General features: G+C 43.7%; 1 long non-coding RNA gene across 1 annotated transcript; it reads right to left on the minus strand.

The window, feature by feature from the left end:
* Positions 1-12,409: 12,409 nt before the first annotated feature.
* LOC308582947 lies at positions 12,410-53,085 on the minus strand. Its single transcript, XR_014005963.1, has 3 exons — positions 53,002-53,085; positions 15,406-15,468; positions 12,410-12,519 (listed from the first exon to the last, which is right to left on the minus strand). It is a non-coding gene; the product is annotated as an uncharacterized lncRNA (long non-coding RNA).
* Between the last annotated feature and the right edge of the window lie 19,004 nt (positions 53,086-72,089).

Raw genomic sequence — 72,089 nt, forward strand, 5'->3', positions numbered from 1 at the left:
CTCTTCGTACTCTGAAGGAAGCTCCAAATCTGACTCACAAAGGTGCTTAATATTCACAACACAGTGAATGTTGTCCACTGGGTTGGCCGATGCTGTGATTTGCCTATTGGAAAAGAATTTGTGACCTGTTAATCTTTGTGTGTTACCTAGGATATTTATATTGCTCCTTTCCCTCAGATACAGACGAACCACTTCTTCTCTTTGTCATACTTATCACATCATTTGTTATAATTTCATCTCTCTCCACTAATTCCTCTCATCCATTTACTAAATCTAATTTTGCTTCAGTTCCTTCCTGGCAATTCTAGACAGTGAAATGACTATTTTAAGAACACCTTCTAGGCCTGAAGATTGGAACCATAATTTTTTGTTTGTATTATTTGCCAAGCTTCTTCTGATTATTTTTGGCATTTTGTCAGGAGCTGTTACCATCTAATGTAGCTGAGGCTGGTAAAGTAATTATTCCTTGCCCTTCTCTCTCTAACATAAGAAGATTAAATTTATCGCACACAGTTATAGTTGGCGTTAAACATACAGGCACATTCCCTTTTGACTAAAAAGATAAAAATCAGCAGCTTTTATTAAAGGTTTATACTCTGTCAGTGTCTCATCTTTTAATTAGAAAAGCATTAGACTTGTAATTTTGCCTATTCTCAGTTCATTTAAATGTTTCACATTCTTCAAGAAAAGATCATATTTGGCTCAAATCAACTTATATTGCACTTCAGCCTCTCCCATTTGTGAGAATGCATCCTTTAAGAAAACTATAAATGGGTTGTCCTGAAGGAGGAGATGCCATTTCTCCATATATCAAACAACCAAAACAAAAAGAGAATTCCATAATTTCCCATGGATTTCCCTCCTACCCTTCATGGGTCCTTATGTTAACTTTTTTCTTCCTGCATCTTCTCTATTAATCCAATTCTATCATAATTTCATTACAAACATAGTCCAGCATTAAACTACAAGTGTCATTCTAGTCTTGCTAAAACTTTTCATGGTTTACAATGATTTTTAAGGTAAATTATATATTTCCCCCCTTCCTTATTCAAATTTTGGTCTTCCTGGTTCTCCGTACTGCTTCTAATCACATTCCAAAAGCCTTCATGTATTCTTGGTCTTGAGGGGAATGAAAAATAGCAGAGGAAGTTGCCATCTTGCTCAACATTGTCAATGCTGAATGACAGCAGATCTCCAGGATTTTAGACAGTGGCATCTCCCAGACCTAGGAGATACTTGGGATTGAACCTGGAACTTCTTCAAGCAGGGCAGATACTATTCCACTGAGCTTAAAGGGAGTGGGGGGACAAAGTCCGTACTACAGAAGATTTTCCTTGGGGTATTTGCTATTAATGTGTAGGACATTACCATGCTTATCATGAGTGGAGCTGTGATTTTAGCCCTATTCCCAACATTGTGTCTTCTTCTTGTAACCATTTTGGCTGTCGGAAATGGCCGCAATTTTTGGTAACATGCCTATTTTTTACAAAGTGATTCCCCCTAATAGGATGCATTGTACATTTATATATGCATCTCTATGCACACTTTACCTCAGTATATGCATTTTTTGCACACAAAACTTGAATGGAGAACTGCATTGCAAAATTCAGAGAAATGCAAATTTCAAAAGACATCTAATTCTAACATTGTTTCAGAAAGTGAAAATTAGGTAAGTTTGCTTTAAATGCCAACTGAATTAAATCTCTCCCCCCCCCCCACGAACTGGTACTCATAAACACCCCTTGGCTACCTCAGAGGTAAGGTAAGTACAAAAAAGTTTTGCACTGCTTGCATGAGAATGTCACCACCATTTCTGTACTCTTTTGTAAATTTTATATGCAATTTATTTCCTCTTTAACTAACAGAGAATGGTAAAAAGAAAAAGTGGGATAAATTTTCAGCACAGCACTGAAAAAAATCAGACAGCTGCCATTCCTTTCCATTCTTAACTGCATTTGCTTTGCTGGAATTCCCTCGTGCCTACTGAGTTGGCAGTAGACACTTCATTTAGTGCCACAACCTTTGCAAGGAGCGTGCAATCTTCCAGGCATCTGCCACAGATCACTTCTTCTATTGCTTATGCTTTCATCAGTGAGCTGTCAAAGGATACGGCAGACAGTTCCTGACTACTAAAAAGGGAGAAAACAGGGTCAGTGTCCCATGGGTCATGCTTATATCGCCTTGGTGATCCCTGACTTGTTTGCCATTAGGGAACATGACAAACCACTGCCAAAGCATCATTTGATCTTCATAAGCCAAGTCCTTCTCTGAAGTTCATAGAGGCAATGGACCATTTTAGCAAGGTGAAATGATGCTCTGAAAGGAAACCTTTTCTTTTGGTCAAATTCTATTCCTTTTTCTTCCATGACCTTTTTCTTTTTTTGCTGGATGCATTGGGTGGGCCTCACACTGTTTACAAAGTAAAACCCCCCTGGAGATTTCATGTTGTTCAGGTTCTTAGCAATGCTTTGGAAATGAAGCATGACTATCCTTGTGGGCGGAATTTACTCCTGCATTCAGGGACAGCAAAACGCCTATACACCACTTAAATAGAACTAAACAGTCGTGGAAAAGCACATGTGCCTTGGGCAGAGGTAGAGATACTTGCTTTGCTTGATGGTCACAATGGAACTATTGCATTCCTTTTTAAGCCCTCCGAGGGCTTAAAGTAGGATTTAAGTGATGAGTCCCTTAATACAGCTGAGTTCGCCTAATTTGATCCAGTTTATTTAATCCTCATCAGTGGCGTAGCGTGGGTTGTCAGCACCCGGGGCAAGGCAAGTAATTTACTCCCCCTAACCCGTGGATTTGCGCCCCCTAACCCTAACCCCCAGATGTTGCGCCCGGTGCAGCCGGCCTCCCCCTGCACCCCCACGCTACGCCACTGATCCTCATAGCCCTCAAGCTATACTTGGGCCTCCTGAGTAATAAATAAATAATAATAATAAATCAACATTTTCCTCTATTTGTGCGCATATCAAATATTTTCTGCAGTCCAGCTAGGGACAATATGATATGCCCACATAGAATCAGGATTATCTCTGTCTTGATGGTGAACTATTGCTACAAATGGATTACCCTGATAGATAATCACCGATGACACCAATTACACTAATCATGTTGGTTAAGGGGGTTGTAGGTGGAAGAACTCTGGCTTACTGACTCTTCCCATTATGTTCCAGAAAGCTGAAAGCTGCCTTATACTGTGTCAGTTCATTGGTCCACCTCACACTAGATTATCTCTACTGAGGGGCAGTGGCTCCCCAGGGTTTCAGACAGCGTCCATCTCCATATTCCTAAAATGCCAGGAAAGGCGCATTTTGCATGCAAAGCAAATGCTCTCCTACTGAGTTACAGCCCTTGTGCTTGTAGCTGCCTAGAAGGTGATTGGTTGACAACAAGCCACTGCCCCCCCCATTTAAAGTGCTAATGAGTTTTTTGCAAGCTGAAAAATGTTGGCAGCTGTGTTGAAACCTAACTGTCTACTTAAGAAGATGGTGCATGCTCAGTTGGCAATGGGAACATCACATGTGAGTACAATACTTTGCTTGAATACACAGAGTAATGAGATTTCCCCCCTTTTTTCAACCCAGGTGAAAGGAACTAAAGGGAGATCTTCCTATTTATTTTCTTAAATTATTTTTACCCTGCTCTCCATTGTTCACACAAGAGTGAGGAACAACATTAAAACACAATAAAACCATATTTAAATATTGGATGCAATAAAATAAACATCAAAAGCAATGTTTAAAACAGTAAAACCTTCATTTAAATACAGTACAACTGAATATAAATCAAATATACCAACAATGTTACTACTTCAGCCAAGCATGTAGTACTACTTTAGACAATAGAATGCCATTTTGTGTGTTAGTTCCACAAATATACGCTGTTTGGTACACTTTGGTTTGAGAATCATGACCACCTGCAAAACAGCATAAAATATGTGCAGAATTCAACATACTCTGTCCATTACCGGGCACACCAGCTGAGAATTGCAGGGAATCTGCATGCTCAATCTAAATACACCCACCTCACAAGTCTTGCTTGCACCCTTCCTTGAATGTTTTTGCCTGGCTAGAATATGTCTTTGAACTCTGGTAATACTTCCTGCTTGCTTGGATGAAGGATAGAGAGATATGTGTTATATTAGTCTGCTACATAAATATAAAGTTCACATTCTTTGTCCTCTGGAAAAACTCAACACTGGCATGTGGGCTCTGGAAGGTTACTCAGATGGAGAATGTGGTTCTCAGATTAGACAGGTTATCCACCCTTGCTTTCAGCTGTGCCTTTACACTGGGGTTATTCCTGTACTACAGGGATGGGGACACTCCAGGGACATGTTAAGATGTGCCTATACTAAGACTATACGAATAAACGTGTGTTTATGCTGACATTTAGCAAGCAGCAGAATGCTGCTTGTAGTTAAGGGTGATTTTTTAAAAAAACAACCCACACGTTTTTATGCACAGGCAAGAAGCCACTTGGATTCTTTCCCGATTAAAACTGAATTCACATTTCTAATGAACAAAGTGGAGGAACTGAAAGAGAAAATCGTTTGAATGGAAAATTAGAAATGCCCCGCAGAGCTCAGAAATTTTACACGTAGACTGTGGGTGTTGGATGTGCTTCAGAAAGCTCGATTCAGATTAGCCTCCCTTGGACCATCAAGATGTGTACAAAATGAACGGTCCTGCTCTAATGAGCGCCAGCCTGCAACATGTGCAAGAGGCAATTGTGTGTGATCATCACACTGATGTGAGGGTGGAAGATGAAGATGTGAACAGGGAAGGAGGGAAGGCCAAATAAGTTTGTACAGTCCCACCGCCGGGGTGGCAGCAAGTTTGAACATCACTGCTTAGGTTTTGGAGAGAACAGTGCTGCACATTTCAAAATGCATGCTTCTTTATTGATGGAGCTTTATCAGCTAGCCAAGACTGCACATGCCTGGAAATTCATTGCAACTCGGAGCGCCTGCAGGAGCTCTGTTGATGTATTTATTATATATATATATATTTAGATCAATTTGAGACTGACTTTGAAGGCAAAGGGGCTCTTGAACTGGGGACTCAGAGTCTGTCAGTGAGACCCAAGTGCTTTACTGTTTCCACCAAGCAGCTTGATGTCCTTATTTGGCACTCCCTGAGGTTCGTTGCTCTGCTTATATTGGAAAAAGCCATAATGTAGTCATCTAGGCACAACATGAGGGCTCAAGAAAACATTTCTCTTACAGTCTTTTCTCCTAAACAGAAAATTGCACTATCAGAGCTAGATTCGGCACCCACACCCATTTGTTGTTAGCATAGTCCTTTGTGGTCTGGAGCCCACAAACAGGCACCTGAGTCTGCAAGTCCCCAGCCATTGTAATTACCCTAGAGAGGGAGCCATCTTATTTCCATACGTACAAACCTTTGTTGGGTAGAGTTGATTTATAGAAGTAGCAGCCAAGAATGTAAGTCTGATGACAGGCCATGTAGTGCACTCAAAGAAAATATTATGAAAATGAGGTACACCAACTAAACTTGCCAAAATGTATAAAACAAAAGATAAGAAATCTTGGAAATGTAAAGAAAAAGAGTGAAATTTCTATCATATGTGGTGGACCTGTAGTAAGGTAAAGGCTTTCAGGGAAATGATATATAATGAGTTAAAGAAAATGTACAAGAATACATTTGTTAAAAAACCAGAAACATTTTTGCTAAGTGTAGTAGGTGAAGAAATTCCAAAGAAAGACCAAAAATTGTTTATGTATGCAACTACGGCAGCAAGGACTTTGTTAGCCCCAAAATGGAAATACCAGGAATTACCAACGATTGAAGAGTGGCAGTTGAAGGTGATGGAATATGCCGAGTTGGCGAAGTTGACCGGGAAAATCCAAAGCCAGCGTGATCAAGCTTTCCAAAAAGACTGGGGTAAATTGATACAATATTTGAAAGACAATGGCAAACAATTAACAACACTAGCAGGAATGACTTACGAAAACTTGTAAAGTTTTTTGATTGATACCTTTTTATATATTTATTTAAAATGGTGACAATGGAGGTACAGTAAATGAAATGTAAAGAGGAAGAAGTACAAATGCCATGACATAGAACAGAACTGTGGTAATCATGAGGCGGGAGGGAAGGAAGCAATTACCAATGTGTGAAAATAAGGTTGTGCTTTAATTATATAAAATGGAAACTGAATAAAAATATTATATATAAAAAATTCTGATGACAGGCCAAGCCACATGTGGAGGAGAGGATTTCAACAAAATGTCAGCTGCATTTACTGGTAATTTTATAAACCTTTATTGCCATCTCTTAAGGATGGTTGACATGGTACATTGAACATAGGTACAAACTGCCTCTATACTTTTGCAGGTATCTGCATAAAAGTGCATGCACTTGTTAATTTCTACTGGTCAACTATTGGGTACATGGTTGCCAAAGGCATACCTAGGGGGAAAGAATCACCACCATACTATGGCATGTATGATGCTGATGTGTGTGATGACGTGACACTGCTGCCGCCGTGAGATCAAATGCAGAAGCTTCCCATCCTTCTTGCACCACAACACAAAGGTGATTTTTCCAAGGGGTGTGTGTGTTAATACAGCTCCTTGCCAAGGGTGCATGCGATCCTAGGTACACTTCTGATAGGTGCACAGAACATACACTCAATGAACATTGCATGTAAAAAGCTGTATTAGTGTACAGCCCAACTATTTGTGTACACAAGTACGGTCATACCTTGGGTTGAAGTAGCTTTGGGTTGAGCGTTTTCAGGTTACGCTCTGCGGTTACCCGGAAGTAATGTAATGTGTTACTTCTGGGTTTTGCTGCTCACGCATGTGCAGATGCTCAAAATGACATCACACGTATGTGCGGAAGCGGCGAGTCGTGACCTGCACACGCACCGACGTGGGTTGTGTTCGCTTCAGGATGCGAACGGGGCTCCGGAACGGATCCCGTTCGCATCCAGAGGTACCACTGTACACAGATTATATACTTGTTGAGTATAACACGGAGACATTCCACATAACCCTGATCTGTATTTTGTCACCTTTGGAGATGCACTTGGCTGGGACGCAGTCTTCTCAGTGGTGGCACCTAGATTTGGAAGGGAGTTCCACACCACAAAGGGATTCAAATGACCTCCTCTCTTTCAAATTTTAGGATAAGAGGGTGGCAAAGATTTTTTATTTCACTGTGCCTTGAACCTATTTTAACCTCCTTCTGGGGCAAGAGATTCATTGCACAATCAGAATAACTTCCATTCAAGCAGTGAAACTTGCCCTCCCTCTCTTCCTCCTGCATGCCTCCTCTAACCAGCTCTCGAGAGGTTTGTGGGAAATCCCATAACAGATCTTTTTGGGGATACAGGGGGTACAGAAGTGGAAGAAAGGGAGAGGAAAGTCCATTGCAAAGAAGTTCTGCTCACACAATGACTTTGATGGATACAACACAATGCATTTTTAGAACAGACCCATTTGTTTGATACCCCTCTCTTGCTACTTCTTTCGTGATTTAATACTTGCTTTTATTTTATTATTTTTATTGTACTTTTGCATTTTTAAGGTGGAAGTTGCTTGGTGGTTCTTTTTGAGTGCTGGAAGGCAGGGCAGAATAAAATGAATTTTAAAAGGAAGAAAATAAATATATAATTTTCCATTCTGAAGTTTATAATTTTCAGCCCTACTTTGTAAGGAAAATTATCAAGTTCCTCGGACTGTATCTAGACAAAGTTGAAAACAGGTACCATTAAATATATAGAGAGAGAGGGAGAGAGAAAGATAGTAATATTTTAAGTCCAATTGATTTCAGCAGGATCCAATAACAGCAAAAAACATAGGCTGGGTCCAACCACCTGAACATTAACATTTTGTGAAGTGTTTCCATATGAATGAGAAAGGGATTTTCATTCATAGCTTTTTATTTTAATGCTACTGTTTACATTGATTTAGAATGAAACAAATGTTAATTGATCCAAATTTATCATGCAATTCCATTTTCCAAATAGCTCCATTAATATCGCCCCATAACCTCTGGACAGTTGTGAGAAAAGAGAACTTTGAGCATATATGCAGAATAAATTAGGGCTTAGCCAATTTTGTCATCTGGCTGCAAAAATGAATACTAATAAGTCTTTCTTACCCGGTGCCATTAGTGAAACGTATTTGGCTGAGGTCACCAACATGAATAGGAAGTGCATCTTTCCCCTCCCCTAGCCCCCAGGCCTCCTCATGTACATGAAAGAAACAGCTGCAAGCTGGTGAGGTTGGCAGAATGTTTTAACCATTGTGTACTAAGAGATGAAACTCCTGCTAACCTTGTAGTTTTGCATATGGAAAAGCATGGGACTTGTCTGGTTTTTTGTTTTGGTTTTTTTTTGAGAAAAATTACAAACTGCAAATATTTCTGGATTGTTTCAATTAGTGAAGAGCCAGTTGACTACTGAAGCTGTGAAATTAGCTGGGTATGGAACTTTTAACAAAAAGCGCATTGTGGCCAGCCTGAAAAAGCAGGTATTATTCAGAGGTGGAACAGAGACCAGGCAAGAGTCTCTGAACCTTAATGAAAGAAAAGCTCAACATTTACACTGTTGACTCCCAAAACCGGGACACATATCTTCTCATCCATGCTTCTGTGTGAGTCACGTGACCCATGTAAGATCACGGAGCCCGAAAGACATGCTTTTGGAGGGCTGTGTTCTCACAGTGCCCAAAAACGTGGCTTTTGGGGGTTTGAGACCCCAAATAAGTGCTTTTTCAGGGCAAGATCTCTGCGGGAAACATGTAAGACCACAGTGTTGGGATACTGCCAGGGAGATAAAGTCCATCATGACCCCCAAGCCGGCTGCCGGACGATCCATCGATCTCCCGTAGTCACGCAGTATGAGCGATTATTGACACGAGTTTCCTGAAAATACCTTGCCACATTCCAGGGCTCGTGCACACTCTTATCAGCAGATAATGCACAGCCAGAAGTCGCACTCAGGAGAGCATTATTTACAAGCTTTTATTCAGCGTTGATCAGAACAAAGACATGACTGCCTGCGACAGTGTCTCGGACAGAGAGAGAAATGAAAGCAATAGCAAACATAAACATCCTGTGAACAGGACATGCACAGACTCTGTGACTCACAAAACCTGCTCCCTTTTAAGGTGGAACGGAAATATCCTAACACACAGCACCCTAAATGGCCACTGTGCTCTCATGGGAAAATGCTTTTTATAGGGTATGTAGGGGTCACTGAGGAAGAGTTTGTAGAACCAAGGAGCCATAAAAAGCTTGGGAACCACCAGAAGGAAAACTGGACGGTTTCCTTGCAGACCCCTTAAGATACAGCCAACATACCACAAGTCCATTTCTAATCTCAATTTGATGTTCTGGCTCGGGACTGAGGGAATGCCTGTTGCCACATTAGGCTGCTCCTATGCTGAGGTTGCCCACAAATGTTCTTTCCCCAGTTGCTCCTGCCATTGAGGCAGAGACAGCTGGTAACTGGAGAAAAGCCACTGTTGGATGTGGCCTTCCCTTTGTGAAATTCAGGAGGCTTACCCACCACCTCTCCTGCTGTACCCCTGGCATCATAAATCATTGATTTGGTTCTGATGGTTTTTGCTTTTTAAAAGATAAATTAAATTCCACCAGTGCTGGTACATCTCCATGTTATGACAAGCCAATAATCATCAGGCTGCACTTCTTCCTTCCAAGTACTTTTTAAAAAATTACCTAGTTAAGATAGTTGATTAAACAATTCAGTCTGTGGCTATGGACCTTTCCAATCATCCACAGATTGTAGAACTGACTCTAGACTTTTTAAGGCCAAAATATGTAACCATAGTTCTTCTTTTTTTTAAAAAAAATTGTTTCTTGTTTCAACAGAATTTATGACACTCATTTCTTTCTGGAAGTCTGTAAAAAAAATATTGACTTAATATATTAAGGGGATTGTTGTTAAATATTTGTTTGCTGGTAATTGTGCTCAAATTGAGCAACAATTGAGTGTTTTGTAATTAGAACAACTTAATGAGTTGGCTTTTATGATCAATGTTTAATTTGCACACAGTTGTTTTTCTGAAGTGTAAATTAAGTACCTCTTTCTGGGACCCTCTGCTTAAACCTATTAGCATCTTTTTATTACTTGGGCTTGGAAACAGTTTCCTTTTATTAAATGTGTTCTGCCAGCCACTTACTTTTCTGATTTGCAAAATCTCTTCCACTTTTCTTGTACCAAGTAAAAACGGTTATGCTAACTTCATGAGAGGAATGCCATCCTGAACAGGGGTATGATGCTTCTCAGTTTTGGTAGACCAACTCTTGGTGGGGATGCTTGGAATAAATTAGGATTTATACAAAGCCCCATCAGCATACAAGGTAGCCATATGTCACACTTTAGAAAGGACTGTCCTCTATGTCATACTAATACTAACAATAACAGCTTTATATGTCACCTTATATCCAATAGACTCAATATGGCTTGCACAGCAAATAATTTAATAGTTAAACAATACAGCAATACTAACAGCTAAATGTGATCTTGTTAAATGTTGCCAACTATACATTTCCCACCACGAAATTATCACAAGCAATCACCATAAAACAAATAGTATCCAAAAACTATCTACCTGAATGAGTGAGAGACCACTATCAACATTCAAACACTTCAGCGTACAAAAAATACTTTATTTTCTTTTAAAAAAAATATGTATCATTTTCCATTTTACAATAATACATACAAGTTAACAAAACAAAAAAGAACATCAAATTGACTCTTCCCCCATCCGTGGTTCTTTCCACTTGATGTCTATATCTTCCTACCCACAAAAAATCCTTAATTATTTGCTTTCTCTAAAGATTTCTTTATATATTATTTACTGCTCATTTTACATTACCCCTGCTAACATTTAAAGTTGTTTACAATAACTTTTTAAATAGTCAATAATCCCACCCCCCGTCTTTATTAAACATTTTCTCCTCCTGGTTTCTTATTCTTCCCATTTGGCCATCTCTGCATACTCCATCAGTTTTAACTGTCAGTCCTCCTTGGTTGGAACTGCTTCTTCTTTCCATATCTGAACGTAAATCATCCTGGCAGCCATCACTGAATACATAAATTGGGGTTTTTTTCCTGGTCTTTGGGTATGTATTGACCTATTAACCCTAAAAGAAAAGCTTCTGGTATTGTGGTAAAAGATACCTTCAACATTCCCCCCCCAGTTCATTATAAATCATTTTCCAGAAAGCTTTATAATGCTTTAAACACTTTCTTTCCCTCAAAGAATTCTGGGCATTGTTATTTGTTAAAAGTTGCTAGTAACTCTGTGAGGGGAAAACTACAATACCCAGAATTCTTTGAGGGGAAACTGTGTTTTCAATGTGCTTTGAAGGTATAGTGTGTACACAGCCTTGGTCTGGTGCAGAAAGAAATTGGAATCACATACACATCTCTGGGGAAAGTGTTCTAAAGATGAAGAACCACTGCAGTAAAGACCCTCCTTTCTATTTGAAGGGTTGTCCACAGTCCAAGCCTTGTTTAAAGGCAAAGAACCATAAGAACAGAGAACAGCCACAGTCATGGTTTTTTTGTTTTCCTTTGATTGATATGTACATTCTATTGATTTTTTTGCAGTTGTATTCTCAAAAATTCACAAAATGTTTAAAAAAGAATATGAAGTTGCCCATCAACAGTTAGCAGCTGGACAGCAGATTAAGCTGGCATATAGGTCACCCAGACATATTTTCCTCGCCCCATGGGGAATAAAAAGCAATTTTTATTCAGATTGTTGTGCTTGCTTCTGAATCTGCATCACTACATATAAATTAGCAAAACCATTTCCCTCTTTTTAGATTATGTGAAAGTGTCCACTCTCATCTTGGTGCAGTGTTGTCAATTAAATAGTTGTATTTTGTTATACAGCTTTAAAAACAATTAAAATTATTTACAAAAAGTAATAATAATGGAGGGGGGGCAATGTTCTGGACTGCTTTATTTTGTCTTCCTTTAACAGGCACCTGAATTGCAAAAATCAGCAGGTGAAGCTTTTCATAGCTTCGAGAGAAGTGTTATTATCAGGAAACGTTTGCAGATCAAGCTGAATCACTTTTTTGGGGGCAGCACAATATAACAAGTTAGTGTACTTAGCAAGGAGGGTCTTGAAAAAGCAACCTCTTACACCTAGGCTGCAATTTGAACCAAGTTCCATAGTTACTAAGCCAAGAAATACCAAATCCATTAATAGGATAAGTACATGTTTCTGTGTTGTTATTATACCTGTTAATATAAGGAAACATAACACTAGGCCTATTATTCAGATTGGCTTTATTAACAAATTGAATACCACCATAAATCTTTTTGAGATTAGTTCATAAAATGTTGGTTACCATGATGCAAAGTAGGGCCAACTGATATAAGTGCAGCTGGTGGGTGTAGAGGAATAAGGGCAATAATTTGCCCTGAAATCTGTGAGTGAGATCCGCCATAGAAATAGAATATCCCACTGATGACTCTCATCCCCTCGTCCTCTGTCTGTAAAAAAAAACACAAGGCAGTTGAACCTTTCGATCTTCATGGGTTCTTAGCCAATCTCATTAACTTCCAAAAACCAGTTAAGAACAACTATCTAAAGAACAGTTAAAAATTCCTACAATCACTACTCTCAAACCACCAGTTTCCGGGTTTCCGGGGACAGAACCCTCAGCTATCAAACACCTGGGTAAACAGGTCAAAACTAAACACATCTCTCCAAACCTGATGAATGACCATTATAATGGCAGATTCTATTCCAAGGTAAGTCTAATGATAAAGAACCTTAATAAGCAGGGAGGGCCTTCAAGCCAGGTATGAATTTAGGGGAGTGTGCCCAGTTCACCTGCACTGGGCACCACCATGAGAGGGTGCTGCAACAGTGATGGAAGATGAGAGGCTGGGGAGGGGGGATTTTGGTGGTGCTTAGGGTGCCACTGAAATTAAAAAACCCAAAGTCTGCCACTGCTGAAGCTGCCCATTGACAGTGAGCATCTGGACAGAACACTGAACAGGCACTTGGGATACTTGGTCACTCCCCCCGCTATTGTGAAATGTACTGGCGTCCCCCACTTACACATGATCGATTCGCATTTGACCACATATACATGTGGCACCAGGAAAATAAATAAATAGATAAATTCAAACCAGGAAATGGTGGGAGAGAACTCGTGGCTTATGAGGAGACCCCCCTGCCCCCCGGAGCTTGAAGAGGACTTTAGTAAGGGCAGAGGAAGTTCCAAAGAGATTGGAGGCACAGCAGGGCATTGTTTAGGCTGCTCAGCTTCCCCGCCTAACAGCTGATGTGTGGGGTAGCACAGCAGCAATCGCTTTCCTGTGCAGCCTCCAGCCAGCCACACAGCTTCAACTCTAGTTGATGAGAGAGTTGTGAGGAGGGGGGGGGACAACAGGTGTTTAGGGACTTTTAAGCAGGTGCTCCCCACTTACACGATTTTCACTTATGTGCACAGTGGCCCCATGTAAGTGAGGGACACACCCCTGTACTCTATTTCTATTTCTATTATAGTAAAAAGGTAAAGGTAAAGGGACCCCTGACCATTAGGTCCAGTCGCGAACAACTTTGGGGTTGCGGTGCTCATTTCACTTTATTGGCTGAGGGAGCCAGTGTACAGCTTCCGGGTCATGTGGCCAGCAGGACTAAGCCACTTCTGGCGAACCAGAAGAGTGCACAGAAACGGTGTTTACCTTCCCACCAGAGCGGTACCTATTTATCTACTTGCACTTTGACGTGCTTTCGAACTGCTAGGTTGGCAGGAGCAGGGACCAAGCAACAGGAGCTCACCCTGTCATGGGGATTCGAACCGCCGACCTTCTGATTGGCAAGTCCTAGGCTCTGTGGTTTAACCCACAGCGCCACCCACGTCCCTTTTCTATTTTAGTAATTCTTTCTAATTCTATGAACATATATGTGTGCATTTTGTGCAAATTTGAGTTCTCGTCTCTCCTCTTTTATATGTGTGTGTGGTGTGTGTGAAGCAGCCATGCTACTCAATCTGTTGGGAACAAACCCAGAAGAGGAAGATCATGACACTCAAGTGTAAAAGAAAAGCAGGAAGGCCAGTAGAATTATTCTCTCTCTCCTCCACACAACCGGAGTTGTAGGCTGTTAGCAGCCTCACTGGGGAACATTGTGGCCCATACATTATTAAATGTAATTACATTGTTACTTATAGATTCAATTAAACAACTTGTGTGGGGGGGGGGAATTCTATAGCAATTCAGAGCACAGCACGTGCAACAATTACATTAACCTTTAATAATCATCCTTTCCCCACCACTCTGTGGTAACAACCGCATTAATTAGTTATGAAATGATTAAATGTGGAGTGCCTGAACATTGTCATCAATCTGGCCACATGGGTACCTTTGAAGGGGTGCCTGGCACTGTGCCACACCCTGAAAAAGCCATCCGGGAAGGTTCCCTCCCCTCCCCTCCCCTCTCAGCAGCTGTGCTGCAGGACCTCTGAAGCTAGGAGGATAAATGAACTTATGCGCTTGGAAGGCGAACGGGCAAAACCAAGCACAGCTAGCTCTTTACTGCCTTTTGGGACTCTAGTAGAGTCCTGCAAATCCCTGTGGCCGACAGTATGCTGCTTACTTGACTTGCTGAGATCAAACTTCCTTTTTCCTAACTGGTACAATATAATATCTCAATCATTCTTATTTTACATTGTTTTATAGAGTTCTTTGTATGTATTGTTTGCTTATCTCTATCTATCATCTGGGACGCGGGTGGCGCTGTGGGTAAAAGCCTCAGCGCCTAGGGCTTGCCGATCGAAAGGTCGGCGGTTCGAATCCCCGCGGCAGGGTGCGCTCCTGCTGCTCAGTCCCAGCGCCTGCCAACCTAGCAGTTCGAAAGCACCCCCGGGTGCAAGTAGATAAATAGGTACCGCTTACCAGCGGGAAGGTAAACGGCGTTCCGTGTGCTGCGCTGGCTCGCCAGATGCAGCTTTGTCACGCTGGCCACGTGACCCGGAAGTGTCTCCGGACAGCGCTGGCCCCCGGCCAATAGATGTGAGATGGGCGCACAAACCCCAGAGTCTGTCAAGACTGGCCCGTTCGGGCAGGGGTACCTTTACCTTTACCTTTATCTATCATCTATCTATCATCTATGCATGCTGATCTGAGCGGCTTCAACCAAAAGAGTGGCAGACTAATGCTCTAGCTAACTAAAATAAGGAAACAATTCTTCTTGGCCTAGTGCTGACCAATCATTTCATAGGGATTCTGGGGTTGTGGTGGACAGCTAGATGAAAAAAAAATCAATCCAGTGGGCAGCTGCTGTGCTGGGGTGCTGAAAAAAGGTGAATTCAGTTTTGGGGATCATTAGGAAATGGATTGAATATAAGTCTGCCAGTATTACAATACCTTTATATAAACTTATCGTGAGATCACACTAGGTATCCTGTGAAGGTCTCTGCATCTCAAAAGCTGGAAAAGGTGCAGGAAAGGACAATCACTAGGCTGGAGCAATTCCTCCATGAAGAACAGTTACAACAATGGGGGTTTTAACTTGAAGAAAAAATTAGAAAGGTGGGCATGATGAAATGGTGTATACTGTGTCTGTCTTAATAATAGTTAGCATTTGCATGACACTTTCAAATGTTGCAAACATGTCACATACAATATCTAATTGTAATCCTTACCACAAACTTGCAAGCTGTAATCAGTACTATTATACTATCCCATACTGCAGATGCGGGGGGCTAAGACTGAGGCCAAATGACTTTAAACAAAACAAAACAATTTATATTGAAATTTTCTCTGACAAATAAGAAATACATAACAAACAAAACAGACATAACAAAACTCGACTGTGAACTTAAGGGGAAAAAGAGAAAAATATAGAAGCGGAAATCTGGAAGACTGAAAGAGGTAACTTATACATTTTTAAACTAAAGGCTGAAACTGTTTAGCTATAATGCCCACAGCTTTTCCCCCTGCTAGAATTCACTGGAACTCAGTTCCAGCAAGTCTCAGGTGTGTGCCATTGCCATGATAACAGAACAAGGGAGGCATTTATGGTGAGTTCCGGCACCTCTTTTTCTAGCAATACCTGTCCATAATGGGTGATGGCGATCTGGGGGGAGGACTGTTACCTGCCGTTTCAAAACAAATTCAACAAATGGAAGCCAAGCAACTCAGAATGGTGTGAATTCTTGAAAGAGGCGAGATTTGAACTTCCTGATTTGTAGCTCTGTCTCTTAGTTGTTACATGACACCAGCTTTCTTTTTGTTAACCAAAATGGAAGAACAGACTGTTTTATTTTCAGGGAAGTGACTCACAATTCATTTATTTGCTTTTTTAAAAAAAACAAACAAACCCCCAAACCCCTGCAGCCTTGTTTTCTTGAACATTAACAAAGAGAAGCAAAGAGCAATGCTAGCCGCAATGAACTTCCAGCAGCCAGGCTCCAAGCTGAACCAATGGCTTCATGTGTCTTTAATGCAGGACTTAATCAAAGCACCAAATATCTGGTTGTGGAACAGAGTCATATCACTATTTATTCCCAGAGGTAAACTGTACACAAAGCAAGAGCTCCATCCACACCAACATAAATCGCCCTCTTCAACCTCCTGTATTGCCATCCCATAAAGCTGCAATTGTTGTTGCAGAACTGCGGGAACGCAGCCAAGCGAAAGGCATTACTTTATACGCTAGCTTGATGTTGTTAACAGGGATATTGTAAATGCACAATGTCATATGTTTTCTTTCCCTTTTTGTATATTTTATGTATTTTAATCTTTACTTATAATGGACTTTTCAGCCTGGGTTATACATAACGAGCTTGCTCAGTGGAGGAGAGGATAAAACTACAGTGACAGCTCAGTGTCGAGGCAAAAAACAAAAGCAGGCTACATTGTCTTTCCATCTAACTGACTGAGGCATGATGCTGCATCCAAATGAGGGAAAAGGGCAACATGACAGAGAATTGTTTAGCTGTGCCATAGTTTCTTCGGCACATCAGTGCCAACTCAAACTGTGCACCTCATTTCCATCCTAGCAACACGATCCTTCGTTACATATGTTATCAGGTTGTTCTGATCACTGTGTTAGATGACATGTCAGTATTGTGGGAGGGAAAATATGTAAATCCCCACGACCCACATGTGTGGGGTAAATAACAAAAGAATTGGCTGGGTGCCTGGATTCAAAATGCGGAGCTAAACACACTCTCTAGCGGGAGAAAGCCCCCAGTAGCAGAGTTTAAACACACAAAAGTCAAGCCGCAATATAGCATTAGGAATATAGCTTGTTAGACCCTTGTATCCCAATTAGTTTGCTTGCAAACAGTGCTCCTCTCTCTTTTACCCCTTTTGCGATGAGCAGACCACACACTGTTAAGTAAGTTTTAAACGCCTTACTTACAAATGGTCCAAAGGTCAGATTAGTGCATTTATCCAAGCAGCAGCAAGGAGAACATAGGCAGAATACTCTTGGGTATAAAATAAAGAAAGATAGCTTCAAAGACGGGCTCTAAGCTTGCAGCTTGCTTAGACACCTCTTCCTTGGAAAGGAGAGAGAATTAGGGTACAGGAAGAAGAAAGTTTCACTTCCTTCCTCATCAGAGAAGAAAGGACATGACCTATGTTGAGTCTAGGGACACAGCTCTATTGTCCTAACCCATTCATGTACTACCTAGCTGTATTTGAGTGCAATCTCCCACAAGTATCTAGGTGCTGGCTCTTCAATATGCAACCCACAAACTGGATTTGAGTTGCGTCTTGGGGAAAGGCCATAGCTCTGTGGTGGAGCATCTGCTTTGCACATAGAAAGTCATAGATTCATTCCCTGGCATCTCTAGATGGGGCTGGGAATGAACTCTGTTTGAAATCCTGGAGACCTACTGCCAGTCAGTGTAGATAATGCTCAGTTTGATTGACCACTGGAATAAAGCAGCTTCCTACATAGATACTGGCTAGCCCCATGATGCCGTGTGTGTGTCAAACAAGTACATTCGGTTGCAATAAATTCTGCAGCAGGGTTGATGCACATATAAATGCAAAGAGTAGTGACCCCAACTGACATTCACAATGACAGATTGTTTGGATTCCAATAAAGCAGATGCATGTGTGTGCTGCTTTATTTATAATTATTTGAGCATAACATCAGGAAACATTAGCAACAAATGAAACAGAACATTCAGCCTCAAATGGTCTGACTCAGTTTAAAGCAGGGTGGGGATCAGCCTCATGGACCAAATTTGACTGGAAGGTGGATCTACCTGCCTGTTGATCATATGATGTCATATGACTGATAGGTGGGTTGTCCCACCCACCTGTCAACATGTCTTTTGGCATTTCCAAGCACTTGCTTTGAGAAGGCTGCATTTTATCGTGTACCTCCTTTAGTGGTGGTAGCAGTCCTGAGGGTGGCAGCGAAGTAACAAAGGGGAGACTTCCTCCTCTTCTTCCTGCCCCCCACAATTCCCTTCCATCGCCAACATTGGGGATGGAAAGGAGAAACACAGGGAGGCTTTGAAAGCCCTTTACTATCCTGCCCATTTCTCCTGTGCAGCCAGTGGCGTAGCGTGGGGGGTGCCAGGGGTGCCGGCCGCACCGGGCGCAACATCTGCGGGGGGCGCGAGTCCAGAGGGAAGGGACAAGTTCCTTCCTCCGCCGGGCTCCCCGCCGCCACCGCCAGCCTTGCGCCCTAGCGCGCGCCCGCCCCCCCGCCGCCACGGCTGCGCTCCACTCACTGCTCGCAGGAGGAGCAGCCGCTGCAGCAGCGCCGACGCCGCCACCGACGCCTGGCCAGGCACGGGCAGCCTCCGCACCCCGACGCCATCCCCTCGGCCCAGCCCAGCCACAGGCGGCGGCTGCTTCTGCTGACTGGGAGGGAGGAGAGCTCCGAGGGGCCTCGCCGCGCCCTGCTCTCCCCAAAACCCTCCGAGAGGAAGCCGACGGGCGGGCGAGGGTCTCCCGGCAGAAGGGGGCGCCGCTGGCTCCGGCTCTCAGCCGCGGGGGGGGGGGCGAGGACGGAGCACGGCTGGAAGCCCCCGGACCCGGCCGGGAAGAGGAGAGGCGCTCGCCAAGCCTGGATCTGGAGCTCCACCTACAGCCCAAGGAGAGGAGGGGGCGGGGAGGCGCCCGAGGGGAGGGGGCTTCGGCTGCCTCGGCCCGCGGGGGCTCCGCAAATAATAAATTTAATAAATTCCTGCTAAGCCTTTGGGGGGGTGTCCTTGGCTCCTTCGCTCGCCCCCAGCCCCAGTGGCGTAGCGTGGGGGGGTGCAGGGGGGCCGGGCGCAACATCTGGGGGGCGCGCGCTCGCACTCCAGTGTTAGGGGGCGCAAATTACTTGCCTTGCCCCGGGTGCTGACAACCCACGCTACGCCACTGTGTGCAGCCCCTCTGTTTGAGAGTCACAAAGGGCTTTCAAAGCCTCACCACACAGTTCCCATCTGCATGTTGCAGCGTTCAGCATGTTAGACTAGGAGGACCAGGGAGATGGGTTCAGATGCTCACTGGGCTTACTTGAGTCACCCCACCCTATCACACAGGATTGTTGTAAGAACAAAATAGGGCAATTGGGGGAATCCTGTGCATCACCCGGAGTTTCTTGACTTACAAAACTATATCTGATAATACAGGGGGTATTTTTATTGGAACCATTAGGGAGATTACCCTTCAGTCACTCCCTTCAATGTTGCTTAGGGGATTAAACTCATCTGTAATGGTCTAAAATAATTTTACCCATTGTCATTCTCCCTGCAGCTATGCCATGGTGAGGAAGGAATGGGGAAGGGGGAACAAAGAGCCACAGTAGATGCTGCAGATTTCCAAGTGAGGGAGCAGAGCTCTGATCCCAAAATGCCCGCATGACAACTAATTAACCTTTTCTGCATTTGACAGGAGGCTTCAACAGAAATGGAAAATGTGGGGCTTGATGTTATTCCCTCAACTTGTATAAATAATTCATAACCTCTAGCCCTGCAGTCAGTTGAACATCTCTGCTAATCACCCAGGCTTATGTGGACATTGCCTAGAAAAAAAAGCCCACCCCCAAACCCCACATTTAACAAAAAATTAAATGGAACAGATTTTCCAATGGAAAGAATATCTACAGGCAGCAGGTAGCCACGTTGAGTAATTAATATGACCTTTGCCTCTTGTTGAATCTATCAGTGGGGTTGTAAGTATCCCACGTGGCCTACAGGATGGGAGGGTCTCCATCACAGGAGCTCATTGTTATTCTCCTGTATTCTATCAGCAGAGCACAAAATCCCTCTGCAGGACAGGTCAGGCTGAAAGGTTCCTGAATTTAAAGGCTTATGAGAGGTAGCAAGGAGGGGAAAAAAGCTTATAATAATTCACTCCATAGGAGTTTGGTATTGGGACTTATTGCCATGCTGATCCCTGAGAATGAGAGATCGTTAATGTCTTTTATGGGAGCAACTTCTTTGGACGGAGGCGTGTGCCACATTTTGATTTACCCATAGCTCTGTTTAATGTTACCCATCAGGGCAGATGCAGTGCTTAACTGTTTTGAACTCCAGCCACTCAGCAGATAAGAGTCCCCACTGAAAATCATTTTTCTGCCCAATTACTGTCATCCAACACATTGCCACTCTGCTTCATTCATGTCATGTGCCTGTAAGACAGTGTGGTAATTGAGAACTTCCAGTGCTAAAAGAAACTGATAGTGGGTTGCTCCCAAAAAAATGAGATTAGCTTACCTGCACAGCCCTTAGCTATGTGGCCTTGGCTGCAGATGTACCTTCTGTGAATCATGTTCAGTGGATCCATGTTGCTGATGTAATTAGCAACTTTATTAGCTAGTAATTGCTAGGTCATTGGTCACTAAAGTTTTATTTTCCTAAGTTTTATTGGCATTATCTACTTCCATGGTCACCCTTTTTTGCTCAACATGGTCTTGAAAGCAGCTTATGTTTAGGGCCAGCCCTATCATTAGGTTGAGTCAAGCAGCTGCTTTAGGTGGCAAATGCTGAGGCATGATACTGCAAAGGATGCTGGGTGTCATGAACTGGTTGGATGAAGGGGAGAGGTGAGAGGCACCATCTGGGGAACCCCCAAGGGAAACCCCAGAGGAGGAAGACTCAGAGCCAGGGGATTGGTGGTGGGACACTGATGAGAGGTCAGAGGGAGAAAGCTGGGAGGAGGGGCTGGGTGCTGAAGGGCAACAGGGTTTAATGAGCAGGAAGAGCTTGTGACAGGGAGCAGTTCAGACTCCAAGGCTGAAGGCTGCAGGGAGTCTTCTTCTCCTGCTGTGATGAGCTCCCCACATCCCTGGTCTCCAAGAATTTGCAGAGTAATTAGAAAAGCAGAGCAGAGGTCAGAAGGTGAAGGTGCAGTTTGAGACTGTTTGGGAAACATCAGAGAGAGGAGGAGACTTAGAGAGGTGTGGAAGGCAGGGACCTTCAGTCCTGGCAACTGCTCTATATAGGGGCAAGACCTACTGGGAAGGGGTGCTGAGACCACTAGGCTGAGTTGTATGTTTGTTTCATTGAACAAAGAGTTAACGTCTCTGTCAATGGAGATCTGCTTGCTTTATTGCTGACCTGTATCTGACTCCAGCTTTGACACTGAGGACTGCACATGGGAGAAGTATGGTAGCCTTAGCGGAGGCCATTTAGGGCAGGTATTCCTTAGTCTTTGGCTAGAAATGTGGAGGCATATGGGTTTGGAAACATGTGAAGCAAGGAGACATTGCATACCTGGGGAAGAAATGAAAAGAAACATGCAAGAAGCACGTTCCCCCACAAAAAGGAGAAAAATAATTTACAGTGACATTTAAAATGATATTGTTACTACTGCCCTTCAATCTTTCTTAACACTTTGTAATATTAACTCATAAGATTTAAATGCAGGCTCTGAAAATTGACAGTATCAAGGGAAAATTGCAGAAATCCAATGAAAATGGAGACAAGCGAGGGAGAGGGAGAGAGAAAAGAGAAAGACCCAGCTGAGCTGAGTATTTTACTGTATTATCAAGGCACTCAATTGTTCACATTAACCCAATCTATTGGATTTATTTTATTTTATTTTTTACATATTACTGAGTTTAGAGAAATATGTGATAAATATTCCAATTTCTCATGGTGGCAAAAAAGGAGAGATAAGTGCAGGAATGTAAGCAAATTTGATTAGAAGCAGAAATGGGAGTAGAAATTGCCACAATTTGCATGTTTGTCTGAGGTCAGGAATGGAAATCACGGAAGTAAATACGAGCAGTTTTAGCTATCAGTGGTTTGCTTGTTTTTAAGTCTACGAACATGAGACAATTACAATATTTTCTGCATGGTCTTTAACATTTCCCTCCCATTGAGGTATATTGGAATTAATAGCACAATTAATTACATAATTAATTACGTTAGTTTCAGCCAGAGCAGAAAGTGAGATGAATAACGTAAGTTTTAGTGGAATCCAAACCTTAGAGGAACCTAAACAGCACTGATTGTGAGAAACAGAGGTTGGGAGGGAAATTGTTGCTTCCTTACATCCCTAGAAAGGTATTAGAATTGGTGTTTGATTACTGAAAAGTTATCAAAACAATCTTATACCCTAGTTCCACAAATGCACTGTGATTCAAGGTTGTCACAGCATCCTATCCTATTTCCTATCAGAAAAGAAGAAGAGCAAAGCAGACTGCTCTGAGAACCACAAAATGGATCAAAAACAATGGCTACATCTACAACATTCATGCTAAGACTGTCGGTATTCAGTAATCATCTGCCGGTGAGATGTTGCTGCAAAGATGTCATTAAAGATTTTATTTATTTTTTAAAAAATATTCCTTCTCTAGGCAAAGCCCATCCAAAGCAGCTTACATTAAGAAAACCTACATTTTTTAAAAAAAAATAAAACAACAACAAAAACAACCCTTACTACTACAAATCACCAACAGAAGCGTACCTAGGGATTGGTTAGGATGGCCCCCACTGCAGATCTGCTGAGAGGCAGTTCCAAAACCGTGAGGCCACCTGCTTTACAGACCTGGGTGTGTGTGGGCATACCAAGAGGGAGACGACATGACAGTGATATGGACATGTTACAGAGAGAATATAATTCCTCCGTGTCAGCCTGTTATGAGAAGAGCCAATCTGCCCATGAAGATATCCCTACTATGTCAGCTAACCCCACCCACACTCCAGGCACAATGATGCCAACAGCACCCGAGTTCCCCAGGCATCTCTGCATACAGGAGTTCCAATCCCCTCAACACACAAAGGGAAGGGAGGAAAAGGAATATAACACATGGCCTACAGAGCTCACTTCAAGGTAGCCTCATAGAGAGGACCAGTTCTGCTCTAGGCAAGGGCTCAAGAATTCACAACGAGGGAGACAAAACCATTCGCTAGGCAGGAAATGGACGAACCAGGACAGGCAATAAGGGAGCTCACAGCTGTGTTTCCAAAGGAGCCATGTCCATTAGCTTGCTGCAGAAGGCATGGGTTTTGGAAGCAGGTGGAGTGAGCTCACAACCCACCAGGGGAATGGGAGCAACAAAGGCTTACTCGTCTTTTGAACACCTGGCGAGTGACAGTTCTGTCAGAAGCAAGATCCAAGATCCAAGGACTCAAAGTTGTACTGCCAGCTCCACAGACAAGATCCCTATCCTCTCTGCCATAGCAGAATTGCTGACGCTCCACAGTAGAACATCTGCTTTGCATGCAGAATGTCCCAGGTTCAAACCCTGGCGTCTCCAGGTGGGTCTGGGAGGGAACTCTGTCTGAAACCCTGGACAGCATTGGCAGTCTGTGTAGGCAATATGGAGTTTGATGGACCCAATTATCTAACTCAGTATAAGGCTTCCTATTTTTCCTAATTCAAGTCAAGTAACCTTTATTGGCATCACATAGGAACATTCAGAATACATTCAGAATAAATAGGCCAGTGCGATCTTGTTGCCACTTCAACACCAAAGTCGTTTGCCAAAGGAAAGAAGAGGCGAGCAGTTCATTTCATCTCTGCGGGTGTCCAGCAAGAGGGTTTCTGTGGGTGTCCAGCAAGGGCAGGATCCTGTATTGCTTCAAGCCCAACCACATATGCCAGGACAATACAGGTTGCAAAAGGAAAAGGGCCCAAGCACAGTGAAACAACACACTATTTACATCTTGGTGATCCCAGGTTGAAACAAACGGCCTGATCTCCTACTGGGAAGGACTGGGAGGAGTTCCCACACCATGAGAGGGAGCCTAGTGCTTGAGCCAATAACAAGTCAACAGCCATGCAAGGAAAGGAAGGCTGTGTATTTAGCAGTCTCTAACTTATTTATCCAGGTAGTGCAGGCTGAAATATAAAGAGGATCAACAGATCAGCCAGAGTTCAAATCTTTCCCTGAGGGGCAGTCAACAGGACTAGAATCTTAGACAACCCTCATGGTATAAGTGGTTTTAAAGGGCAAGGCCCTGCTTGCTGGCTGAGGGTCTTGTAGTCTATTATTTATTTATACTGATAATTAATTCCCTTGCTGTGCAAACATTTATCAACGACTCCATTACCCCAGTCCTCTCTCTGCGTACTTGGTGGGGTTACGCACACTGACAGCTTCGTAACCACAGTCTAATTAAGGTAATTGTTGGCCCACATTTCTTATTCTGTTTCATGTATAATTATACTCCATGGGAAATCTGGTGGGATTAGAAACAGACTTTTAATCTATTCCATGCAAATCAAAAACAACTCCCAAGAAAACAGTTTAATAGCAATATTTAACAGTGCACCAGTTACTTTACTCTGGAGACTTAGCAGGAGGAGTGCTACCCACAGACCCTTTCAGCCAAAGAGAGATGAGAAAAAAGGCTCCCTCAGAAGCAGCCCCCTTGTCTTTTTATTTCCCTAAGTTAATTAACTCCATTTGTGAGGAACCTTTTCTCTTTGGGGTTTCTTGAGCGAATTCTCCTGATGCTGCTGACAGCTGTTGCTCAACTAACACCTTGGATGCTTCTGTAGATTCAGCCATTGCTCAGCTTATTTGCTTGTGCCTTTTGTAAATACTGGCCAGAATCCATCTCATGTTTGCATCTAACCAGCCAATCAACACAAGCAGACAAGCACCTACCTGCCCACACCAGTGGTGTGCCGTGAATTTTTTTTATAGGGGAACAGTTAGGGCTGTATGTAGAGTTGGAGATCCCTAGGATCATCTGCCTGCAAGGCAGGGATCTCCACTCACGCATCCCTGGCAGAAGCCTAAAAACTTTCAATGAAGGAGGGTCCACAGCCTCCCAAGGAGGTCCATTCTCCGGCTGGTCAATTTGCCATTTCCTAGCAGCTTGCAAAAAGAAGAAAAGTTTGGCTTTGCTTTGTTTTTTGAAAAAGGCAACTGCAGGTGGAAGGATGGATTCCCCCCCCCAAAAAAAAATATACGAACACTCCCCTTTCTTCATCATCTCCCTTTTTATGATCATGTTGTTGGTTGTTGCATGTTGCTGCTGATCCTTCAGGTTCTGGCAGATTGGGGCTGAGGGTTTATTTTATGAAAGCACCATGCTTTCAACACACACACACAGAGAGAGAGAGGGGGGGGACTGAAGGAGAGGAGGGAGGTAGTGAGATATTAAGGTTGCAGGGATCTTGTTTTCCACCCCCACCCCATAGGCACTTCAGGCTTTCCGACTGCTCTTCCTTGAAAAATGAGGGAGAAGGGGCGGCAGTTTTGCTTCAAGCAGCCGCTTCCTGCTCATGCTTGTGTGTTGCTCTGCAGGGTCCTGTAGTTTTGCAGCCTTTACCGTGGTAATCAGAGAGAGAGAGCAAGAGAGCGCTGCACATGCACACACATACACGGAGCCTGGAGACCCTGGCTAAGCAGCTACACAGAAATGTCCTGCCAGGAACATTAAGGGGACTGGGCTAGTCTCAATAGTCCATGGTCCGCATTCTGCCTAACAGACTAACAAGGTCTGATTCTGCGGAGAGCTATTAAGCACCCCACTTACAGTGTTGAGGAGCCCCAGTCATGTGACTCCATTTCATTTGGAAGGAGATCACAGGAGTCTTGTGGCATTTTGAAATATTTGCATTTACAAATAGACATGCTGAGCATAAAGCAGGAAGCTGCAGCATTAACACTCCAACAGATCCTGCTCCCCAGTAAGTTTCTGAGGGATACCCAGATCCTCCAGATATCCCAAGAAATAGTACCACTTTGGCCCTTTGCATTCTCAGTCTACAAAGATACAGCTGGATGGCCTTTCAGAAATAGGGGAAGATGGAAGAATATGGACTTGCTCCCTTCCAGAAGGAATCTTCAGCAATTTCCTTGCCTATGTAAAGGCCAGCTATTCAGACACATCACTGCTAGTCTTCCTAACAAAAGGCTGTAATTGTCCATCCAGTTTGTCCAAGCAATCTCTTTTTACAGCCAAAGTCACTGCATGGGGAGAGAACATTCAAACCAATCCCCCATCTCAGTGCAATACAATAAGCCTACAACAAAAATCATATAAGCAGCAGAAGGAAAGCAAGAAAAACCCAAGGAACATAGAGGTTGCCTTACTCCAACTGAGAACAAGGTTTAGTTCTGTCTACACTGAACGGCAACAGCTGTCCAGGATTTCAGACAAGGGTCCTTCCCAGCCCCACCCGGAGATGCAAGGGATTGAACAGGATATCTTCTGCATGCAAACCAGATGCTCTTTCACTGAACTAAAACCACAGGTGACCTCAAGGTGCTTTCAGATGGTGAAGGGCCAAAACCTAGGAAAACCTAGGAAAACAGAAAAGGTCTTCTTTGCCCAGTGCTGAAAAGATATTAAAGAAGGTGCCATCATAAATTGATAATAATGCTGCCTCTGGACTTCTGGTCAGCTTTAACCCAGTGATTTCTGTCATCTCCTTAAACACCCTGGAAGGTTCACAGGCTATGAAGGACTTGCTCACAAATTGATTGACAGCTGCACAAATTATTACAGCTAGGAAGTGGAAGGAGCAAGCAGAATATAAAATGGAAGAATGGTATAAAGAGGTGTGGGATATAGCTATGAATGATAAATTAAAATGTGCCATTAAGGTAAGACGGGGAATATGCAGGAGAAATGCTTTTGAGGAGATAGGGAGGGTGTTTGTGGAATGTGCACTGATGAAATGGAAAGTGGTCAAACCATCACAAGATCTGTTGAAATTTTGGGAGGTTGGATAGTTACAATGGCATGGTCTTGGTGGTGGGGTGCACATCTTTTTAGATTATTACTTTGTCAAAATAAAATTTGAAAAAATTGAGAGAAGGAGGAGGAGGAGGAGGAGGAGGAGGAGGAGGTGCCAGGGGAGCCTCCTTGGGCAGATAGTTGCAGAAATGTGATGTTCCTTTTGCTCAGTGGCCAGCTCCTAACATCTGATGGAGGGGGTCACCCAGAGGACGGCTTCCAATGATGATCTCCTTGTCAGAACAGTGAATTGAATCCCAGTCTCTTACTTTCCTTGCTAGCCGCCTATGCACCTTTCATTGTGTGCTATTTTTAGTAAGTCAATACTGGCCTTGTTTTCATACTGCCCACCTGATTCCAGTTACAACTGTTCATTAGAAGAACCACCATAGTTAAATCTCAAATATTGATCTTGGACTTAGTGAACAGATGTTGAGCACATGAGGCTCCCCACTAACATCTTTGAGAACAACACAGTGTATTGTTGGAAATGCTGTTACAGCAACATTGTCTCCAATACAATGGGAAGGTCTGTGTTTATATACTCAGCATCCCAGCAAAAATATGAATGCCTAGAGAGCTTTTTAAAAAGTGTACAAATGGCTTTATAGTCCTTAAAACATTCATCATCACAACAACCCTGTGAAGAATAAGAGGGTTTTACAGGCAGGGAGGCACAGGTGAAAGATAGCAAGGCATTTGCTTGAGACCACCCAAGGAGCACGGGCCTAATTGCAGCTTAAAGAGAAACAGGTCAGGCTTTGTGGGGAGATGCTGAGGGTCCCACACAGCAGAACAAGCAAGAAGGCTTCCAAATACAACAGGGCTAGTTTGCTACATTTTGAAGCAAATTAAGTAATGCACATTCCCACCTAAAGAGCATGGACCCAGTAAGACCATTTAGTCAGTGTGGGGGATGCAGTAGTGCTGTGGTCTAAACCATCGAGCCTCTTGGGCTTGCCAATTGTGAGGTCGGTGGTTCGAATCCACGCGATGGGGTAGGCTCCCATTGCTTTGTCCCAGCTCCTGCCAACCTAACAGTTCAAAAGCATACCAATGAGAGTAGATAAATAGGTACCCCTGTGGTGGGAAGTTAAATAGCATTTCCATGCACTTCTGTCAAGGTGTCCTATTGCACCAGAAGCGGTTTAGTTGTGCTGGCCACATGACCCAGAAAAGCTGTCTGCAGACATATGCCGGCTCCCTGGGCCTGAAAGTGGAGTTGAGCACTGTACCCCATAGTCGAATTTGACTGGACTTAACCATCCGATAGCCCTTTACCTATTTAGTTAGTGAAATACATCACCATCTAAACAGGGAGACCCTCTAAGACAATTTGAAGTAAGTGAAATAGCACACATTACTATCTAAAGTGGGATTAAGACCATGCAGTCCAGAGTCTAAAATTACCTAACTGCACCGCTGTTTGAACTGAGACTGAAACAACTCACTCATTTACTCATCTGATGTGACTCACAGCTTTCCAGAGCACCACACTATCTGAGAGCAGCAATATGCTTCTTTGTTGCCTTTTGATTTAGAGTGGGTGGGTGGGTCGGAGAAGAATGAAAGTTTCATATATTCTTAAATATGAGCTCCATGGGTAGGGAATAAGGTGGACACTGGGCCCACAAACCATTTCCTGCAGAATATCAGGGGAATCACCAGGATTCTCCAGAGCTATTCCACACAATATTTGCTGTGCCACTGACTTGAGAGGCATTTTGTCCTGTTCTATGATTTCAGTCAGGCTGCCTGCCAGACTTATTATTAATTTGTATTGGCTGTTAAAGATGGAAGTTTAATATGCATTAAATGTTATGTCTGTATGTGTTGTGTTTGAAAATAGTTTGTGAATTTTGCATTAGGCAGGGGGTTTGTCTCCAGCAAATGAGACAAGAAAAAGGTGGGAGGTTTCCATTTGAGGGTTTAGGCTAACTTATGACTCACTCTCATAGCAGGGAAATGAAACCTGAGAACTCAGTGTCTTAGTCAGTCCTTGAACTTCAGGGATGATGAACAAGCATAGGATCTTTCTCTGGCACCAGAGAGAGGAAGGTTTATTGAACTGTATTCAGGAGTAGAAAGAAGACGGGACAGCATTGCTAGTTTTAGTGCAATGTGTATTTTTTTTGCCAACATTTACTTTGTAACTATTTTAAGACTGTTTCCATTAAAGCTAATTGAAGCTCAATCTTGTAGTGGAAAGCAAATGGGATGGCAGAATGTGGTTGGTTAGAGAATGAAACAGCTACAATGATGCATATTTCCTATATAGGGTGTGTACTGATGGAAACTGTTCACAGACTGTTTTGGACTTTGTACAACTATGCATTATGGAATAAAGTCTGATCGGAAGGTCGGCAGTTCAAATCCCCATGATGGGTGAGCTCCCGTTGCTCTGTCCCCGCTCCTGCCAACCTAGCAGTTCAAAAGCATGCCAGTGCAAGTAGTTAAATAGGTATCGCTGCAGTGGGAAGGTAAACGGTGTTTCATTGCACTCTGGTTTCTGTTACACTGTTCTGTTGTGCCAGAAGTGGTTTAGTCAGCTTCCCACATGACCCAGAAAGCTGTCTGTCCATAAATGCTGGCTCCCTTGGCCTGAAGCGAGATGAGCGCCACAACCCCATTGTTGCCTTTGATGGGACTTAACCATCCAAGGGTCCTTTACCCTTTACCTTACCCCACCGCTACCAGATGGGGTTGGACTTTTTCTTTAAATCCCTTTAGTCACACATCCTGCCTCTTAAGCAACAAGCTAGGGCTTCATGCACCCACTTCCCCTGGAGACAGCTTTCATATCTGGTTAAATAAAAACAGTTAAACAAAAACAGTTCTTATCACATATTTTCACCTCTTACTCTCTTTTCAGTCTGCTCCTCTCATGCAGCCTCAGTTCCTGTCCTGACTACAACATCATGACAGTTTTCTGTTGCCTCTGCTCTTCCATATGACTGCACTACTCCCCCTTTTCAAACATGTGTTCTGCATCTTTGTCTCTAAAGAAGACAATTCAGAGACTAGGCTCCAATACTATCTTTCAGATCCCAGCACCTAGCTATCATGCTGTAAGTGTCACTCCAATACACACTCTCTGCGCTTGTCAGCTATGCTTAAGAGATAGCTAATTAGAAGAAATACCTTTCAGCTGCACCCCTGCACTATAGTTAGCCTCCAGCAATAGTGCTGTCTTACAACAAATCGTCGTATGCTAGAATATGTCGTTCTTTAGCAGAAACAGATTATAGTTCAGGAAAAGGTTGAGCTTCTCAGAAATCACTGCCTAATATTTAAAGGTAGCCTTCAATCTTTTGAGGTGGGTAGCACTATTTCCCCCCTTAAATGAATTAATAGATGGTAAGTGCAGGGGCAGGGACGTGGGTGGCACAGAGCCTAGGACTTGCTGATCAGAAGGTCGGTGGTTCGAATCCCCGCAACGGGGTGAGCTCCTGTTGATTGGTCCCTGCTCCTGGCAACCTAGCAGTTTGAAAGCACGTCAAAGTGCAAGTAGATAAATAGGTACCGCTCTGGCTGGAAGGTAAACAGCGTTTCCGTGCGCTGCTCTGGTTCGCCAGAAGCAGCTTAGTCATGCTGGCCACATGACCCAGAAGCTGTACGCCAGCTCCCACGGCCAATAAAGCGAGATGAGTGCCGCAACCCCAGAGTCAGCCACGACTGGACCTAATGGTCAGGGGTCCATTTACCTTTACCTTAAGTGCAGGGGCAAAGGAAGGCGTTGTGACACCCAGGGCGGGCATCGCTAAGTAGGGCACATGTGCGGCATCACTATGTATGATGCATGCGCCATATGTAGCGATGCCGCACATGCGTTGTATAGTGGTTTGCCGGCACTGCCGCTCCAGTGCCTTACGGATGGTGCCGGGATCCCTCAGTTGCTGCTACAGCCGCAAATGGAGGATCCTCTGTTCACGGCTGCAGCTGCAAGCAGAGGATCCCGGTACTGTCTGTACGGCACTAGAGCGGCGCCACCGGCAAACCACTGAGTACAGTGCATGTGCGGCATCGCACACATGCGCTGTATGTAGCGACACCGCACACGCGCTGTATAGCATTTGCAGCCGGCACCGCTCCAGCGCCGTATGGATGGTGCTGGAATCCTCTGCTCGTGGCTGCAGCTGTGGACAGAGGATCCTCCATATGTGGCTGTGGCTGCGTGATGGCTGCTCACGCCCCCGCAGACATGGAACCTGGGGCGTACCACCCCCCACGCCTCCCCATTGCGATGCCACTGGGTAAGTGGGGAAGAGCAAGAACAAATTATTGTGAAAATGGTATCTTATTCAGCTTAAAATAGATCACAACAATCATTTGCACTGACTCCATAGGGATGATCAAAACGTCATGGGTGGTGTTCAACTGAATTTTACTCAGAGTAGATCTACTGAAATTAATCAACGTGACCAAGTCAGGTCTGTTAATTTCAATGGTTCTACTCTGGGTGAAACTTAGTTGAATACCACCTCATCTCTTGTGCATTTGGACACAGGAATAACCAACATGGGGCCCTTTTGATGCTGTTGGACCACAACTCCTAGAACTCTGAACACTGACCATGCAGGGATCATTGGGAGTTGCAGTGCAACAATGTCTGAAAGGCCCCACTTTGGCTACTCTTGGTTTAAGGTTTCTGGTTCCAGTGAAAGACACATGAGATGTTCTGCATTGGCACTGGGAGCTGGACATGGAATTGTACATAGGACACACACACACACACACACACACACACACACACACACACACACACACTGCATCACTGGCCAATAGTAATAGTAATAATAATAAAAAATAAAATATTTATATACTGCCCTTCGCCACAAGATCTCAGGGTGGATCACAGGATAAAATCAGATTACCAGGTCAGTGTTAGAGATGGCTAGATTCTATCCCACTCTAGAAATTGTCATAGGAAAGAACCATTTTGCACCTTCTGGACTCCAGAGAGGAGCAATGTTGGTACAAGAAACAGCCATGTTTGTCACACAACCCGATGCAAGTTATTATTGCAGTAACATGAAATCTAGCTTGGAAATGGATCCCATGTTGCTCCAGTCATCTATACTTATTCTTCAGCTATAGAGATAATGGAGGATGAGGCTACCATTGCTTAATAGTAATCATGGCTATGTTCTACCTTGGCTGTCAGAGGCAGCATGCCTCTGTATACCAGTCACTGGGAACCACAAGTGGGGAGAGTGCTGATGCCCACATGCCCTGCTTGTGGGCTTCCCATAGGCATCTAGCTGCCCATTGTAAGAGCAGGTTACAGGACCAGACAGGCCTTTGGTCTGATCCAACAGGGCTCTTATGTTCATACAGGCCCAGTCCAATGCAAGATGCTATTCAACTGCAGAAATGTGAGTTGCGGGTTTGTGCCACAGAAAGGTAGGAAAGGCTGTGTTGTAGCATTTTGGCTGCTGGCACAACTTGTATTATAAAAAAAAACTCTGAGTTAGCTACCAGAAATTCACAGTCCTGCAACTATTATTCAGTGATACATCTCAGTCGGGAGAGCTTATGGCATATTTGCATAGTTCAAGGAACAAATATTTTACAAAGGAGAAGCACATAGTTTGCTGAAGAAGCCAACTTTGTTATGAGACATGACTGTTAAATGCAATCATTCAACACTGTGCTTCAAAGCTTCATTTAAAGATAACCCCATGATGGCATATTAGCTTAGCACAAGCACTGATGGGATAACCATGAATAACTCTGTTGGCATTATTAACCTCAACAAGGAGGTTTTCAGAGGTGACATGTTTGAATTTGGAATGACTTTCCACTAGATGCATTCTGAAGCAAAGGGATTTTTTTTTAAAATAAATAAATGGCTTGTTCAGAAATCCACTTTTGAATAAATGCAAAGTCAAACAAGCCAGCATGTCCTAATAATAATAATAACAACAACAACAATGCTAATAATCTCACATATCTCCTAAACACAGCGTGGAAGGGTTTCAAGGGGGAATGTGGCTCTTTATTGATAACGCCTGCATAGCCAAGGCAACTGTAGTTGATAAAGGTATGTTGCTGGCTAGGTTCCAACAACATTCTTGAGGGAGATGGAGTTCATTTGCTCTATAGATGCAACTCCCCCAGCATTCAGATGGTAATTTGTGTCACATTTGTTAAGTGCTTTTGCACTGGTATAAAATCAATAGATCCAATACTACTACTGCTACTAATAATAATAATAATCAGAATGTACATTCTCATCATTTACAGGATTTGCGTGTCTGCCTGAAGTGTGCTTGTGTGAGTCAATTTATTTATTATTTATTTTATTATTTATTGCATTCAGTTGAAGATCACAGGGCGGTTCACAGAATAAAAATACAAAATATTTGATTAGCAGTGCTCTGCATATCAGTAATATGTGAAGTGGCTGTATTGCTGTTTTTTTCTTTGCACTGACTTCCTCTTACGTTTGGATTTTACCGTGGTTCTTTATGTTCACTTATTCAGTAATCCAGTTTGGGGGCCACTGAGGTGAGAAGGTAGAATATTATTATTATTATTATTATTATTATTATTATTATTAAGCAAACAACTCTAGCTGTGATTGACAGCAATCCATACACCCTTTCATCTTGAACTTATTCCTTGCACTTGACAGTGCCACGGTTATAAGTCAATCTGGCTATGTATTTCAGGACCATGGAGAGCAGCAATCAGTTTTAGAAAGGGTGTTGATATGCTTGCCTTTGGAAATTCTACCTTTGGACATTTAAGACTCTCCTCCTGCAAGAGAGGGGAGTGGTTGTGGTCGGGAGCCGGACTCTGCCTCAAGCAGGGGGCGTTAGCCCCCTGCCTCCCACTCACCTGGCTGGCGCCCACGCCCACGGGCAGGCACCCAACCAGGTGCCTGTGAGGGGTCGTGTTTAGCAGCCTAAATTGCTGTGGCACCAGCCTTCTGGCCTCACTTTTCATCGTCCTGTCGCAAGTCATCAGCTAGGAGTCATCACAGTCATCACAGGGAAGAGCCACGAGGTTTGGAGTCAGGGGGGGGGTCTGTGTGTGTGGAGGCTGCCTGTTTCCTGGCTTGCCTTTTAACTTTAGGAGGCTTGCGTGCGCTCATTGCTTTACTGCCTTTAAAAACCCAGGCATCCAGGTTTGCCTTGCTGTGTCCTCTTTTCCGTGTAAAAACCTACATTTAACCTTCTATTTCCCCCCACTCCTGGTGCTTGATTTGTTTGTGCGGTCTGAGTGCAAATTACCTTTCTTAAGCTGCAGCTTGTTCCCTTGCCCAGCACGTGCCCCCAGCGAGGTCTGAGTGTGAGTGTGGCTCTGTCTTTCTTTCTCCCTCGTCTCCTCGCTTTCCTTCCCCTGCCTCTGTCTTGGTGGCTGTGCATTTTATTTTAATTTTTGGCCAGGGTGCTTGTGCGTTTCCCCCCTCCATTGTCCTTGAGAGCCTGGATAGCTCAGTTGGTTAGAGCATGGTGCTGATAATGCCAAGGTTGCAAGTTCGATCCCTGTATGGGACAGCTGAATATTTCTGCATTGCTGGGGTTGGACTAGATGATCCTCAGGGTTCCTTTTCCTGTTCCTCAGCATGTGTTTGTGCCTGCCGTGTATTGATTTATTACTCTTCTAGCATGGGTTTAATTTACCCTGCCATCCCTTCCATTGCTACCACTTAAATTGGGAGCCCCCTGTAAAATTTTAAAGGCTGCCAGGGCTTGGAATAGACTGTGCACTTAAACCTCACCCCTCTTGGTTTCTCTAAGCCACCCCCCTTTGCTTGATGTTTGGGGGAAGAAATAAGGCAGGGCTTGGGGTGGACAATTCAGGGTTTCTGATCAGGGAACCATTCCTCAGCACTGCATGTTTATACGTTTAGAACCTTTGAAGGTGTGCCTTTGCCTGGTTCTTGTCATTGGCTTCACTTGCCAGTACAGGCTCCCTAAAGAAAACCGCTTTTAAACAACAACAACAACAAAAAAGGTTACGGTTTATACTATCTTACTGAAAAGTCCAGGTTAACCCATGGTTTATATTTCCACTTCATTTTGGCTCACTGTAAAGGACAGCTATTTTCCTTTTCTTCAAAAACTTTTTCCTTGCCCTCCACCCCTCCTCCCTCCCAACTCCCCCCCCACGCTTTCCTTCTCCTCCCTCCACCCCTCCTCCCTCCCTAAACCCCCCACCCTTTCAGGAGATACATAGGTCTTTGGAGTTCCCTTTGCTTCTTGCCTGAGTCATCACAGTTACCAGACAGGTTTTTTCAACTGCTGGGGCAGGCTTGATTGCTCTCTGAGTGACCGGCAGTTTGTGAGGCATTGTCTTTAAGCACCTGGCAGTTCAGCAGCTCTAGTTGCATTGTCAGTTTAACTAACCAGCAGTTTGACCAATTGCAGTCTTTTGTCTAAATAAAAAAATTCCTTCCAGTAGCACCTTAAAGACCAACTAAGTTAGTTCTTGGTATGAGCTTTCGTGTGCATGCACACTTCTTCAGATACACTGAAACAGAAGTTGCCAGATCCTTCTATATAGTGAGAAGGTGGGGAGGGGTGTTACTCAGAAGGGAGGGTGCGAATGGGAGATTGGCAGATAGCTGAGAGAGCCTCTTGACGACTCTTAACGACTGTAATAGGTCTTACAGGAAAAGGCAAGGGGTGGGAAGGTGAGAAATGGTTTAGTCATGTATAGTGAGATAAGAATCCAATGTCTTTGTTCAGTCCAGGTCTTTTCATGGTTTTAAGTTTGGTAATGAGTTGTAATTCAGCAGCTTCTCTTTCCAGTCTATTTCTGAAATTCCTTTGTAGTAAAACAGCTACTTTGAGATCTTGTATAGAATGTCCTGGGAGATTGAAGTGTTCTCCTACTGGTTTCTCTGTTCTGTGATTCTTGATGTCAGATTTATGTCCGTTTATTCTTTGGCGTAAGGTTTGGCCTGTTTGTCCAATATAGAGAGCTGAAGGACACTGTTGGCATTTGATGGCATACACAATGTTAGACGATGAGCAATTAAATAGTCCCGAGATGGTATGTGTGATGTTGTTGGGGCCAGTAATGGTGTTGTCCGGGTGTATGTGGCAGCAAAGTTGGCATCTGGGTTTATTGCAGGCTCTGGTGCCAGTGTCTGTGTTAAGTCTGGTTGTAGTATTATTGTGGGTTAGGAGTTGTTTAAGATTGGGTGGCTGTCTGTAGGCAATGAAAGGTCTTCCTCCCAGAGCTTGAGAAAGAGAACTGTCATTGTCCAGGAGAGGTTGTAGATCTCTGATGATGCGTTGTACTGTTTTAACTTGGGAGCTGTATGTGATGACTAGAGGTGTTCTGTTATTTTGTCTTTTTATTTTATTTTAGTCTTTTGTCTGTTTAAGCACCCTTATTTCCCTCAACTGGTCTTGAGCCGACCTTGTGGGCAAAGATTTACTTTTCTTTGTTTGGTAGAAGTTTCCCCAGCAGTGAGATATTCCCCTTAAGAGCGACCTCACCCCTCCTTTTCAGAGGGCCGCTGGTGTGGGCCTGGAATCTTATTGATTTCCTTTTCTCTTAATTTGGCTGCAGCTTCTGAGCATCTCCTTGTAAGCAGTTATTTTCAATTCTGTTTGATTACTTGGCATTGCTTTGCGCCTAGATTTGCCTATCATTTAAAAGGGGCAACTTTTTATTGTAGGCAATTATCTTCTAATTCTGTCTGACTGCAGTTGGGGTAGCTTTGTGTATGGGATTGTTCCTTGGAGCCAGGTGCTAATATGTAGTTGAGCGCTGCTGCTTGAACTCTTGCTGGGTTGTGATTTAATAAATATAAATAAATACAAGTGGTGCAGTTAAGTGACGTATAGCTTGTTCATTTTGTCAGCAGTTACGTGGAGCAATTGATAATAGTAATTCCTACTCATAGCTATAAATCCATTGGCTATTAATTGAGATACTATCGATTAATAATTAATTCATCAACCGTGCTCCGAACTTTATTGATGCACAATAATTGTATACTAGTATTTAATTACAGTCAAGTTATTAATTGATTGGTGATATTAATACTAATTAAAAATAACAACAACAATAATAAAATAAAATAAAATAATAAAATAAATCAAATCTAAAAATAAATAATTAATAATAATAATAATAATAATAATAATAATAATAATAATAATAAATATTAAAAATATAAATAAATAAATGAAAATTAAATTTAAAATAAAATAATTAGTGACGAAATAAATAGTAGGTGCATTTTACTAGTGCAGAGAGCAGCTCATGGCACCCAAGAGGAAGCGCACGGGTGCAGTACCAGCACACACTGCAGCTGGCAACCATCGTAATAATAAACCCAAACCCATTTCGCATTTCCTCAATGCCTTCAGATCATTCATTGTTGACTATGAACAGTGCTTTCTCTTAGCTATTCTTTAGTTCTATTTGCCTTGCGTTTCTTACTTCCTTGTTTCGCAAACCAGTGGCCAGCATTTAAACTACCCAGGTGCAGGCCCAAGCCCTCAGACAAGAACGGTGGCTGTGCAAACTAGGTCTCAGGCTTGCTTGCCGACTTTCAGAACTGCATCGGGGCGCCTGCGTGGAGGCTGCCGGCCCGTATCAATAACCCGGTTGCTTCCAGTTCTTCTAGTTCTTTGCAGAATAAGCAGCCCAGGGTCCAGCTTCCAGAATCAGGCACCTCATCAGCCGGTGATGATGAGTCAGAATGGCTTACGCCCTTTCTGGGGAGGCCGATGCTATTAGCATCTGGCAGTTAGCCCGTATGTCGAGAAGAAGCCATCAGAGGTGTATCACACTGGAAAGCTGGACCTTAGAAAGGATTTAAAACGTAAGGTGTGCTGGTAATTCAATAAAGGGCAATGCCAAAGGCAGTCTTGTAAGTACCCGCACGAGTGTGAGAGATGTGCAGGGGCTCACCCAGCCACAGCGTGTTACAAAGGGAAGCGGCCCTTTTGGGGAGGCATGCGTTGGGAAGAGCTTGTGCCATTGCTGAGGGAGAAAGTCGCCATGTTTGGCCCTCCCGGCATCCTTATCCTTCAATTAGGGGGAAATGACCTTGTTAACAGAAGAAGTGCGGACTTGTAGTGGAACATAAAAAGAGATTTGGATGAGATTGCTGCCTTGTGTCCCGGAACAACAGTGTTCTGGTCCTCCTTCCTGAAGAGAATTGTTTGGCGCTGTGCGCAGAACTGTATGGCCATTGAAAAATCCAGGAAACTCTTAAATTGTGCAATAGCCCGTTGGGTGCGCTTTATGAATGGCCAAGTCATTTCTCACGACCATATCCGGATTGGCGATCAGGCCTTGTACCGGAATGATGGGGTTCATCTTTCAGACCAAGGGAATGACATTTGGTTAAATAGCATCAGCAGCAGCATCAGGGATTGGTTACAGCTGTGAGGGTATTGGCGGCGAGCCTTTTGGGCTCGGGTGGCGGTTAGGCATTGGAATAATGTGTTGTGGTGTGTCGAAGGGCTAGGTGTGGCCATCGCCTGCACCTTCAATTTTGGGTATTCCGTTAAAGGAATCCGGCGGTCATGTATTCTGTCCGATGCCTGCATGGCGGGAGGCCATGGCACGACCCTCAGTGACATCAGGGGAGAGCTTATAGTCGGATTAGCATCAACAGGCTCCACCTACTGGTTAATAAACCCCCCTGTTTTAGACTCACCCCTCTCTGAGGGGGTGGAGTCAGCTGACGTAATCCAATGCCTAAGCCAATACCTTTTCACTTGCTGTAATCAATAAAGTTGTGGCCTTTTCTTGCCCATTAACCTTATATTACGTGTCCTTGTGTTTTCATTCCACTACGTGGGGATCGGGTCCTCGAACCACAAAGACTCTCCTCCTGCAAGAGAGGGGAGTGGTTGTGGTCGGGAGCCGGACTCCGCCTCAAGCAGGGGGCGTTAGCCCCCTGCATCCCACTCACCTGGCTGGCGCCCATGCCCATATGCAGGCACCCAACCAGGTGCCTGTCAGGGGGCATGCTTAGCAGCCTAAATTGCTGTGGCACCAGCCTTCCGGCCTCACTTTTCGTCGTCCCATCGCGAGTCACCCACCCTCCACTCCCTTAGAGCTCAGGGTCTCAGTATTCTTTTGGCCTTGCTATGGACCTTAGATTGGTTGCCCTGGTTGTCCAGGGGGCCTGGTAGGAATTTTTCCATTTGGCATTAGGCTTTCTGGTTTTTTTGCCTACCACGTAGCAATCGTCACAACTTTCATGGTATTGGTGGGTAGGTTAGGCATTGGAATAATGTGTTGTGGTGTGTCGAAGGGCTAGGTGTGGCCATCGCCTGCGCCTTCAATTTTGGGTATTCCGTTAAAAGGAATCCAGCGGTCGTGTATTCTGTCCGATGCCTGCGTGGCGGGAGGCCATGGCACGACCCTCAGTGACATCAGGGGAGAGCTTATAGTTGGATTAGCATCAACAGGCTCCACCTACTGATGAATAAACCCCCCTGTTTTAGACTCACCCCTCTCTGAGGGGGTGGAGTCAGCCGACGTAATCCAATGCCTAAGCCAATACCTTTTCACTTGCTGTAATCAATAAAGTTGTGGCCTTTTCTTGCCCATTAACCTTATATCACGTGTCCTTGTGTTTTCATTCCACTACGCGGGGATCGGGTCCTCGAACCACAACGTTCTATTACTTAAGAGAGACAAACACATCCTTGCCCTGGAGGAGATTGTCCTTTGAAAGGGGCAGAGTAAACTTTCTTTCCTGAAGCTCCAGGTGTTGTGTGTGTGTTTGTTTGGGAAGGGGTGTGTGACAAATCAGACATCATAGCAGACATGAATCATTGCGCACAAGATCTACTACAAGAGCAGCTGCAGATACGTTTTTGGAAATGATTTTCACAGCTTCCCTGGCCACCCCCTGCTCATGTTTCCTCTCATGCATTATGCACCAAAGCTAGTCACCCCCGCATTTTGCTAGTAGCGTGGCTCGTGTTGCTTCTGCAGCTGCTTTGATGTCCTCCAAGAGCTCCAGTTTCATTTTCCTTTGGCTTGGCTAATAAATCAGCAATTCACAGCCTGATATGTGTGTTTATTTCCCAGCAAACAGAAGCTCATCCATTGCTAAATAAACAACAAATATAGAAAAATGAGGAATATGCTTTCTTGGAAAAAGAAAGAAAGAAAAGGGTAAAAGAAAGGTATCCAATTAAAATTGCTGCCCCCACTTTGTTTTGTTTTTATGTGATATTGAAAGGAGTTTATTAAATTTGGCTGCCCTTCCAGAGAACAGCAGGTGAAAGGACTGACTGGATTTCAAAGCAGCTCTAATATCCAATGAAAGTAATGTGTTCGCTAAGAGTTTGTGTTAATGCACATCACCTTTTGCATTGGTTCAACTGAAAGTGCTATAGTCTGAGCACGCATTGTCAGGCCTAGGTTTCTGGTTTTGAGAATCTCAAAGGGAGATTGCAAATGAGTTACTTTGTTCCCTACACATGATGGCCTGTGGTGTACTTCTTCTTGGCCTATCATGCCAAAGCATCAGCTTGTTAAGCACTTGTGAGCTGGATGATTGGTTAATTCCTTTGAGCACAATGGGCTGTTAATGCAGGCACATAAGCCCATAAGACAGCTACCCTGGTAGCATTCTGAGGCACCTAGAGTGTGAACAGGATCTGTCTCAATCCACTACCCAGTGCAGTGTAGGGCCAATTTCACATTGGTGGTAAACAGGCAATGAAAATCATGGTGTGGCAAAATCTGATGCCTTGAGCTGGAATAGTGATAACGAAATGGGAACACCTTCCCACCTGTCTTCCTTAGAGTTATTCCGGTTAAATGAGATGTCCATTGCAAATTTCTGTTGGTGAATAAAGTTGTGGTCCTTTTACTCTGAATGCAGACTCATGTCTTCATTCCGGTGAGGGGAATATATTTGTCCCCATGCAGTATAAATTTGAATGAAAACATAATGCTATGGCAGTGTGGAGAATCCGTTTCCCCCCTCTCTGGGTTCATACATGTAATTTAACAGCTTGCATGAGTTGGACACCCCTGGGGAGCCTATCTTCTTTGAAAAACACTTTCTCTTTCCTAGCCTCAGTACCTTGCTATCGAATATTTCATCAGACTTTCTGTTGCTAACTGCTGTCATACTTCAGATTCAACATTTAGTCAATACATTATACCAAAAAAAGAGACAACAGTTAAAAGCAATGTGGACAATGGGACTGTAAAATAAGGGTCCTAAGATAGTCTTTTAATAGTACAGCAACCATCACCATTAAGACTCAAAACCCTGTAGCAGAAAGGCTATCTATTGCTGCATTTTTAAGCAATTACTTTGGTTCCAAAAGGTTAAGCAATCCTTGTGTGAGGAGAAAATAGACTGACATAGAAACAGAGACCATGTTAACCCAGAGAACTGGGGGGAAGAACGAGGCCCCAAATTTAATCATAGTGATTGCATAGGGAGGCTTATGTACTTGTGGTATTATTACCAGCTAAGGAAAGATTTCTTCTTTTTCCCCAATTTTTTTTATTGGTTTTCCTACTTTCTCTTCATCGGTAGGGTCTCTGTGCAATTTGGACACTCACACAGCTAGGTATCCCAATTGCATGGAACTGGTAGAACTGAGGTAGTGGTTTGTCGTGTGTGTGTGTGTGTGTGTGTGTGTATTGTTAAAAAGAGACATTAAAAAAGCTGGTCACAGTACTGCCAGCATATAACACCTTGCTTGCAGGATTTCAACTGGCTGCCAAGCTGTTAATAGGCCAGGTTTACGGTTTTTAGTAACAGCGTATAAGGCCCTATGCAGCTCAGGACCAGCTTACTTAAGAGAGTGCCTTATCCCTGAAATACCCAATAGATCACCATAGTCTGCAGGAAAGGTTCTCCTGCAAGTTTCAGTGATCTCAGAAGCCTGCTCCACAGTAACCAGGAGAGCAGGGCTGTCGTTGTGGCTGCCCCTATTCTGTGGAACTGCATCCCTGTTGAGATACTACACGTACTCAACTATTTGTAGTTTCCAGAAACAACTGGCGACATTTTTATCTCATCAAGCTTTTGCATCTGGGTGAAAAGGTCTCTGCCTTAGGTGTCCATCTTGTATTGTTTTTAAACCAATATTCAGCCGGTTTTCATACTGTTTTAAAAACCATTTTAGCTATTCTTATGAGATGTTTTTAAATTGTCATGAGGCATATATGCAAGAGGCAATGAATTAAATAATGGTAATAATGGCAACAGTATGGCCCTGCTCTGGTCTGAACTCAGGTATGTCTTATATAAGCATATGATGGGACAACTGCACCACGTGCCGGTAGAGTTGCTTACAAATTGAAACCAATGAATGAACATGGGCCAATGTTAAAACAAACACATTGAGTGTGGCGCTTCATAGTGCTTTATTACTCCCTTTCAGTAAGGCCTGTAAACTTGGTCATTTTTTAATCTGTATAGATGCATGAATCCCCTGAGAAGTTTGCTTGCAAAATGCCACAGGAATGATCGAGAGCAGTGATATATTTTTATTTTCTTGAATTTTTCTTGTTGTTGCTCTCTTAGCGCTGGAATAATTTCTATCAGAGTTGGGGTGAAAACTGAAGTAAAGAAGATGAATGTGCAGTGTTTTCATCCTCTAATTGTAAGGCCAGACTTTTTCTTATACTCCCCTCCCCCCACATTTCAGGATCATTTCAGTTTTTTATGTTTTCTGATGTGTATTTGAGTCCTTACAACAAAGAGAAACGGGATAACCCCTGTCTCCTTTTTACAGATGATAACATTACTTAGATTTTAATATTACTGAGCACTGTGACTGCAGAACTGGGAACTGGTAAATAATAAATGTGGCTCCACAACATACACTCTGTCAGATGTGGTCATACCAATGCAGCAACAAGTCAGTCAAATGCAAGATCTTACGGTAACAAAACCCAATTAAATATTTAACAAAAACCACAAAAGAGAAAGAGATGAGTAAATGAAGAATGTTGACTTGAAAGAGAAGAATGGAAAACAGAATGCTTTTAATGACTAATACTATGCTGACAGATTCTGCTTTGATCTCCCTCCCCTTCCTTCTTTCCTGGGCTTCTTTCTTCTCCTTTTTTCCAGGGCTGACCTGATGGTAGCCCTCTTCCATGCCACATGCAGAAGTTGACTGAACTGGACTTCAGCAATGTTGCTGAGGGCAGTGTTATTCAAGCTTGGCTGCCCACATGTTTTTGGACTACAACTCCCATCATGCTTAGCAAACTTAGCCAATTGTCAGAGAGATGAGAGTTGGGTAGACTGCAATACCTTACCACTTTCCACCATTTGCTGGGGAGGCGCTCTAGGGATTTTCAAAGGGATGTGCTAGGGCAAGGATGCTTTGCCCTGCCGCATCCCTGGCAGAGATCAGCAGTGGGCCTTCCGGGGAGGTACTCTGGGGATCATCAAAGGGACATGACAGGGCTGGTGATACGCAAAAGAATGTGGCAGGGCCAAGCATCTTCATCCTGACACAAGCTTTGGAGGATGACCACAGAATTTTGGGGTGCCCCAGCCCCCTTCTTCAAAATATTGCTCCTTGTTTGCTCTGATGAAGCATCAGAAGAGTGCAATGCTGTATTCTTCTCAACGATCTTCATGGGAACGTGGATTATAAGCAGATCTTCATTCATATGACAAGATGTCTGTTCCATTTCCACCCTCTGCAGCTTCTTAGCCACCTGCCGTCCCCCATCTTCTCCTAATCCCCCAACCCTCTGAAGCAGATTTTGAGAGTGCACCAAGAGTTGCAGGGAGAGGTGAATCCATTCCACAATTGGTGTCTATTCCTTAACTGGGCAGATATTATTGTAGTCCATGCATTGGTAACCTCAATGCTAGATTACTGTAATGCACTCTATGTGGGGCTGCCCTTGGGTCTGGTTTGGAAGCTCCAGCTGGTCAGAATGCAGCTGCTTGATTGCTGATGGGGGCATCTGGCCAAGTACATATGATACCGTTGTTGAAACATCTTCACTGGCTACCCATCTGCTACTGAGACAGGTTCAAGGTCCTTACATTAATTTCGAAAGCCCTGAACAACTTAGGTCCAGGGTACCACAGAGATCACCTGAAACCTAATGTCCTAGCTTGATCACTGAGATCATTTGCAGGAATGTCTGTGCCCCCCCCCAACTTGGTGAGGCTCATTTGACAACAATAAATAGAGCCTTGAGTGCCATTGGCTCAATGTTGTGGATTACTCTGCCGATAGCGATTCAGCAGGCGCCGTCTGTTTAGACTTTTAAATGCTTCCTGAAAACCTTTCTATTCTGCCAGGCTTATGCAGGCAATTAATAATATATCTTTCCACAATGGCTAAGTGATGCCTGTTTTTAATTTTTTTTAATGTGTTATTACTGCATGGTTTTATGTATTCTTGCTGTAAACCACGTTGATATATTTTATGAAATAGCAGCCAATAAATATGTTTATAAATAAATAAGCAAACAAATGGATTTCAACCAATATCACCTAGAATGAACTGCCAATAACCAAAATTACCCCAACTCTCACCACATTTCAGTGTTGTTGAGCTGAATCAAGAGATAGACTCATGCTAATGGCATAAGAAAGTTCCCTTTGGCACTTGCAGAAATTATCCTTCTTCGATGTGTAAGCGGGTCTTTGTAAATGGTGACAAAGCTGTGACAAAGCCATGTGGAGATAGAGGTCCCTATGCTATGAAATAATCCTTCCTTTGATATAACCAGTCCCATTGATTCTGGAAATACAAAAGGACATTTCCCTTAAAGATTCCTATTGAGACGTATGTTCTCTTGAGGTGTTTTCAGTGCTTAAAAAATCCTCTCTTTGAAAGATCTCTTGATATATTTTTTCTAATCATATTCAAATGGTTCAATACATATAGCACCCTAATTGCTATATTAGGACCACCTTCTGTGCTGAGATAATTTCTTTGTGAAATGAGCATGTGTAATGGTGGTCAAAGGCTTTTGATCAGGTCATTACAATGAAGTATTATGTGCCTCCCATGGAAATGAATTTAAGCAAGCATTGATTTTAAGCAAATATGCCTCCCTACAAATAATAAGTCCCTGATGTCATGCTTGAAAATAGGATTCAAGCAGCTGGACCTGCAACAAAATGTTGCAGTGTGGAGCAATCCTGTTCCGTTAGCCATGCCCCTTTCTTGAATGCTGCGGTGAATTCTCCTGTCTCACTCAGTTTGCTCTTATTTCTGCATTCCACAGCAGCTGAGCATGTTTAGTTCTCATTGGACATTAATGTGGTTATGCAGTGGACAGATGGGGGGGCAGAGCCAGCAGAGCACATGATGGCAAACATCTTCACTGGCTACCCATCTGCTACTGAGACAGATTCAAGGTGCTTACATTAACTTACAAAGCCCTGAACAACTTAGATCCAGGGTACCTCAGGGATCGCCTGAAACCTAATGTCCCAGCTTGATCACTGAGATCATTTGCAGGAATGTCATTGGTTTCCCCCTAACTTGGTGAGGCCCATTTGACAACAATAAATAGAGCCTTGAGTGCCATTGGCTCAGAGTTGTGGATTACTCTGCCAATAGCGATTCAGCAGGCGCCGTCTGTTTAGACTTTTAAATGCTTCCTGAAAACCTTTCTATTCTGCCAGTTTTATGCAGGCAGTTAATAATACAAGGCCATGATGCTAAAAAACCCACTCTCAAATAGGCTTGAGGGCAGGGCTTGAGTCCCCCCCCCCCCCGCCATCCAGCTGACACTCTACCAGTAAGATGCTGATCAGGTCAGAATGAAGCCTATCCCAAAGAGAGAGATGCAAAGGTGGACACCCTGCCATTTAGTGGGCTGTGGTTGTTTTGTGTTGGGGCACTCAACTGAGTCATATCTTCACCATCACCACCACCACCATCATCACTAGAGCTTTGCAATGCAATCAAGCTTTATTTGAAGCTTTCAAATTTGCCCCCAAGCACAGTGTTCAAGCCACATAAACAGCCACGTACCAAATTTGATTGAAAGGAAATGGAGGGTTGATTTTGTCGGAAATCAAGCCTTTATCGGGAGAAACTGGCAACTCTCCCAGGCACCCAGCTTGGTCTCCTGTTGACCTTCCTGGCTGTATTCCCCAGCAGGATCCAGGCTAGGTCACGATAGGTGATTCTTCCCAAATGTGGGAAGAACACACCCCCTCCCTCCTGCTCCCCCGGCAGGGAAAAGGAGATAGACAGAAACGTATTTACATGCTTTTATTTCTGTCTTTGCAGCATTACAGAAAACATGTCTGTACTCTTCAAACTCCAGCAGTCAAGTGACAAAGACTTCCTGTACTTCCTGTACAGAGGAAGAGCTCATATTACACTCTGAGCTAATTCCGGTGCATTGCCCTGTGAGCTGGCTGGAAGGCTGTTTCCCACAGTCAGCTCCAACATTCCCATCATGTGATGTTTTCAAGCTAGCAGTTTGCAGCTGCATTGCATCCATATCGTAACAGATTTTCCTTCCAGCTCCTTGTCAAAGCTACCAGGAACCACTTCAAGGAGAAACCACTTAGGGGTAGACCTCTAACATAGCAGTCCTATGGAAGCTGGTATTGGGTGAGTTTGTTTGGAGGAGAAACTGGCAATTCCTAAGCCATGCCAAGTGTGTGGGAACATGGCTCTGTGGTGGATGGTGTTTCTGCTAGTGGTGGTGAGGATGAACTATTCTAGTTGCAGGACTGGGATAGCTTTTCAGTCAGTTTGAGGGGCTGTGTTGAGGGGGAAAGGGATGCCTTTGGATCAAAGCTGCTTTCAGTCCTGCTGCTGCTGTATTGAAGAAGCTCTCAACTGTGGACCACAGAGAAGGAATTCCATGGCATCCCCTCAGCCACCTGGAAGAGGGTTGCTCCCTTAATCTTAAGGGGAAAGTACGGGAAACTGTACATTTCTAGAGTTTATTCCTCATGGAGATTCGATTATAGCCAGCCACCCTGCAAATCTTCTGAATTCAAAAATACTTTGTCAATAAAATTATATTTGAATACTATAAAATCATATGATATACATTTCAGGTTCTTATGTTGCCGAATAAGAAAATCTTTTTTAAAAAAAAGTGTGGTGGGGAGGGGCCTATGTGTGCATTTCATTACAATAGATTTTATACCCTTTCTGTCTAACAGAGGCCTTTCAGTGAAGTGGCAGCTTGCCATTTAAGAGTAACATTGTCATTTCGCATCTAAGAGAAACTTTGCCCTTCATTCCTGTATCTTTGACACCCACCTTTATCAAGGTTTTGAAAATAGGCACATTATTTTAAATTGGTTGATTAATGGATTAAAACCCAAGTAAAAACTAAGCATCTTTAATTGGTTCTCGCTCAGACACGGCGATTATTACTTTACATGTTCCGCAGCTAAAAATATGATCTGGGCTGCAGCCTTGACTCAAATTAAGCCCTCTGCTCTGAAAATTATTATAAAGATGAAGATATAATTGCATTTTAATCATTAGTAATGCAGTTGTACACACATATGCACATGCTTATAGTACTAATCATGTCAGCATGTTGCACGGTTACGCAGGAAGGTATTTGGAACCATTTATCACAATCACATTAGCATTAGCCACAAGTCATTGCACTCCTGAAACTGGATCAGGCTTGGAGCAAAATGAACTCTATACCAGAATGCTGACTTGGTGGAGAGTATCTGCTCTTGTGCTGGTTGCTTCCTTTGCTCCCAGCAGCACAGACTGAGGACAGGTGGTCTACCTGCTATCTCTTAAATGGGCAACCACAGAGTCTAGAAAACCACTCATTCAACCACTGTGGATGCTGCTTTAATCATATTGTATTACTGGGCTAGGTTCAGGGTTCTTGAGTTAACACAGAATGCCCTAAAAAAAAAAAAAAACCTGGGTCCAGGAGTGCCTGAACCCTTATATCTCAGCTCAATTGCTGAAATCATTTGGAAGAAGACTGTCAGTTCTCCCCCACGTTACCAAGACCCAGCTGCTCTCAGCTAGAAGTCAGGAATTTATTGTCACTAGTCCCATGCTGTAGAAACCTCTTTCAGTAGAGATTCAGCTGGCATCCTTGCTTTTGATTTTTGGGCATCTCTTAAATCTTTTATTAAATGCAGATGGGCCTTTACAGATGTTTAATTTTAATTTTTGATTAGCCACTTACAAGCATTTGTATTATTTTAAAAAAATGTGTTTTATATTTTGATTTTTTGCATTATCCCTATATTTTGTGATACCGGGGCACATAAATAAATAAACAAACAAACAAACATCATATAGCTGAATAGCATCACATATTCCTTATTGCAGCAGTAGCTTGTGTTTGTTTGGATTGATGGGGTGAAGACAGACAGACCAGATTGGTAGGACCCAGAATCTGTGATGGGTAGGGCTAACTCACAATAGTTTTCCCCCTCATCTTCTTTCCTCCTGGTATCCAAAGACATCCCATGTCAGTGCCTGGCTATTTTGCACCCTAGGTAAAGCTAATTACTTGCACACTACCCCCCCCCCAAAAAAAAGTTGCTAACTTCAATTTTCAAAAACAGATGTCTTGTAGAAAAAAAATGAAAAGCACAAAACTTAAAACTTCTGAATTTATTTTAACTTGCAAGAATAAGTAACACAACAATATCCGATTATTTCTCTCAAATACAAATGAAAATGTTTTAGCACACACATCATTTCCAATTATCTTTTGAATTGTGATGTTAACATTTAAGTCTCTTAAAAGTTTCACTTTCAGGCACATCAAAATCTCACTTTGCACTTTCTTTTGTATTTGAGAAAGATAATCAAAGATTATTACAAGACTGTGCTTTGTGGGGCAGTGCCCCATCCATCTTCTATCATCATCATCATCCTAATGGACCAGCCTCCACTGCCACATTGGTAAATCAGAAATACCACCTTCTACATCAACATGTGCGCAGGGGTAATATGAGTGCTACCTAAATTTAATGTGTGAAAAGAGGACCACATAAAAAGCCATCATAGCAAACCCTCCAACACATCACCATGGAAAACCATGGTCACCGTGTCACCATGGAAAGCTTGATATGCTGGGTCTCAAACCTTTGACTGAGACTTTGAAGATCTATGGCCAGTCAGAATAGGCAATGTGGGGTAGATTGGAGTGGAGAACTTCAGCACCAGTGGACAAATGTGCTCCTCATATTTCCTCTACTTAGCCATTGAGACACTCCCAGGTTCCACCCATTTCCGGCCCTGCTCAGCATTCTCCTTGAGTGCTTTTGTGTGGCTGGAATGTTTTATTGAAGTGTCCTGCTGGCCTGGGTGGAGGGCAGGGGTGGAGCAAGGTGGGTGCGGGCTGCCCCACGTGTAATCACCGAGGGGGGTGACATTTGGTGTGCTGCTGCCTACGACTCCCGCCAACCCCAAGCCGTCGGGGGAAGGGGGTAGTTGACCTGTGTGGAGGTGTGTGTGTATCTAGAAACCCCTTGATTTTGTATGGATAGAATTTAGCCTGCTGTCCAGAGGTCAAGGTCACATGCAAAGCTCCAACTACTTTTGCCTCTGGCATGCAACCTCTGGAATGCTCCACATTCCACTTGGACTGAAAAAAGGTCCCCCTCTCCTTGCGGGGTAGATTAACCCATAGTTTGACAACATTTAAAGGGTCTTGTACATGCTCATGTATGTTCCCAGTCTTAAAACTGTGTGTCTGGGAAATTTGGGGGTGTGTGGTAATGTCTTTTTTGGGAGACATATGAAATCCCTTGAAATGTATGGTAATAAATGTCTGCTCAAGGCAACATTTTCCTGTCTCTACTGACTGATTTTCGCTGAAAATGACTAAGTAGCCCTATGCTTCCTGCTACATTTCAGTGGAACACAATCCACCTGAGAGAGCTATACAATGCACTTCATAACTATTTTGTACTGGCACTTTCATTAAAAGGATCAGAGGTGAATGAGCATGCAGAATTAGCTACATTCTGATCCCTTGAGGTTCTGCCTCCACCGGGATTAGTCAGACAATAAATGTGTGGTATGTTTTACTTATGAATGTGTTGATGAAATTCAACCTTATAAATATCAAGCTGGAAATTCACTAGAGATGCCATGAAGAAATTCTAGGGATGTAGAACCCTGAAATATGTGTTTTGTTTTATAATTGGAGGTGGAAACGATACCCTGACAATTCCGTTTCTTTATTCTTCCATGGGTTTGCTCTGACCTGAGTCTCTCCTGAATTCTGATTTAGCTAGGAGAATCCCTAAATTAATTTAGAAACTGGAGCATGCAGAGTTTGCCACTGCTGCAGTTCATTGCAAGTGTGACAGCTGGTGTGGTGCAGTGGGTATAGCTTTGGAGAAGAATGTGGGAAATCAGGGTTCAAGTTGTCGCTCTGCCATGATGCTCACTGGGTTACATTATTAGGTTATTCTTTCTCTCTCTGTCTAATCTCACAGGCAGAAGTAGCTGGAATGATGGGTTAGTGACAGTGACAGGTTTACAGAGTCAGTGTGGGGCTAGTCCCCTGGGGGGGGCTGCACAGGAACATTAGCAAAGTAAAGGTAAACAAAGAGAGTAAAGGACCCCTGGATGGTTACGTCCACTCAAAGGCGACTATGGGGTTGTGGTGCTCATCTTGTTTTCAGACTGAGGGAGCCAGCGTTTGTCCACAGACAGCTTTCCAGGTCATGTGGCCAGAATGACTAAACCGCTTCTGGTGCAATGGAACACCGTGATGGAAACCAGAGTGCACGGAAATGCCGTTTACCTTCCCACAGAAACGGTACCTATTTATCTACTTGCACTGGCATGTTTTCGAACTGCTAGGTTGGCGGGAGCTGGGACAGAGCAATGGGAGCTCACCCTGTCATGGGGATATGAACCACCAGCCTTCTGATCAGCTCAGTGGTTTAGACTACAGCGCCGCCCGCGTAGCAAAGTAGCCCTGACCTTGCTGCCACTCTGCCCCATCCTGGTAGGCTGCAGCGAAGACACTGTCAGGAGAGTGGTGGTGCAGCACAACCACATCACACAAACTGCTCCTCTTCACAGGGAGGACAAAATGCTCTGTGTATGTGTGTGTTCGAAGAACCCTGGAGGAAAGCTAGGATATAAATGTACAGTGGTGCCCCGCAAGACGAATGCCTCGCAAGACGGAAAACCCGCTAGACGAAAGGGTTTTCCGTTTTTGAGCTGCTTTGCAAGACGATTTTCCCTATGGGCTTGCTTTGCAAGACGAAAACGTCTTGCGAGTGTTCAGATTTTTTTCCGCCTTCCCCCCCCCTTTTTCTAAGCCGCTAAGACGCTAATACCCTTTTAGCCGCTAATCCACTAAGCCTTTGATAGCCGCTAAGCCTTTAATAGCCGCTAAACCGCTAATAGTGCTAATCCGCTAAGCCGCTAATAGGGTTGCTTCGCAAGATGAAAAAACCGCTAGACGAAGAGACTCATGGAACGGATTAATTTCGTCTTGCGAGGCACCACTGTAACAATAAATAAAACTAAGGTGCCCCCACTTATTGATATTTGAAGGGCTGTAATGCAGAAGATGGAACAGATTTGCTCTGTTGGTCCAGAGGCCAGGACCATAAGTAATGATAACAGGGAAGTGGGCTCTTTCACTGGCGGCAGCAATGGAATGTCCTTCCTGCTGAAATATGAGAGCCCCCATCAGTATTGGCATTCCAGCGGCTCTTGAAGACTGTCTAGACAAGCATTCCCTTAAATATGAACTTTCTGATCTAATTGTTTTTATTGCTGTTTTAACTGTTTTAATTATGCTTTTTAAGAAACTTGGCTTTATTATATATTTTAATTATGGATGTTTTATTACTGACTGTATACTTGTGAATTGCTTCGAAGCCATTTTGGCATATGCATGTTCAAAAGTATACCAGCATGTGTATGTTTGTGTGTGTGTTGATATTATTATTATTATTATTATTATTATTATTATTATTATTATTATTATTATGGATAGAAATGACAAGGAAACATTAAGCATTAGGAAAAAACCTCCTAGTGGTAAGAGCTCTTTGAACAGAGTGCCCTGGGAGGTGGAAGGCTCAACTTCACTGATGCTATTTAAACAGAGACTTGATAGCCATCTGTCAGGGATGGTCTTGCACTAAACAGGGGGTTGGATTAGATTACCTCCAAGATCTCGTCCAACTCTAAAGCTCTATGATTTGATGTCTCCATTTGCAAACAGCTTCCTAAGCCCCCAAAGGACACGGGCCTCTCACAATCTCTTTCTTGTGTTGCTGCCTTGAGTGTGCCTTTTGCATTATGCAACAGGGAAATATTTTGCCTTCTGTTTCGACAATTTGATTACACTCATGTTTAATGCTCAGATGCAATCTAGAGTCCCGTTCCAGCTCCGTTAAACTGCCATGATGCAAAGAAAAGAGGAGTGAATGGGCAGGCAATATCTGGAAAAGTCATGGAGCCCCATTCTTCTCAGTGAATTAAGAGATAGGCTTCACTTAGGTGGTGATGACTCTTACAATCTTTCACCTTTGGGGAGGGGCAAGGATTCAGTTAACTATGCATTATGATTCACACATCATCTGCTGTGCTCATAGACTCCAATCTATTTATTTGTAAAGTTGGTTATACAGCTTGTAGACATACTAGGGGCCCAAAAGAAAGGGGGAGGGAAGGAGGAGGAGAGGGCCTCCTTATGCTAGCAGAAACATTTTGTCTTCCCACTCCCTTCCCACAAGCCTCTAAAACATCCTCAAGCTGTGCCTGACCAGACATGTGCTGTGATTCCCAGCAAGTGGTATTTAAAGCCACAATGCCTCTGAAAGTGGGGGCAGAACATAACCACCATTGCCAGGAGTCACGGAGGAGGCACAAGGGCTTTACTGGTGCTCCTAGCTGAAAATCATCTATTCTTGATTTGAACTTCATTTTTTTATAGCTGGTTTCTTAGAATACCTGCTTACATAATGCCTCAGCAGGATGATCTCCAGGGTCAAAAGTGTCTGGCTGACCAGGAAGCTGTCCGCAGAGCCCTGAGGAGCTCCAGAGGATGTTTCTCTCTCCCCATCAGAGGATTCTTTAAAAAAATTAATTAAATTAGAACAATGGTGGTGGGGAAAGTCCACTGACCATGCCGATAGGAATTGGAGTCTAACAACAGCTCTAGGGAAACAGCTTTGTCCCCCACAAATTGGTATGAATGGTGTGATTAGCAATCACCATGGCTTTCTAATATTATTATTATTATTATTATTATTATTATTATTATTATTATTATTATTATTATTACTACTACTACTATTACTATTACTATTATTATATTTGAACAATTTATATACCGCTTAACTACAATTGCCTCTAAGCAGTATTCAAAAAAGACAATGCAGAAAAGAAACGATGAAATCATAGAATCATAGAATCATAGAATCATAGAATCATAGAGTTGGAAGAGACCACAAGGGCCATCGAGTCCAACCCCCTGCCAAGCAGGAAACACCATCAGAGCACTCCTGACATATGGTTGTCAAGCCTCTGCTTAAAGACCTCCAAAGTAGGAGACTCCACCACACTCCTTGGCAGCAAATTCCACTGTCGAACAGCTCTTACTGTCAGGAAGTTCTTCCTAATGTTTAGGTGGAATCTTCTTTCTTGTAGTTTGGATCCATTGCTCCGTGTCCGCTTCTCTGGAGCAGCAGAAAACAACCTTTCTCCCTCCTCTATGTGACATCCTTTTATATATTTGAACATGGCTATCATATCACCCCTTTACCTCCTCTTCTTCAGGCTAAACATGCCCAGCTCCCTTAACCGTTCCTCATAAGGCATCGTTTCCAGGCCTTTGACCATTTTGGTTGCCCTCCTCTGGACACATTCCAGTTTGTCAGTGTCCTTCTTGAATTGTGGTGCCCAGAACTGGACACAGTACTCCAGGTGAGGTCTGACCAGAGCAGAATACAGTGGCACTATTACTTCCCTTGATCTAGATGCTATACTCCTATTGATGAGGCCCAGAATTGCATTGGCTTTTTTAGCTGCCGCGTCACACTGTTGGCTCATGTCAAGTTTGTGGTCAACCAAGACTCCTAGATCCTTTTCACATGTACTGCTCTCAAGCCAGGTGTCACCCATCTTGTATTTGTGCCTCTCATTTTTTTTGCCCAAGTGCAATACTTTACATTTCTCCCTGTTAAAATTCATCTTGTTTGTTTTGGCCCAGTTTTCTAATCTGTCAAGGTCATTTTGAAGTGTGTTCCTGTCCTCTGGGGTGTTAGCCACCCCTCCCAGTTTAGTGTCATCTGCAAATTTGATCAGGATGCCCTTGAGTCCATCATCCAAGTGGTTGATAAAGATGTTGAATAAGACCGGGCCCAAGACAGAACCCTGTGGCACCCCACTAGTCACTCTTCTCCAGGATGAAGAGGAACCATTGATGAGCACCCTTTGGGTTCGGTCAGTCAGCCAGTTACAAATCCACTGAGTGGTAGCATAGTCAAGACCGCATTTTACCAGCTTCTTTACAAGAATATCATGGGGCACCTTGTCAAATGCCTTACTGAAATCAAGGTAGGCTATATCCACTGAGTTCCCTTCATCTACCAGGCTTGTAATTCTGTCAAAAAACGAGATCAGGTTAGTCTGACATGACTTATTTTTCAGAAATCAAATCAGATTTTGATTAAAATGCCTGCTGATGTTTTTTTTTAAAGTCTTCAGTAGGTATCTGAAGTTCATCAAGGAGGCAGCCTGTCTGACCTCAACTGGAAGGGAGTTCCATAAAACTGGGCCCACAATAATGAATGTCCGGCTTCTGAGAGATGTGAGCTGTGTATCTGAGGCATGGGGGACCATGAACAGTGACTCCCCCAGATATCTCAGTGATCAGGCAGAGATATAAGGGATCAGGCAGTCCTTGAGGTATCCTGGACCCAAGTTGTTAAGGGCCTTGTAAATTAGTACAATAACTCAAACTGGGAAAATCAAATAAACTAATCATGTCATTTGCTAGGTCTCAAAGCAGTTCTCTGTCAGGAATGGCTTCCAATTGCAAAATTGTCCATACCATTAGCTCATGGAGGAGGGAAGGAGTAGAATGGCTGGGTGTTAAGAGGCCTCAAGTATTTCTAGCAGCAGAATATAAAACAAAGCATGAACAACAGAAAGTTCCATATTAAATGTCACTGCATATGTTGTTCTCCCCAGTTGGCTGTCAAGGAGAATAAAGCATGTGGAAGACTGCACTCTGTGCGAAGGCTACACAGCTTGACTTGGCTAATAAAGGTTGATTGTATGGGATTAGGAGCAATACAAAACATATTTTAATGAATAATATTTTCAAATAACTCAAGACAGAACCATTACCGGGTTTATCTATTTGCATCAGCAATCTGCTGTGTTTGTAAAACCTGCTTACGCCTTTTGGATTTAAATTATTTTTATGCAAGGGACCCATCGAGTAGCTTTATACAGTGCAGTTTCAATTGTGTTTCCTAGAGTCTCAGTGCCATATAGGACTGATTTACCATGGTTTTGTGGATCCTTCTTGTCAATACACCAATGCTTAAACTGGGAACTGGAGCATTTAAAGCATGTGGAGGAAATGCAGACCACCTAAGGTACCAGCCAGTTTAGATTGACCTCATGCCCCTGCAGTTTCTCACTAACCCACACTGCTGTTACTCCTCCTTCTCCAATATCTATATTATTTATTCAGTGCCATCAATGCATGTGGTGCCAAAGGACAGGATCCTCCGTCCGAGAACTTGCTATTACAATGCAATTTATCCAAGCATAGCATCTTTTTATTTTGCCAAGTATTCAAGTAGCTGGGGCCCAGAAAGGGTTATATGAATGGGGCCCAGTAATTTGAGAAATGCCGATATGGATGCTGCAGAGCAGCTCTGTTCTTTGGAGGCAGTCCAGTTTGAGCTCCCTGAGAGCTTTGACTGTGTTCCAGCCCGCTCTCAGTCATTCCCTTGGCAACTGGCATTCCAAGGGGTGGGGGAGTCTTCTCTGACCACTGTTCAGCCTGCGTCAGATCTAATCCTCTCTGTTCTGCAGCCAGCTGTAAAGTTCCACTAGGAGCTGGCTCATTCCTGACAGAGACCAGTTAGTGATGTGGTTGAGTTGACAGGAGAGTCAATAGTGTACAAAAGCAGGAAGAGGGGATCCCAGAGAAGCTGGAAGTTCTATTTCCATTGCTGGAGTCAGAATGCCTCTGAATACCAGCTGCTGAGAAATACAGTTGAGGAGCACACTTGCACTTGTGTCATGCTTGCAGGGGACACAGGTGGTGCTGTGGTCTAAACCACTGAGCCTATTGGGCCTGCCAATCAGAAGGTTGGCGGTTCAAATCCCCACAACGGGGTGAGCTCCCATTGCTCTGTCCCAGCTCCTGCCAACCTAGCAGTTCAAAAGCACACCAGTGCAAGTAGATAAATAGGTACCACTGTGGTGGGAAGGTAAACGGTGTTTCCGTGCGCTCTAGTTTCCATCACAGTGTTCCGTTGTGCCAGAAGCGGTTTAGTCATGCTGGCCACATGACCCGGAAAGCTGTCTGGGGACAACTGCTGGCCCCCTCAGCCTGAAAGCGGATGAGCGCCACAAACCCCTAGTCACCTTTGACTGCACTTAACCCTCCAGGGGTCCTTTACCATAGCCATCATGTCAACCACTGTGAGAAAAGGGTGCTGGACAAGATGTGTTTCTGCAGAGCTCTTATGCATTTCTCTTCATACACTGGTCAACTGTCCTAAATCCACACAGGATGAGCTTGGCTTCCTCTTTGCTGTCTTCAGATGAAGTGAGAATTTCATGTGGAGAAGGTTTTGCAAACATTTCCTGAATAGAAGCTAGTTAATATTTGAGATTTCTTCAGGTGGTGGGTCATCACCAAACAAGAACAGGTTAAAATGTCATTGTGCTTCATCTGAAAGTGAAGCAGCAGCTTTTCAAGAGAACAGAATGCAAAGAACCTTTGCCTAGCATTGAAGGGTGGGCTTATTTTATTTTATTTTTGCTTCCCTGGAACATGCAGGCTCTCAATCCGTCCAGAGCCTGGGGGTAATAATACAAGGCTTTTGCATGCAAATATATCAATTTATTTCTACAATAGAAAACCACTGAAGGCTGGAAGAGAAGCTACCGTGACGCAAATAATTATATTGTTTTTCCTATCAAAACCTTCGGCCCTTCTTCTGATTCAGGAGAGGAAGAATAAGAATGAGACTTTCAAATCTCAAAGCTGCACATGGTTAGAGGCATCAACCTTCACACTTGCACTGACTCGTCTGTTCTTGGCTGATTCCTGCCTTCTCAACACCCACTTGGCTGCAATTTCCCTGCTTCTGTGGTTCCCCCTGTTTCATTGTAATGTGCCGACCTAAATCATTTTTGCTGGCAGAGCTGGTGCTGGAGGAGGAGTTTTTCCCTTTGAGTTTTAGCAAGGCTTTCATTTCCACCACCTTCACTTTAAAAGCATGGAGATGGTTCAGAATCAGTTGATTTTGGAAGGGGTAGTAGTGCATTGGCTTTAATGCTTTTTACACTGTATCTTGGGCACCTCTTCCTCAGCACATCCACTGTAGGGAAGGAAATATCAGTCATTGAACATTAGCAGAGATCAGAGTTCCCCACTCAGTATACTGGTTTCTGATAGTGATCTCTCTACTGTTGGACAGGTGTTCATGGAGGAGGTGGTCCTTTAGATAACTTGGTCACAGATTGTTATACAGGCTCTTCATCCACACATAGAACATTTGCCTATTTGGCTCAGTTTTGACTGCACCAACCTTTAGCAACCTGGTGCCTTTCACAGTTCAAGAAGGACACTGACAAACTGGAACGTGTCCAGAGGAGGGCAACCAAAATGGTCAAAGGCCTGGAAACGATGCCTTATGAGGAACGGCTAAGGGAGCTGGGCATGTTTAGCCTGGAGAAGAGGAGGTAAAGGGGTGATATGATAGCCATGTTCAAATATACAAAAGGATGTCACATAGAGGAGGGAGAAAGGTTGTTTTCTGCTGCTCCAGAGAAGTGGACACGGAGCAATGGATTCAAACTACAAGAAAGAAGATTCCACCTAAACATTAGGAAGAACTTCCTGACAGTAAGAGCTGTTCGACAGTGGAATTTGCTGCCAAGGAGTGTGGTGGAGTCTCCTTCTTTGGAGGTCTTTAAGCAGAGGCTTGACAACCATATGTCAGGAGTGCTCTGATGGTATTTCCTGCTTGGCAGGGGGTTGGACTCGATGGCCCTTGTGGTCTCTTCCAACTCTATGATTCTATGATTCTATATGTTTTCCCCTTGTTAAAACTCACTTGTATTAGGGGTGGATGGATGCAGCCCTCTTAAGGAGATGGGCTATGTTTTCGTCACAGAGTTGTTGTGAGGATAAAATGGAGAGCTATGTATGGCACTTTGGAGGACAGGGTGGAATGTAATTCATAGAATTGCAACTCTGGGGTTGCGGCGCTCATCTCGCTTTATTGGCCAAAGGAGCCGGCGTACAGCTTCTGGGTCATGTGGCCAGCATGACTAAGTCGCTTCTGGCGAACCAGAGCAGCGCACGGAAACACTGTTTACCTTCCCGCCGGAGCCGTACCTATTTATCTACTTGCACTTTGATGTGCTTTCGAACTGCTAGGTTGGCAGGAGTATAGACTGAGCAGCAGGAGCTCACCCCGTTGCGGGGATTCAAACCGCCAACCTTCTGATCGGCAAGTCCTAGGCTCTGTGGTTTAACCCACAGCGCCACCCGCATCCCTTTACTTATGTTTAGTGCTCTGTAAAAACAAACAAACATAGAACCCCCCCCCCCCCCACAAAACACTCACTGAGCTATCTATGTCAAAGTAGGTACTTATTTAAGGCATTTTCACCCTGCTTTTCAGCTGAAACAAGCTCCGGCAATGGCTTGCAAAACTCGGTAGATGAATAAATCCCTGGGATTATTTGTTTAGTTTTTATTTTTATACCCCCTTCATCACGACAGTCACAGGGGAGTGTACAACAAATGAAACACTGCGAAATATAATTAAGTCATTAAAAGCAATCCACATAAGATAGCCACATAACTAATACATCGGTTGTGCCATACTTAGAACTGCCTTCATTTATCACATGTCTTCACTCTAAATGCCTGAAGAAAGAGGTGTGCATCCCTTCACCTGTATGGTGTGGATGTGAGCAAGGATCACAACCCAGGAAGCAGCATGAGTTGTACTGAGGGACTACCAGCACTTGGAAACTACTTAAACCTGCAGATAAGATCTTCTAGGTGAAGTTTGATTCTTTTCTACCCACACTGCCCCACACTGCTGCTCCACATAGTTGAGGATTCTTTTAAAAGAATGGTCCTCTAAACATACTCACTTGTATTAAAGGTGGATGGATGCATCCATATCAATTTTGAATCTGTTCCACCCCTTTTCCAAATTCATCTGTGGCATTCCTCTCAAATGGAAAAAAGGCAAGTGTTCACTTTCAAATACACATTCGTCACAAAATATGTATTTAAACATATATTGTGTATATGAATGGTTTGTAGATAAGTTTTCTTACAGAAAACAGAACAACTAACAACAGATACACTTCCAGCAACACCCCACTCACCACCTACCCAAACATAAACCTATCCCTGCTTTAAAATGTAATTTTATCTCAAGGTACACATATAAAAATGTTTCTTTAACCCTAAAACGCATTTTGAAGAATTTTTTACACTTGTTGGAGCAAAGAATTATTTTGCAGAATTTGATGAAAGACAAAACACCAAGGATTGTTCTATTCTAATATATGCATTGATCCAGGAGGTATGAATTAGAGCTTTTAAAATGCAGACTGAATGAAATTATCCATTTCTGGCTTGGGAAAAAAAATTGCTCCTCTATCAATGAATTCATAAACAGAAGCTAATTTTAACTTAGTAATGACCAACTTATGCTAATATTATGTAAATGCAGCAGGACACTCTCCTTTCAGGAAGAGGCAATCAGTCTCAAGTATCTCAAGGGTTATGTGTCCCTGGTCTCAAAGACTTTTAAAGCATTAAGGAGTAACATTTATTCAACTCCCTTTGGACTGTTTCTATCTGTCTCACTGTGCCCACACAATAGAGGGAGGATCTTACCTGGGAATCCTCACTTGGTCCAGAGCTTCTGCCACCCTACCCACCCTCAGTTAAGTCTTATTTTGCAGGTTAACTTTTCTTCACAGGTATGCGGGTGCTGCTGCGTCAAGGTCGCTGTTAAAAGGCCGGAAAGGAATTCCCCGGCATTGGCAGGTTTTACCTTTCCCGTAGCAAAACGACACAACTTTGGTGGTATCAGGCCTTGGGCGGAATCCTTTAGTCTATTTTCCTCTTTGCAGCGGCAATACCAGGGTTCCCCGTTAAAGGGTTTTCTGAAGGGAGGCTTTGACCGTACCGTACGCTGAGACGTCGTCATTGCTCTCCCCTGCGGCAGTGGCGTAACGGGGGCGGCTATCTCTGCTTGAACATATGTTCTCCAGAGCCAGCCCACCCCCCCCCCCACTGGATAACCCTGATGTTCCCTAGGTCCCTGGCTGGGGGCTGGGGAGGGATAACGCCCAATGCCTGAGCCAAGGTCTACCCACATCTGAAATATAATAAAGTTGTGGCCAATTTAATCCCATAGCACATTGTCTTGAGTCATTATTCCACATGACGGGGGGGGCGCCCGGGATCTGGGGGACTCCGCCTGTCCACGCAATGACTGGAGGAGGCTCACCAGGGTTTCAGGCAGGAGTCTTTTTCTAACTGTACCTGAAGATGTTGGGGATTGAACCTTTGACCTTCTGCCTTTAAGTCAAACGCTCTGCCGCTGTTCCCATTTCTCCTCTTGCATGAGAAATTTCTAGTATTACAAAAAAACACCACGCAAATAGGGCTTAAGTCTCTAATACGTCCCTTAATTACATCGGTGAAACAAGCAGATTGTCAAAGAGAAGAAATCCCACGCAATTGTGCCCAAAAACCCTTGCTGGCTTTCTACCTATGGAACCAGCTTTTCCTTCTCTTGGTATTAGAAACCATCTAATTCAATTTGTTTAAAAGACACCACTTTAGTTACTTCTAGCATGTATTAATTTTGCCATTAAGCCTTAATCCTTCTTTAACTACATTTAGTGCAACATTTCATTAATCCATTAGCATGCTCCAAGCCCAATTTCTCTTGCAACACACTGAGCCCGCTCTCCCTTGCATATCCCAAATTCCTGCGGTGTGGTTGCCTCCCTGTGTTTGTAAAGGAGCCAAGAGGCCAGCATGTTTGATTGCACACTTTACATTCAAACACAAACAAACTCCCCCTGAGTCCCTTCGAAGGTCCTCTCCATGTGGAGCACTCCTTCTGTTGAAGTCTGCCTTGGAGATGGAATTATTCCAAATTCATCTTTAAAAACAAAAAAACAAAAACAACATGCACACAAAAACAACAAAAAACGACAGCAGCTAGGTCATTTTAGCAGGGGGGGGGGAGAAATTGGTTCTGCTCCGCTTAATTACTTGAAATCGAGAACCATGTGCTTCCTGCCACAATTAATTAGTCTGCTGGCTGTTTCCATAGCTTGAATTCTAATTATGTGGAGTGACATTCCTGCCATGAAACATTAGTATCCAAACTAAGAGATAGGCTCATATTGTCATGGCCCCTGACTGCTGGAACAGCTGGGGCAGATTGCAAAAATGGAGACAGAGAAGCCCTCCTGCTCTGAATTTCTTAGAATGTATTGAAACTGGTGCCTTAGTATTCACCGATGACTTTTTCATGTGCATTTCACTTAGCAGCATCTTCATCAAGGCATGCATAATTTGCAGTCCACCCTATTCAACACAGCCCACCCACCCCTATTACAGCCTTCCAGAGACCCAATAAATCCCTGCCCCCAGTACTTGCCATGGACTATAAAACAGGAAGAATGTCAAGCATTTGCCACAATGCACCAGTAGTGGGCTTCATTCCCCTCCATGGTTTACAATTTGATCTACATATTATTCAGTCAAGGGATTGGTGCTGACTTATTGTGCTGCAACCTGCCTGAGGCTGGTTAACCCGAAAGTTAGGGATGGGCTGATCAGATACTCCCATCCCAGTTTGGTTATGCTTGTACTCAGTCATAAGTGTGTCCTGTCCTGTTGCAATCTCAGAGCTATAATTCCCAGAGTGTTTTAACAATCAATCCCTCTTCACAGGGAATTCTGGGAAATGTAGTTCTGTGAGGAGAATAGGCGTCTCCTAGGTAAAAGGTAAAGGACCACTGGATGGTTAAGTCCAGTCAAAGGCGACTACGGGGTTGTGGCATGGTACAGTGGTACCTCAGGTTAAGTACTTAATTCGTTCCGGAGGACCATTCTTAACCTGAAACTGTTCTTAACCTGAAGCACCACTTTAGCTAATGGGGCCTCCTGCTGCTGCCGTGCCGCCAGAGCACAATTTCTGTTCTCATCCTGAAGCAAAGCTCTTAATCTGAAGCACTATTTCTGGGTTAGCAGTGTCTGTAACCTGAAGCGTATGTAACCTGAGGTATCACTGTACCCTTAAAAATGACAGCTCCCAGGATTCTTTGAGGAAAGCCATCACTGTTTCAAGCAGATCGGGCCCAAGATTCAGGACAGAAATTCTCAATTGGACTTCTACCTCGGCACCTCTCAGTTTGTAAATCAAGCATGACTAGCTTATGAGGTATGTTTGCCACAGAGAGTTCCAGTTGGAAATGTGGTTCAGTAATTTGGTTCTGTTAATTTTTAAATGTGCATCGTCTACGTTTTCCACTTACACAAAGCTCGAAGCCCCCATAGCATTTATGGTTGATTTATATTTATGCACAATAGAGGCAGAACACATCACTGAGCGTTTAGGAGCAATATTGTGTTTCTAATGTTTCTGCACTGTGATGATCCTGGCAGCCTTCCTTCAAGGAGCCGAGCAACCCTTTGCCAAATGCATCAGGTCTAATATCTAATTCCCAGCTAAAACTAGGTAGCATGGAGCACTGGGTCAACAATGGAAACAGAACAGGAAAGAAATCAAGTTCTCTCATTTTTAGACTGAAAGGTAACGACAGAGAGGATGCAGTGAGATTTTAGTATGTGTGCTCCTTACAAGCCAAGGGCTTTGCATTGTAGCGTGCCAAACATTGTTACATTTTCTGCAACTGTTTTATACAGATCATAGCAGGACCAGAAAAGGTTTTTCAAGTCATCTGCTCTGAGCCTGTATTACATTCCACCTTACCTAACCTGCTGCTGAATGTCTGCAGTAATCTTGTCTCCCTTGGTGAGTATAATCTGCCATACCTTTGCTCTGACTACAAGAACCTCTCTCTAATATCTTGGCTAAACTTCCCCTTCCTTTGCTCTGGGCAATTTCTTCCTGACCTGCCATCTTCCAGGCAGTGCATTAATTCGTTCCTTCATTTGTACTGTTACCTTGAAGATATTGAAGTGTGATCATATTCCCCCTGGGCCCTTGCCTTGCTAGGCCCCCTCAGTCTCTGCTCTTGTGAAGGTTTATTGGTTTTCTGTTATATTTTCAATTCTAATTTTAATTCCTTCATCTCATCTGTACAGAGAGTTATTAAGCAAAGAGGATTTAGTAAGCTGGTCTGTCTCCCAGGACTCAGCTAATACACGCTCAGCTCCCTATTCTGCCATAGGCTCCCTCCGGGACTTCACCCAAGTCCTCCCATTTCTTTCATTGTCTCCGTTTCTTGCCTACAAAGTGGTGGAACCACCACTTGGAGCCCACTGGGGAATGCTGCACAAATGTTGAAAACCAGAAGGGCCTCTAACTGCAAGTAACTCTATAACCTAGGTGTAATTGCTCCAGGAATGCACTGGGATTAAATAGAATTGGTTTTGGTTTTTTTAACTTATCCATGTGTCTTAATACTGAAATTCCTATACCTACCTACTCGGGAATAAGTCCCAATGAAGTCAGTGACTCTTGCTTCTGAGTAGACACATGCAGGATTCGCTGTATGATAACCGTGTAGGGATTTATTTATTTTATTTTATTTATTGCATTTTTTAAAAAATCCTACCTTGTTCTCAAATCAGCTCAAGGTGGCATACATGGTTATCATTCTCCCCATTTAAACCCCACAGACAAAAGAGAAAACAAAGGAGGACTCAGGATCAATCAGGGAACCTTTCAAAAAAAATAAATCCTGTTCATCCCCCAATATAGAGATGACTAACAGAATCCATTCAAACCACGCAGATAAGCGAGGCTGATTGCCACACCAGATACAAAGAGGAAGAAGAGAGTGGATCTATCAAAGGCTTGCGTGTCCCCATGTTGTGACATCGGTGAGTCATCATAATGTGGCCTCCAATTCCAGTCTCAAACAGAGGAGTGACAATTTTGTTCTGTGGTGGTGCACAATTTTTTTCCGTTTTCAATGGGGTTGAAGGAATGGGTTTCTGTGTAGTCAGTTTGAAACTGAACCCCAAACCCCCTTTTTCTTCTTTCTCCAAGGGAGCATTTCTAAAGTGCATTAAATTGAGCTGTTGAGCAAATGCATAACAAGAACACAGCTGTATAAACAAAGCTCTCTCCTTTATCACGGCAATGGATGACCTTGGCTGTTCCAGTGGAGTAGGGGATGACATGTCTCGGTCTTATCTTACCACACTCTGATGCACAGACCTAGTCCGGGAACAGCGCCAGAGTGTGTTCTTGGAGTTGGTGACCTCTTGCTCCAAGATAAGAGTATAGGAACATGAATACCCTTTTATGGTCAGAAGTACAGGGAGAAAAACCCTTTTATGGTTAAGAGTACTGGAGCAGGAACATATGTGATGTCAACCTGCGTGTACAAGCTGACGTGCCTGGATTCCTGGGGAAGGGGGGAAGAGGGTGCCTGGAGGATATATATACTGCATGAAATCTCTCATTTCTTTGGACTTGCTGTGGACTGACCACGCAAGTGCCTTTCTGCTGCTCCGGAGAGCAGAAATAAATAACTCTTTCTCTGAACCAACCCTGTCATTTGACTTCCTTCCTCCCGTCTGGGAGCAACGCAGAGCCCACCAATCGGTAAAGTCTAATAAGGCTACAGGGTGTGTGTGTCAATTTCAATGAGGCTTAATGCCAGAGGTTTTCCTGTAAAACTTCCTTCATTTCAGGGAAAGACCATAGAGTAGATCTGTGCTAGAGCACACACATTGTATTAGGGATGGCGTGACAGTTCACCATTGGTTAGCCTGCAGCTGACCAAGGAGTTTGGATGATCCATCTCCAGACTGAATGTGACCTCACAAACTTCATCTGTTGAGTCTCAAACCCAAGGGCTTTAAATAAGAAGCCCCACACCCTCCAATCACCCCAGTATAAGTGCTTCCTTCCTTTCCTGCTAGGAGCGGTGGTGGAACCAATGAGAAGCAAAATGGAGTCTCCTTCCATTTCTGACCCTCTCTGGGCCTCCATTTTATTGGTTTTGTCCCATCAGCTGTACTAAATTAAGATTCAGCTGCCAGTTCAATTGGCTCCGTATACAGAGGGGCATCTTGTCCTTTGCTCTAGGTACCAACATGTATTGGGACAGCTCCACCAAGAAACTTTTGGTCTCAGGCAGCATGGAAGGTACTTGCAGAATGTCATCTTTGAGGAGAAAATCTTCCACATTGATGCCAGTGCACCAACCTGTCAGTTACACAGCAGGAGATGAGGCAGAAGTCCAAGGCTTCATCCCTATTCTCTATTCCTTCCTTAGCAGCAGCTATCCTTCTTGGTAGCAACTGACTTGCCTGTTAAGAGACAGGATCTTAGATCTGCCTGCCTATTATTGTTGCATATCTGACAGTGTCTAAGACAGTGGGTTTTTCAGAGAGCTCTATGCTGTTTTCCCATCTTTGGCTCAGATTTGTTGGGACAGCAGTGGCAGAAAAATCGGGAGTTACTTGAGAATTCCCTGGCTGTCAGGGCTGCTTCTCCCATTGCATTTTCATTAAGGTGGCAGATGACACAAGCACATTACACTGTCTGATGTCTGCGGAGAAGTACAAATGTAATGACTGTGCAACCTACAGCTGGTTCCTAGTCGGTCTCACCACTGCAGCAGAAGTGGCCTAAGAGATCACAAGTCAGGTGGGGAGGCAGTCATGAGCATAACGTTTTCTGACAGGACACTTTCACACTATTGCAGAGAGTTCATGCATGAGTTACATCTGGGAATAAGCTTACATTTAAAAAATGGGTTGCCACATGTCCTCTTTTTCCAGGACACATCCTCTTTTCATGGGTATGTAAAATGAGAGTCATCATAGTGATCCATTGTTAAAGTAGAAGTCAGAAAATGTGTGCTCTTTTCTGCTCTACAGAATAAGGTAAAGGTAAAGGACCCCTGGGCGGTTAAGTCCAGTCAATGGTGATTATGGAGTTGTGGTACTCATCTCGCTTTCAGGCCGAGGGAGCCGGCGTTCGTCCACAGGCAGCTTTCCAGGTCATGTGGCCCGCAGGACTAAACCGCTTCTGGCCCAACAGGACACTGTGATGAGTGCCAGAGCGCATGGAAATGCTGTTTACCCTCCCGCCACAGTGGTACCTATTTATCTACTTGCACTGATGTGCTTTCATACTGCTAGGACGGAGCAACAACCCTAATTAGAAAAATATTTCCCCACAATTTCCCATTTTCCTTCCCTGCTAAGGAAAAAAATGAGATGGAGGGGAGGGGGTACAAACAGCACAGTTTAGGGCAGTGGTTCTCGAGGTGGGTGGTACTGGCCCCTGGGGGGTGGTGAGACTGCCTTGGGGGCATTTAGATGAAAGAGATTGGCAGGGGGGCTGTAGGTGCAAATTAATATCAGACTTTGAAATGCAGGTATCATTGGATCAAGTTTGTTGAAATAATTAAACTAAATAGTTTTAGTTAAATTTTGAATAAATGTGCATGTAATGGCTACTCTTTTGAGTTTCATTGTGTTATTATCTTCCTTAGTGTGTCATGCATACTCTGAACAATCCTTTTTATATGGTAGTGGACACTAAGGACACTAAGGATGACTTTATGGGAACAAGAGGCAGTGGCACATTTTTTTGGGGGGGGAGACCACTGATTTAGGGCGCGTGACAGCTAAATTACTATTTTTTGCTTTCAGGCAGGATAGTGCTTTCAGGATTTTTTCTTTGGGGGAGACCAACTTCAAAAACAGAGATATTTCAGGGGTGTTTAGTAGAGCAATATTTCTGCAGTGTTTTGTGGGACACCTTTATCATCCATCCCTAAGAGGGAAAGTTTCCATTTTGATTCCTGCCCTTCTTGCCTCTGCCAGAAAAGCAAGAATGGTTGAATGGAAATCCCCAGTTCCTCCACACACTGCTAGACAAGTTAAGATGAAAAAGGATGCGCCTGACGGCCTGACATTGCACACAGCTCTATCCAAGACAGCAGCCCCCTTCTGTGTGATACCCAGTGCATACCTGAGTGAGTTTTCTCCAAAATGCAAAGCCAAAGGAACCCCAAAGCAGAAATATAGTGCATGCAGCAGGGAGGAAATTCTCCTGTGTGAACATGGAGGACTCCAGCTGACAGCTAGCTACAAACCACAGTTGGCATCACAGTATGTCACCCAATCCGTTGCTTTTCAGATAAGCTTTGACATTTAAGAGCCAGGCCTGCTGCCCACAGCTTATACTCTGCCCAAGGCACAATGAGAAACAAACCCAGGGGTGACCTAAATCCATCGGAGCAAAACTCTGCAGGGCTAATTTATTTCAGCTTGGGCTTCAGACTGACACCCTGCAAAAAAAAAATATTGACCAACTTTCAAATAATGAACAGTTTCCATTGCAAATGCCTCTCTCTCTATAATATATAAGGTATAATCTAAGGACATCGTTTCTGGAAAGAAGTGGCCAATTACCATATTTGGGATTCCTTGGATTTAATGTGCCAGCAATGGGAAGGCTAATTCTGGAGGTTTTACATACCCACAGAGATAGTACTATAAATGGGGAGTGGGGGTGAAGGGAGATACAGAATGTTACCCATTCAGAAGCCACACTATTTAAGCTAGGGGTCAACAACCTTTTGGGCAAGTGGACACATCTGGAAATTTGTGGAAGTGCTATAGGCACCAGGCACAAAATGGCTGCCTTGGGGGTATCACATTTTTTAAAAAAAGGTTGACATGGGATTGTAAAAAGGTAAAGGGACCCCTGACCATTAGGTCCAGTCGTGACTGACTCTGGGGTTGCGGCGCTCATCTCGCTTTATTGGCCGAGGGAGCTGGCGTACAGCTTCTGGGTCACGTGGCCAGCATGACTAAGCCGCTTCTGGTGAACCAGAGCAGCGCACGGAAATGCCATTTACCTTTATCTACTTGCACTTTGACGTGCTTTCGAACTGCTAGGTTGGCAGGAGCAGGGACCGAGCAACGGGAGCTCACCCCGTCACGGGGATTCGAACCGCCGACCTTCTGATTGGCAAGTCCTAGGTTCTGTGGTTTAACCCACAGCGCCACTGCATCCCAACATGGGATTGTGGCATGACACAAAATGGCCACCACACCTAAAAGAGCTGATAAAGAGACAGGACCACACAACATTCTGGGCATGCCCCTTATCATGCCATCCGACACCTTTCATAAAGATCAGGTAGACAAAACATAAAGAACAAAAATAACTTTCTGGCCTTGCATTGCACATTTTAGTGCAAGTATTAAGACACAATAGTGTCATGCCACAGTCCACTTCAAAGAGGGTCAACTCTCCTCATCAAGGGGGGGGGGAGGCACCCAAATCGACCCCTACTGCTTTGTACCTCTCCTTTGTTCAAAATAGACTGAAGGGTGGGTGTCCATTTCTGGCACCCAATGAAATGTGGGCATATTTAAGGGGTGTGAAGGCTAATACAAAGGGAGCAGGACAAACCATGTGGAACACACAGCTTTGTCCCCTAACACCTCACCACCACCCCCCTGCCGCTTGCCATCCGACACCTAAAGCAGTTGCCTGTCTCCTGCATAATAGTAGGGCTGGCCCTGTCATGAACAGAAGAATTCAAAGAAGGAAAAATAAGAAAAACCACTCCAAAATCCCAAACTTGCAGCAGCATTATCCAATATGGTAGCCATGACAGTAATGCAGAACATACATACCTTGCAGAAAGGAAGTGTACAAAAGTAGGTGGTGTATAACTTTTTAAATAATAAACAAAGGCAGTGGGGGACACATAGTATTCCCTGGTCTGCAAAGCAGATGTAATGTTTATTTGATAACAGAGAACACATATGAAGTTTGACAGCCCTGGGAGATGCAATATCCTCTGCCAGGTTTCTAGCAGTACTGACCAGATGTGATAGTTTGCTCTGTGACAGAAGTGGTATTTACTTTGGACTTTGTTCAGAGCAAGGCACAGTGAGATGGGCAGGAGTTCCTTGGCTTTGGCCATGTTTTCTGTTGATGTTGGCACAGCCATTTGTAGCTTCCTTGTGCCTTATGCTGCCTTCCATACATAAGTGCCTCATCCTGTTATGTAGCACAAAACTGGGCACATGCCTTGTGAGCCACACTGATTGAAAAGCAACAGAAAAACAACGCATCAGTTGGTGTCACTATGGTAAGTCAATATCCTGAACACCAGTTGCTGGAAACCATAGGAGGGGAAAATGCTCTTATGCTCAAATCCTACTTGTGGATTTCCAATGGGCCTACGGTTGGTATGGGAAAATTTCCCTTGGGGGTTCTAGTACAGAGGTTCACACCTAATTCCCAATTGGTCAGACTTTATATAGTAATACATTGTATGTTCAAAGTCTAAAGAGTCTGCTAGTGCATTTCCATGAGGACAAACTATATAGGCAAATATATGCCATCTTAGCTGTTCATCCTCTACCAGACCATCTTCTGCCACCCCAGCACTTCACTATCTCTCATTCAACCACAGTCCCTGGAATGCAACTTACTCAAACCACTACTCACGGTATGCATCAGACCCTCCTTCTACTTTATATGGAGTTGTTTTTCTCTTTAATGGTCAGCTATTATTTCCTACCAGTCTTGTGGTCAGGTCACATTCTTGCGTCTGTGATACTGGGATCACTAATGAGGGGCCAAAGAGTAATTCTGCCTCATGGGCTATTTTGAGAACAGAATGCTGGATTTGATAGGCCATTAGTGGGCTCTTCTTATGGTTTTATCCCAAATCCATTGAAATCAGTGGTTGTAGCTAACTTACAGAGCAATCCAAAACCCTGATCTGCCATGCTGGAGGACGTTTGAGGTGGCTCTCTGCTCAGTCTTGCCTGGCTCCGCCCGCCTCCACCAGCAGGGAAACCTCACTGGCCAGGAGCAGCCTAGTGCAACCACCCAAATGCAGGTGGATGAAAGTTACCTCTGGTGGTGGCCAGTGGAAACTCCCAAAATGAAGAGTTTTGGAGGTAGGAAGACAGAACAGGGTTTCTGTGAAGACCCTGCTGCTGTCACATGATGATAATGTTCGGTGCCTTTGCTTTTAAGAAAAATGCTGCTGGTACTCACCATGAAGTTGTTACAGTAAGCGCCACACTTTTAACTTTTGAAAAAGAAAAAGGTGCCAGTACAGTGTTCGGTGGATCTACTCTGAATGTGACTTAGTTGCATGCAACCCAATACAATGCCCAATGGAGCTACAAATGATTATGAGAACATCAAATGGGAACCACAGAACTCCTCCCCATTCTTCATGTGGCTTGCTCTATTAACCTCTCAGTTCATTTATAGTTTGCATTTCAGATGAAGTTCTATCGCAACACTGCTTGGAGAATCTATGTATGGAATGCTGTTTATCCCTAGGGTTATGACTGTATTCAATGTGCAGAAGTTCTCAGAGATGTGTGCAACACATAGGCGGACACACACACACACACACACACACACACACACACACACACTGCTTCTAGCAGGCTGATATGCACAATCAATCACCCTTTCCAATTTACAAACAAATAATGCCTCAACTCATACTTCAAGCAAGTCTGGGAAGAGTAGATAGGCTTTGAAGTGAATCCCAAAGACTCAAACATAATTAAATCTTGTTGCTATGAGAGGGTGTTTCAGAAAGCGAGAACAAAATGGCTTCTTACTTTGTATGTTCAGAAATTATCCTTACATTCTGAAGCATGGGATGGGCCAGAGGTGGGAAAATGTTATGAGAAGCCATTTCCTTTGGGGCCCACATTAAACATGCTGGTATTATTAATGGATAAAACCTCCAGGCTTTATTTTATTTTTTAAAATTTTGCTATTCAGACACACATTGGAGGCTTTTAAAAATAGTTTGGGTTTTCTTTTCTATGATTTGCATTTCAAATACTGAATATTTTAATGAGCTTGAAAGCCACTCAAGTGTCTCATTGTAAATGGACAATGGGAAAATGGAAACAAAAGAACAACCCTAATTAAAAGAACACTGTAGGAAATTCCATACAGAAGAAGAAGAAAGAATAATTTCCCACACAGTGGTTCCTGGATTGAAAAATTATATAGTGATATTACTGTTGAGGGGGTGTGGTGTATAGCCTCCAACGTTCTGGGCAGAGAGGAAGTTCCCAGGTTATTGTGCCTTTTCTTCTTTTGTTCATTAATTACTTGAGGGATATCTTGAGTGATTTCTTGAGTGATATTCTGAGTACCACTTAGGAGGGTCATTAGGTGTGGATTAGTTGCTAAAGCTTTCGTGTCTTGACCTCTTGAGCTAGTGAAGAGTTTTTCTGAGAAGATGGCTGTACTGCACTTAGTTGTGCTCTGGCTTGGCTTCGAGTATAGGGGCGAGCTGTGGTTTTGTGCCCTGTGCCAGCCAGATCTGTGTAGGGATTGCAGGGGGGTGCAGCATCCGGAGGTGCCACTATGGTTTGGCTACTGGATGGTGTCTGTAATTTATCTGTGGAGAGGGTCTGGGTTTGGGTCTGGTGTGGTTGATTGGAGATGGCGTTCTGTGTGCCTCTGGTTCTGGTGTCGGTTTTTGTGGGGAGGGCTAATTTCCAGATGTCTGGCAGGCGGGACGTGTCGTCACGCTTGTTCATGTTGTGAGGGTGTTTCTCTATCTCGAT

The sequence above is a fragment of the Podarcis bocagei genome, assembly GCF_964188305.1.
Source record: "Podarcis bocagei genome assembly, chromosome: 3".
NCBI lineage: Eukaryota > Metazoa > Chordata > Lepidosauria > Squamata > Lacertidae > Podarcis > Podarcis bocagei.